The 72,089-nt window shown below is 33.9% G+C and overlaps 1 protein-coding gene across 5 annotated transcripts; it reads right to left on the bottom strand.

Moving 5' to 3' along the window:
* Window positions 1-32,149: 32,149 nt before the first annotated feature.
* gol (ring finger protein goliath) lies at window positions 32,150-69,927 on the bottom strand. Of its 5 annotated transcripts, none has more exons than XM_073955047.1 (9): window positions 69,890-69,927; window positions 69,091-69,376; window positions 42,129-43,019; window positions 41,915-42,047; window positions 38,321-38,438; window positions 38,107-38,258; window positions 37,939-38,035; window positions 34,781-35,137; window positions 32,150-34,717 (listed from the first exon to the last, which is right to left on the bottom strand). In XM_073955047.1, exons 3-9 carry the CDS (start codon window positions 42,679-42,681, stop codon window positions 34,331-34,333), a joined length of 1,797 nt encoding a protein of 598 aa, XP_073811148.1. In that variant the 5' UTR covers window positions 42,682-43,019; window positions 69,091-69,376; window positions 69,890-69,927; the 3' UTR covers window positions 32,150-34,330. The 5 variants fall into 5 exon arrangements, with proteins under 5 accessions (XP_073811148.1, XP_073811146.1, XP_073811147.1 ...); XM_073955045.1 differs by lacking the exon at window positions 69,890-69,927 and adding an exon at window positions 69,543-69,882; XM_073955046.1 differs by lacking the exon at window positions 69,890-69,927 and adding an exon at window positions 69,551-69,882.
* Between the last annotated feature and the right edge of the window lie 2,162 nt (window positions 69,928-72,089).

The following is a 72,089-nucleotide window of genomic DNA, read 5'->3' as shown; positions in this document are numbered from 1 at the left end:
GTAATTTTTATAAATTATTCTATTCCGTTTTTGATTCATTGAAGTCTGTTATGTATTTCTTGTGCAATGTGCGTCTGTTGTTGCTTTTGTGTTTTGTATTTCTATGCCATTCAATAAAGGAAAAAACACCACCATTTATAAATGTGTACGTATGTGTCTCTTTTGCACCCAAACAAATATATGGTTGCACCCAAACATATATTTGTGTGCAGGACCAAAACATATGTTATGTTTTGGGAGTGGTTGGTAACAAATATATGTTTGAGACATATGTTAGAGAGGGCTGTTTTTTCCTCCGTGTACAAATAATGTACAAAGAAATAATATCCTTTAATACCCTTTAGAGTAGGCTCTAAAAAGCACATGGAAAAAAGCTCTAGTACCATGGTAGAACAAACCAAGTAAAGTAAATACTACAACAAATACAACTCAACAACAACCACATAGAAATTTGTAATATAATAATGTTTCCATATCATTCCACTAAATGCATAATTTCTTGCAGAAAGTAGCATTCTTGCAAAAATGTTTGGGGTCGCTGGTAATTCATTGAAAAAAGAGAAGCTGTTTCAATCGTTTGCTTTGGAAAACAAAAAGCACATGTTTATTAGGGCTTTATACTTTTCAAGTTTAACAAAATACCACATATATTAACAAATATAGTACCGCCTCTATTAGCGGTGTTTTAGTGTGCGGCATGTCGTTCGGACCTGGAGGGGGTTACATATCAATGATATGAAGGAGTCTTTATGGGAAATAGTTTTTTTCTGATGAATAAATTTGTTCTTCAAAAAATATATATCCCTAATATACATCGAACATAGAAATTAATATATAAAATGTCGTATGAAATTTGACACTAACATTACAGCCCAGTTCAGTCAGCTGGGTATTGCTGCTACCTTTTCTTGTTCTACCATGCTCTAGTACCTAGTTATTTGGTTGGTAAAAAATGTCATTGTGCACTATGGCCCCAATCAAATTTCATTGTTATCCCCAATATTAGATTCTAAATTCAATTCAAAATTCAAATGCGCAAATGTGTCGGCAAATATCGATAAATGACACTGTGCTACAAAAGTTGACCAGAAAAATATTCAAGCGATCTGTTAAAAAATTCGATCGTGTTGGGGTCCATGGAAAATACCTTTAGTTCGTTTGGATCTCTTCGTTTTATTGTTTTAAAACGGTAAAAGTAGTGAAAATCTGGGTTTCTTACATTTTCAAATTTAAACGGGCCTATCTCCTTTTTTCACAATGGATTTCTTTCTATCTTTCGAATAAGCTATTATTTTTTATAAATCGAATAACAAATGACTAAGTTATAGTGGTTGAAGTGTAAAAAACTGGACCAAGCAAAAACGGGAAAATTATTTTCCTCGTGCGCTAGGCTGCTTAGAAGAATCACACAGTATAATTATTTATTTTCACGAAAAAGGAAACTAAATTAGCTTCCGAAAACGGGAAAAAGTAATGAAATCGGTTGAAAAATAGATGAGCTATTGTATTGTAGTAACTCAGATAACTTGTTTATCATTGGACTACGCTCTAGCGAACCAATGTTATTAAAACCATTGATAAATAGCATTGACCGCAAATATGAAGCTTTTATGCTTGAAGTCAGAGTTTTGGTAGAAAGGTAAACATTGTTACCTTGACATCTTCATTAAACTGTAAAATGGCATAGTTAGATTCGCAATGACTTCAAAAAAAAAACATGAAACAAAGATTCATATCTGAAAAATAAGTCCCACACCCTCACTGATATGCTGATGCGTTGTGTTTTATTATTAGTGTATTAGACAAGAAACGATAAGTGGAGCTCTTTCGCTATATGAGGCCTGGATCCGCACAGAACTTGTTGCATCTATAAAATTACACTCTTCCAATAAAATGTATGCCTTCGTTGGTATAGTTTTGATATTCTAAACATTGCTCTTGGATAACATTTATGTATAGATTTTCTAAACATGTTTTATCGCAAATTGACAATTTATTTAGGGGGGATAAATTTGACTGTATATTGGAAAAATAAGCTTCCAAATATTTTTCTCAATCGAGTAGAGAGTCGGGACCATTGCGCTGTGGGCCCAAGAGGCACACCAAACAGCTATACCTAAGAAAGATCACAACCAAATGAATATATTTTGGTTAAAGCTAATTTGACAATGTATAAAAGAAATCCGGTGCAAAAACCTTAATCTACAGTCTCAATTGGGTTCGGTGAACCAGTTAGTTTTTAAATCGGCTGTTTCTGGTTTCAGTTCAGTTGAGCTAACAAAAACGTAGCAAAAACATACAGTTCTATCGAACTTAATGTAAGATGGTAATACTTTCCTTTTACTTCCAAATTACATCCACCAGACCTTATACTGCACCCTATCTATAAGAAGTTTAGGTGTAGATTCGCAGATCAGTGAAACAGTTTCTTTCGTTTTTTTAAGACGTGTGTATTTTCTTAGAGTTCTTCTCACATGTGGATATTGTCGCCAAAGACTCACTCCGTCGATACAAGGATGATCATATGCTCTCTCAAAGATACGCTTATTTATTCGCAGCCATCCAATACATCTACTGGGCATTCATATAAAAAAAAAAACACAAAAAAACATTGTTCCACAACATCCCATACGGGACAAGGGAGACTTCTCTCATATCAATGAGTGCACCCCGATTCATATTTAGCTCAATGATATGGGACCTACTGTTTATCGCCGAGTCCGAACGGCGTGTCTTAAGACACCACTTATGGAGAAGTTTTTCAAAGCTGAAATACTCAGGAAATGTCGCCAACATTACTGAGGGGTATTTTGCCACCGTTGAAAAATGTTTGATGTTGCTTGGCCGGGGAATCGAACCCCCGACCTTCAGCGTGCAAGGCGGGCGTGCGTACCATTGCACCACGGTGGCACCCATATATTCATATATTCATATTAAAATTGTACTTTATTTACAGCCATATCATTGAATTCTTGAGGTTATTTTGCCTCTTACACACCTAATATCGGGATTTCCGATGAAGAGATCCAACCGGCAATCTGTTCGATTCACAGTATAATTAAATCTTCTAGGATTTTATTTTATATGGCTTTCTCTTAGCTACCCTTGTTGAACTTGAGTGCAAATACCTCATTATAACAAAAACATTCTGCATGAAATCGAACTCTGACACACCAACCGTTCCTAAAACGCACTAAAACAAACATCCACCGAGCAAAACTAAATAACCGTCTAATGCAAGTTAAAAACTGAACCGCCATTAAATCTCAAATCGAGAAAAAAAACAGCCATCCATCTTCCTGTTAAGGAAGAGCATAGTCACACACATACATATACGTACGTGTGTAGAGCTATATACATATGTATGTACGTAGTTCAAAACAGGCCGCAGCATTGAATCAAAGCTTGTGACAACAGACTTATGCAGCTGCCAAATGAAAACCATTTTCAAAAAAGTGTCTAAAAATATCATTTCAATTTCAGAATATAACAATAGAAATCGACACAGAGTCATGTACGAATAATGTATGGGGAAGACATTTTACTAGAACTGCCGCACATAGCAGGCTACCACGCATAAGGGTTGTGAGAATGTTAGGCTAGGACGACGTTATGCCTCAGTGATGGCGACATAAACTGCATTAAACGTGTGTCTTTTCTGCGTGCATACAATGTGAGAGCGAGAGTGAAATACCCTTTTTGTCAGCAGCGATTTTTGCACGCTTCACGCTAATTTATTCGCTTATCAAGCGACTGAAAGACCAAAATGTATCACACACAACCTAACGGACTGGCTGAGTTTTTTTTTTTTTTTTTGTAGCGATTTATTTCATTGTGATATATTTATGTATGTATGAATGAACAATTGCAAGTCAAAAACAAATAAAAATCTGTTACAGGCACCCATGTTATAAGGGAGCAAAAATGTAGCTGTGATTATATAGAAAGCGTCAATAAGAAGTACAAAGCATACATTGTATTTTATTTTTACGTCAAGCTATCTGAAACTTTAAACGACAAATGAGATTAAGACTGCCCAAAAAGCGACAAAATTTTTTTAAGGGTACCCCCTACATTATTTCCATTTGATCCAAAAACATTATATATGAAATGGCGATCGGTTAACGATCATTGTTTCCATAGTAATTTGTATGGGACCAAAAGTGAATTTTCAGGAAAATCGATCGAGGAAAAACTTTACCAGTTCATTGTTGTGGTTAAAAAATTATTTCTACAACCCGTTTGAAAGGTAATTCTCAATCCATTCAATCCGAATTTTTCATTTTTTATACCCACTGTATATAGATATATATGTAGGTATGTAATAAGCATTTTACTTTATACAGTGTTTCCTTGTAATGACGAAGAAGTACGTATTGTGATAGTTGTTAGAGTTTTGTGTTATCATGGAAATGTTTGAATTTTTCAATTCACAGAACTTATGTAAACTATGGTGGGTTTGGGAAAAGTGGGATTGTGAATATTATTACACTATGTATGCATTTTCTGAGACGAGGTTATGGTGGTGAGATGTGAAAATTAATGACGATGTCGGTGATAGTGATTGACGGTGGTAGTTGGTGGGAACGCCATTTCTACTGTCAATGCAAAAAATGATAAGCATTTCAAATTGCTTATTGATGGCTTATTGGAGGTGACAATTAGGTTTGTTTCGAATATATTCCTTCAGCAATGTTTTTCAACATTTTTGCACCGGAAGTTGTCAAATCTATGGTCATTGGAGTAATCAGTAACTTCTTTGTGGAGATTTTACTCTCTAAATTGAAAAAATGCAAAAAGAAAACGAATGACATCGTTTGTATGCACATATAGTAAGCCAAAGTGCATTCTGTTCTTTTCTATTACAATATATAGCAAAGATATGTATGTGAGTTTAAAATATCCCAATAAGGAGTATGGACGCAAACGATTTGTCATCATGAGAATTCTTATTCTATTCAACTTCTTTTGATTGATCCAAAAACTTCTTAAAATAATATTGAAATAAAATCAAAATCGGAATCCATCGCATCTCAGATATTTTACTATGAATATCATCGTTATATAAGACATGATATGATATGTATAACCTTATACAGTAGAATCTCGATAATTTGAAATCCAAGGGACACGTCATTTTTTTCTGAATTATCGAGGTTTTCGATTTAGCGATGTTAACATGCGAAGGGAATGGCTGCAAGGGACCGACAGCTTATACGAATTATCGAGAATTTTGATTTATCGTGGTGTGAATTATTGCGATTCTACTGTATAAGGTCCTATATCCTAATATACATAAAACACGTATTCATATTTGCAGATGTAACTGAAGGGAAAATCCATCCAAATCCATTTCAAAGATACCTTTGCGTTCATATTTGCTCGTCATATTCGAAGGGAATTCAGAACCCAAAATGAACAATTGCAAAAATATTTAATCTATCTTTAATAGGGTATTCGGTTATATAATGATTTCTTAGCATCATAGTCTGCTTTAAATTCTAATCTAAAATTCTGTCGAAAATCTTGAAGAAAATCTGGACACCATATACACTCCGGTTCATCTCAATAGAACCAACCAATATTTGCCTACAAATGCCGTTATATCTGACGATAGGAGAGGAATTGTAAATTATAAATTTTGTGGACATGTAGGGTATATAATATCCGATATTTTCAATTCATAACATGTTTCACATATGCGTTATAACGGTACATAGAGCTCCAAAAAATATTCATATGAAGAAATCGGTAGAAACAATTTACAAAGTCAAAATTTTATACTCAATTATGTTCAAAATTTTCAAGACTACAAAAAATTACTAAAAAGTCACATTTGATAGGTTTGTGAGTCCGAAACGGAGGAAATATGGTAAAGATAACTCAAATTTCTACCTTTCCAACCCAAAAATTTATATTTTACCTCAGGAAAGTGAATGCAAATCGATGGGATCCACCCAGTTTCGTTGGCTGTGGACATCTATAAGTCCAAAAAATAAAGAAAACCCTTTCGCCTAACGTTCAATGACTCGTCTTAATCCAAACGACCGATCATTTTATACGAATTATCGAGGTTTTCGATCTAGCGAGGTTAAAATCCGAAGATTATGGTTTAAATGACCGACAGATAACATGAATTATCTAAAAATTTGATTTATCGAGGTACGAATTATCGCGATTCTACTGTAATTGCTATTGCTAAAACCGAACACGTAAATAAAATATAGAAATAAAAAATGTTGTAAGTTTAAAAAATGGCCAAAATATACTGTATATATAACCTTAAGAAAAAAATCAGATCGAGCGCTTGAATAGAAATATTTTTTTTCGCACCTCAATGTTAAATTAATAATACGATATTCGGATGAACTTTTGTAAGGGAGTTATTGAAAGTTATTTTTGTTCGCTTATTTGAAAAAATAACACCGATATCGTGCTTGCTTTTTTATGTACATACATACATATATGTATATGTGTATGTTTTGAAACTAGAATTAATCATTCATGATTATTATTCGAACGCATTGTTAACTTGGACCTATTGCCCAGAAGTTAGTAAATTATCAATATCTCCAATGAATGAATTTCAGCAACCATTCAGAAAATGTCACCATTGTTTCTAGAGGTGGTCATTCATTACAGCTAGACATAAGCGTATCATAATGTCACTCGGCAAGTGTGACAAAGAAATTGTCCCAAAAGCAAATCCATCAAAATATTTTTTTTAGAACCGCATAAGTCTTGGAAAAGTCACCAAACAATGTATATGAAAGCGATGTGAACAATGCGATACAAGTCAGAAATAAAGCAGTTCTGTTGAAATCAAAAATCGGCTTACACACACCTCGAACAAAACGCAATGACACGGTGTTGGCAAACTGTGACTGAAAAAGTTAGAACAAATCCAAATCTTAACTAATCTCCACTGTCCACAGCGTAGGAGAAAAGAAACGAAGCATCAAGCAAAAGATTGATCCGATAAAAACGCCTCTAGCTCAAGATTGAGATCTTTGAGATTAATAAAGTCATACACAACAATGCAGATCAAGGATTTTCCAAGGGTTGCATACCCCGCAAGAAGGAGGCGTTAAAGAATTACGAATTTACAATATATTTGCTCAAGGATCTTTTGCTCTAGAATTGATCCATCTCCAGCCAATGCAGTGACTAGAGAGTTAGATTGCCATGAGAAACGAACACGCTTAAGATCGGCACACGTACGGCTTACATCCGATCCACTTGTTGCAAGTGGATTAAATATTTGATACAAGATGCAGCATTTGAACACAAGCACGGCAAGTAGACAGGAAACACTTGCTACACATTTGGCCTAAGGTTACAACGTTTAAACTCCTCATACAGGTCACTCTTTCTTCACTTTGTTGTGTGCGTCTTTTGTTTTGAGTAGAGGAAGGCGACAAAAGTAACAACATTTAAAGGCGATCATGAGTGCACTGACATACCCAACTAGTGCTACAAGGATTGCGGGCTGACAAGTATTTTGCAAAATATTGTTGTTGTTTGGCCAACTTTTCATTCCTCTGCACTCTGGCCTTCGCAGTTTGCCATAACCACCATCCATTGTGCTATGTTTCGGAGTGAAATGAATGACGTCAACGACGAAATAAACTCATCAACTATCATGCAACTTGACACTGATCTCCTTTGGGCTGATCTTTAAGGCATTCTTCCCTCCTGTTGTCGGCAGTGTGCTGCTGTCATGCGACGTTTTTGATTTTGATCCGATTTAATTTGGATTACAAGTAAAATCCGTTGGTAAGACCAGTAAACGCCTACAATGTTATAGCAGGCGAGGGAAGCATCGCCGCAGTGACAATGTCAAAAAAATGGAAGAAGCAAATATTGCCAAAAGTCATGTTGTGCCATGGATTAAAAAACTGAAACAAATCCCCTTTTTGCAGTTGTGATTATCACTGGCACAATTTTTAGTTTTCGCACACATACAAATGCCATTGCAGGCACACAAGTGTGTGTGTGTGTGTTGTTATCGGCTTTCGTAGTTGAGATCTTAACAAGCTTAACCGTGCCTTAGTTTACTAACATTTATCAGAGTTATTGGATTATCGGCTTAACATAGCTCAAAGAATGATCAACCATTCTAAGCAAATTTCACGTAACTTGTTGCCAAATTCTAGTCAACTATTTTGTATTTTTTCAGTACCTTTTTATTTTATCTGTCATTTGTGGCAGTAACGCTATTCATGTGTGTCCTGCTGACGTAAGCCACTGTATAAAATTGGCCTAGTTATGACGTAGTAGGCAAATATTAATTACACACGCACTAAAATTCATCTACTTCCTCTAAACTCATTGACGATCACAATATCTTCACAACACAGCTCAATGATTTTTTAGGCCACCAAAGATGTACAAGATTGGATTTTATTCAAATAGTTGTGTAAAAGAAACATTTATGTACGCATGTGTGTATGCGCACTCATCCGACGAAGGGACCCACTCACACTGCGCAGATAAGTAATCAATTTGCTTTACACCAGACATGATGGATTTTATTCAATTGGCTCGCGCAGCCAACTTCTGTAGTGAAGACGGTAATTTGTTCGTACAAAATCATATTTATACGCCTTAATAGACATCAACACGTTTCCAAAATGCGATGCGTCGTAGTCTTGGTATTGAATGACTGCTTGACTGTGCACAATTCAACATCGTATTTTGCCAAATGAGTGGAATTGCATCTGATCCCCTCACAAATAAAGCATTAAACAAAGATCAACACCGGCCAATTTCGGCGGCACACAATCCTTACAATCGTTGCCAGTGCGGCAGAAGAAATAAAGATGCCGAATGTTGCAGTACGTGCTTCCTTGATCGTGGGATACTTTAGTAGTTTAGTCTTATACCATTTGGCTACCATATAACACTACCAACGAACGAACTCCATCTGGATGCATATCGTTGAAGTTGTAGGTAGACATTTTGTAGCTGAACTGCTGTTTGACTGGTCAGAATTCGGTATTGGTCATATTTCAGACCCCTACATACAGAATAAATGTAGTATTATTTATAACATACATATTTTTATAGAATCGTCATTTAATTATGTAATCCTGCGTTAAGAAAACCAATCGTGGACACTTATCTATTGCCACAAACTGACAAATTGTTCATATGAAGAAGGCGTCCGGACAAAGGCATTTATCCGGCCTTATCATGATTCATGAATAAATAAACTGAAATAATGTTTTTATACCCTTAGCCTTTAGGTTAAAGAGGATATATACATACATTTTAATACGAATCAATCAGCCCTGTTCGTGCGTGCTGGAGCGCACGATAACTCTCAAACGGAACAACCGATTTGGACCAAAATTAGAGAAAGTTTGAATTTGAACTTGATCGGTGAACTCCTTCCGGTCGTGTTCATGTATCATGTTTTCAGAAAGCTCTAAACAATCCTACCGTAATCAACTTAAATGGTTGGTGGTCACGATAATACAAAGGATTGGCATGGGTCTAACCTTTGCAATCATGATATTTCTTTCAAACTTACATCAAGTTCAAAGAAGGTCTATATTGGACAACACGGATACGGATACCTGATTCACCTAACCGTATAACTTCACTTTGACGAGCTAATGAAGCAAAACGAAACATCGTAAGTGGATTTATGTAAAAATATGTAGTTCAGGGGCACTTGCACTGGGGATAAGCCGCAAATTTACAGTGATTTAAAGTCTATGATGCTCGGTATCAAACTTTTCGCCAAATGATTTTATCGGTTAAAAATATGCTCCATATGTAGAGGGAGATATTCTGATATGAAAACCATCGTTTTTTTAATACACTGCGAAAAATATTATTTGTTGACATATCGCTCATTTACTCAAAGAGTGCCACATCTCAACAAATTCAGCTTCGAGAAAAAAAGCTACCGATTAAAGTTCGGCTTCTCAACTTACAAAGATTAGACTGTGCTACACGAAAAAGTTGCAGGGGTTCTGTATAAATTAAGTTTTGTTGGAGTCCATGCTTTCTTTCGGTCACATCGTTTTTTTGATTTTAAAACGGATTCTCTTGGATTTTAACTTTAAACGGGAATAACTTATTTTTTACACAACGGATTTATACAGCTTATTTTTTAAGCTGTAGAAATGCGTTGTGTGAAAAATAAGTTATGCCCGTTTAAAGTTGAAAATCTAAGAAAACCCGTTTTTCACTACATTCTACGTTATAAAATCATATAGCGAAGTGACCCAAAGAAACCAAAGGTAGTTTCGTTTTTCATGGACTCCCACAAAACCGAAATTTTTTTCAACTTTTGTATCACAGTGTTATTACACAAAAAAATAAAATAACTACTTGGACCACCTTTTGCGAAGAGCTAGCCAGATATCAGTGCTAAGTTTCTATGGTTGATCAAGCTTGATTTGAAGCTGTTTAGTGCTTTATAAACTCAAACAACTTTTTTGTTGATTTATGTCATACTCCTAGTAAATAAGTTTTAACTCATTGAGTTTTAGAGATATCAACATGAAAATTTCACACAAGATAGCGTATAGAAGAATAGAAATTTCTAACTCAGAAAACGTATATTTTGAGTTTTTCAACTCTTCGAGTAAATGAGCGATATGTACACATTTTGTTGTGTATATAAACAAAATGTACATTACTGAAATCGGGAAGTACCCTTACAAAGGGGCTATGCCTAAACGTGGATCTACGTTGATCAATGTGGGTAAGGAGTTTATATATTTACTAAAAACCCTAAATTAAAAATAATGTCTACATATCTTCCTATTTAAAGGCATGGACTTGGATGGACCAATTTGACCCCCTGATACAATTAGTTTGAATATTTGTTGATTGTAAACTACTTACTATATATTATTTAAGAAAATACGCCGCCCATCATCAAATGAATGAAAATTCGGAAATGACAATTTTGATGTGTAGGGTGTATGCTTATATTTATATCAACCATGAGATGATTTGTGGAATATTTCATAGGTCGGCATCGCAGGTGATAACTAAAGGATCTGATACTAATGTGATTACAGCCTTTAAGTTTATAAACATCACTGCAGTCAATAAGTTGTGGTCGTCGTCCGTCGAGCATGCGTACGAAAGAGCGAAATATGTATGTGTGTCAGAGCCATAAGGAATGTTACACATACAGCAACACTGATATCAATAAGGAGGTTGGAGTGTGCTCAAAGTTCTTAAATTTTATCTTGTTCTGTTAGCATCGATCGTGTCCGATGGTTACCTCTCCCGTGGTGCCTACAATTACTTTGCCACCATCGGTTGTAGCAACACTTCCAACATTTGTTGCTGTCATCGTTTTATTTTTTGCATTTGGTGAATGTTATCATCTGACCTGAAGCTAATCTTGTTGTTGTTCTTGTAATCGTTTCTTGGCTTAAAGTTTATAAAAATCAAAGCGGCAAACATCAACCGACCGCCGCCGTCTATTACTCTATTTAGGTGTTGTATATGTTATTGGGGAATGACTGGTGTTGTTTTTGTTGTGTTGTTATTTTTTCGAGAAACTGGTGATGTCTGATGGTCTTGTAAACTGATTATTTGCAATCGTTAAATAAGACCAAAATGAATGTGTCCAGAAACCGTAAAAACATGAAAAAATGTTATTGACATCTGCAGATCCGAACGCAATAAGTTTTAACCATGGCGCAATTACCAAAGTAGATGGCCTAGCTGGTAAAACTTAGACTGTCAAAAAAAAACTTGTTGTAAATTGAATACTTATACAAAAGAATAACAAATTAAGTCATTTTCAGTGTACAACAAGAGTTTTTTGTTGTTTTTGTTTCGGGATGCATCTACTTTGGTATTTGTGCCAATTACTTTTATATCTTACCTGTTTTTTATAACATGCGTCATTTAAGTTGTCAATTCCATAGAATATCTGTCAATTAAATTACGTAAATTCCCAAAAACATTTATTTTAAATGCATGTGTAATATGCTTTTAGAGAAAGTTTACAAAATGTATGTAAACAACTGTCAAATAAATCAACCATCAATCAGCCATTACTATGGTGTAACGAACTCTTAGAAATATATTGAATTGCATATTCGAATACCAGACCAGGCATGATCTTATTTTAAGCGCAAACACACCGAAAAACTGATTTGGCTATTTAATCCGTTGAGGAATTTTGTTTAAAATCTTATATTTTGGAGTTTTTATTTCTCTTACGAATGATGCCTCCTGTGAAACTCATTTTCATACTACAACAAACAGCAGATCGTTTTAGGCTTTTGACAATTGTATGCCCAAAGCATTGGACATTCAGTGAGCTGACTACATATTGTTTCTCTTACTGTCGTTATTGGCTTAGCTGAAAATCTGAACTGATGCTAAATCCGACGCTGTCTTTGAAGTAACTTCATAACGTAAAAGGGACGAACATCGCTACCACTTGATACTCTTATTCCGAACGATGACTTTGATCACCATCCTGATATTGATGTTGACGATGACGATGAAAAAGCGTATAGGATGAACTTTTGTGTATCGTTCTTTCACCAAATAGGTTGACTTTTCTTTATGGTCTCCTCTGGGTTTTTGTGTGTGTTTTTTGCGAATTTATTGGTGTTCTTGTGGAATTGAAGGCGGTTCCAGTTGAAATCGAATTTAGTTACGGGCGTTAATCTTTGCTGTTGTTTGAGGCATATTAATCTTAATAAAAGAAAGAAGTTCTGTTGATATTCAACTTATTGCATCTCTTTAGTGCAATGCTTTGCTTTGTGTACGGCGGAATTCCAACATAAACAGGAAGGGCTTTCTCTATATGTATATGCTTACTACATATACTAGGACATCCATTTATGGACAACATTATCAACAGGATTATTGTCACAAAAAGACAAATCTCTTTAAAACAATGAAATATTTTCTATTTCACTTTCTTATCCGAATGTAACGCAGAACGTGTATTTGAATTCTGTAACTCAGTTGTTGGTTGGTGATGTTAGTTACTACGCTTATAACTCAAGAACGGCTGAACTGATTTTAATAATTCGCACCAATTCGGAATGGTCTCACGGCAGAAAATGATAAAACCTGAAAAAACCGCGAAAAATCTGCGAAAATTTGCCAAATAATTTTTGAAGAAAATTAATTGTTTCCACACATTTCTTTAGATCTTTTTCCGTTATTTAACTTTTAGCGAAAATTTTGCATATATGCACACAAATATTTTATGCCTCAGTTTTGTCAATATTTGAAAATTAAAAAATTTTTTATTTACAACAATCAATTTATTTTGCATTGAAATAATTTAAAAGAAATTAAAAATATACAATTTGCGAAAGAATATTAGTTGTTTAGGCTGATGCAACTATTTTTAGTGGTTTATTGAGAAACTAAAATGATTTTGGTGTTAATTTCATATGTTGTAACCGTAAGTAATGACAAAATTGTTGTTTCACATTCCAGCCCTGCGATTCATAAAATATCACTAGTTTTAAAAATAAATAATATTCTAGTAGGTAACAAAACCGTGCGGAGTTTTTTTTCACTTTTTTTCTCCCATCGGACGCCCCCAACCTTAGGTGGTGGATAGAGGAAAGCTCATCAGTATGGTGGGTACCGCAATATGCGGGACGAACCAAAACAAAGTGAAATGGCAGTGTCTGTTCCCATATTGGGCGATTGCAAACAGCATCTGTACTCCAGTGGAGCGGCTGAAATCTAGAAGAAAAACTACATACCCATCAGAAGGCAACGGGAAACCACTGAAAATTTTACAACATGAACAACGAACAAAATATACGGCCCTCAGTCTCCGACCAAACGAGGGTGCTAAGAATCCCCGGAGATAAAAACAAGAAAACTGTAAACATCGGAACATGGAATGTCCGAAGCTTGTATGAGTCTGGAAAATTAAACAATACTATCAATCAAATTAATAGATTTAACATTGATCTATTAGGCGTTGTGAAACATGGTGGACTGAATTCCCAACTTAAACTTATATATCTAAAAAATGGTACAAACTAGGATAAGTTACTTAAGCCAGTCTTGTACAGAATTTTCACAGCTTTATGATTTTCTCAGGTCCCATATCGATAAGACTTGCCGTATTCAAGCAAAATCGCGAAACCCTAACAAAAAAACCTAAAAATGTAAACTGAGATTCTTTATCTCAAAAATGGTACAGCCTGGGAACAAATCATAAACGTCAACCCTCTAGAGAATTTTCTCAGCTACAACATTTTCTTTAGCTCCATTTTGATTGGACTTGCGGTTTCTAAGCAAAATCGTGAAAACCTAAAAAACACCTAAACATGTGAATTTTGACCGCGATTTATTTAAAAATCCCTACAACGATGTTTTCTTGTTTTTGGATTTTTCTCATCTATGAACATTGCTGTTTCAGAATTCACAAAAACTTCCCCTGTGGGGAAGGCACACCCTCTGTCAACTTGAATCGCGATTTATTTAAAAAGCGCTCCGCCGATTTTTTTTTTTTTTTTTTTTTTTTTTTGATTTCTCTCATCTATGAACATTGTAGTTTCAGAATCCGCACAAACTTACCAGGTGTTAGCACCTTCCATTTAAATTTGATTCAAGAGCACCGTGGGAGTGGACCGATATTGCTTGTCTTCGAAATTAAACTATGTTTGGACAAAATATTACGAAGGCCAAATTTTGGACCCAATCGGCAGATCCGTGGGGTCTAAAACCATTATTTCGATGAGGCACATTTTGCCCGTATGAAAGTGTATATACCCTCGTTAGCATGAATGCTGAGGGTATAAAAACGAAGTGAAGGATAACATATGTATATAAGGAACTTGAGAGGATCGACTTGAACGATGTGAAAAATCTTTGGCATAATGTGAAGGGCACAATATGCAAAATAACAGAAAAATTCGCTTGGAAACTGTATACGAAAAAATAATGAAGAATAGATGACGGATTTAAAATTGAATTTAAAAATGTGGATTACGATTAATACTGGGAAATCAACAACGAAATTCTGCTGTTGATTCTGCAGCCAAAAATACACTTTTAACTAGAAAATTGAAATTGAGCATTTACAAAGTATGCATGATAATTTTAATCTTCATAAAAAATTGAAAGAGCCGGCCGGAATTTATAGAAAATCCACCCTAACAACGCTTATAGATAATAACAACCACACAATTTTTGAGATGGAACAAATAACAAACCATTGGAAAAATACATTGAAGAATTATTTACTGATGAAAGCAAATCGTGCAACGAAAACGTTAATGTAGATGTTGCTGGAAATCCAATAACGGAGTATGAAGTGGAACAAGCAATTATAACACTAAAGGACAAGAAATCGACAGGACCTGATCAAATACCGTCCGAAATGCTGAAACTAGTAGATGGACGCAATATACCAATAATAATACAACTTTTTAATCATGTATATTATACTGTTCAATACCCACATGACTGGTTCCTATCGACCTTTGTAGCAATACCGAAGAAGACTAATGCAAGGAAATGCAGTGAGTACAGACCTCATTAGCCTTATGTGCCACATTCTAAAAATATTTCTTGGAATAATACACATAAGAATGTACCCTATATGTGAAAAGTGAACCAACAGACGAAATTGCAATATCAAGAGGGGTGAGACAGGGATGCATATTGTCCCTTTACTGTTCAAAATTTATTCCCAGAAAATATTTAAGGAAGCCTTTGAAAATGAAGGAATAGGTATTAAAATACCACACCACACTAACAATTGATAATAACAATATTGAACGAGACACAAATTGTACATACCTTGGAGTATTGTTAAAGACGTGCCGATAAGAAAAAGCTTGAATCCTTCGAAATATGGGTCTACCGAAGCTCGAAAAATTGCATACTTGAGACACCTCATGAGAAATGACAAATATAAACAAACCATTAAAAAATGTAAAATTGAAGGATAAAGAGGATGAGGCAGAAGAGAACGGAACTGGCTGAAAAATATCCAAGGCTGGACAGGCTGCCAGGATGAAAGAAGTGTGCTTTCGCTGTTTATGCCTGTATAATTCTTATAATATAAATTTGAAATATATTAACACATTTATAATTCTATTGTATTATCACCTATATCCGGAAAACGGATTTGCAAATAAAGAAGAAGAAGGTAACAAAATAAGTTCTCAGTATAAAATTACCTACCTTCGAAGAAAAATTTCAAAACAATCCTCGAACAGTCCTTAAAAAAAACAATTTTGAATTTTTGTGAGGGAGATACCCGAAGGTGTTGTCCGATATAGACCTTCTTGGAAGAAATTCTACTCTGTGCAAAGGTTCAGCCATATCGGATATTCAATTCGTAAGTAATCGTGCTTCTCAGTCATTTTATTTGGTGCCGGAAAGGTTTTTTAAAGCTTTTAGGCCATTATCTTAGGAAGTATGGACTTGCTACCGAAAAAAATACCGTTGCAAAATGGACCATTATAGTCCATATTCGAAACTAATCAATATCTAGAAGAAAGATTACCAGAAACAAATTTTGGAAAAATAATCGGTGGGTCCGTTCACGAGTTTCGTGTGTACCGGTTTTTGTGGTCCATATTTGATTAAGTTCAACAAAAAATTTGAACAAAATTTTTAAACAAATCGGTTGATTCGTTCAAGAGTCATCGTGCTCTCGAGACAGACACACGGGCGAACAGTGCTAAATTGATTCCAAAAACCATTTCGATGACGCACAAAATTCTTCGTATCAAAGTGTATATTAGGATTATGCGTTTTTTACAACCTCGTATTATATAAAATCTTAATTATAAAGTAATTCGACAAGAAATCTCCCGCGCCAACTGATTTTAATATTTATACCCTCAGCCTTTAGGCTAGAAAGGGTATATACATATACACGTTGATACGACCAAAATTGTGCCTCAACGAAATAACGGATTTAGACCACAAGTATGTTTGGACGATATTCGTTTCAGACAATTTGGAGTCGATTTAGCCATGTCCGTCTGTCTGTCTGGCTGGTGCGCACGATAACTCTCGAACGGATCAACCCATTCAAACCAAATATTTTGTCCAAACTACGTTTGAGTTCGAAGATGGGCGATATCGGTCCACTCCTTCGGGTACCTCCTCCACAAAAGTTCTAAATTTTTCTGTAAAATGGTGTGAATGATAACTCTCGAAGGGAACAACCGATTTGGTCCAAACATTGCACATCGTATTATTCTTTCCAGACATAGATCGGGTTCGAATATGGACTATATCGGTCCACTCCTTCGGGTACCTCCCACAAAAAAATTCGGATAAAGTGAAGTATAAGAGCACCTCGCGGATAGTTTTAAAATTTTTTTCAGCAGGTCGTCCTTGCAGCTCCCATTACGACCGTGCAATTTTTTCGGGTACAAGTCCATACTTCGTGAGATAATGGCCTAAAAGCTCCAAGAAACCCTGACGGCACCGACCAAAATAGCTAATCCGCAAGATAATTCTCGCAGGGAGTTTCTGATTGATCCAAACTTTCCACATCGTATTATTTCATCCAGTCATGTATCAGGTTGGAATATGGACTATATGGGTAGGGTAGAGAGACGTTTAAGAGCTCTTTTCGGATCGTTTTGATTTTTTTTCAGCAGGTTGTCCTTGCGGCTCCCTTTACGACGGTACAATTTTTTCTTGCGCAAGTCCATACTTCCTGAGATATTGGCCTAAAAGCTCCAAGAAACCCTTACGGCACGAACCGTGATGGCAAATCCGCAAGATAATTCTCGCAGGGAGTTTTTGATTGGTGCAGACTTTATTTCATCCAATCATGTATCAGGATATCGACTATATCGGTCCACTCCTTTGGGTACCTTCCGCACAAAATTCGGGAAAAGCGAAGTTAAAGCTCCTCTTGGATCGAAGCTAAAAGAACATCAAACACACAAGGAAGGTAAATATTCATGCTGTCATTGGAGAGGATACAGCATTCAGAGCTACAGATAGCTTATTAAAATCTTCAGCGCCGAACAATTGTCTACTGAACCAATGATCAGCACATGTGTACGAAATTAATGAACAGATTTTACGCAACCTGTTCCGGGGTTATGACATAAGAAGAACGTGTATTGCAAATTTTTGGGATTAGCTATAACTTTATAAAAGGGACCTCACTCCTCTCAGTGCAATGGCGGAAGACACGAGTGAGGTGGGAGAAAAACTTCATGGCGCCTGCTTCCTTAATAATAGTTTTAACATTTCTTAAGGCTGCCTTCAATTGATCATAAATGCGTATCATCCGAGCAGCATCCTTGAAGATATTACTGTTGATTTCTTACTAACATGGGGTTGGGATTTCAACGCCTTAAGCGGAAAGCTGCTTTGAGCTTGTAACAAGGCATCTGGCATACTTGTGGGGTTATGTTTACTTTTGTTTGTTGGTGCTGCATTGTCATCCTCCCAAACACTATCTGCACTGATGTCGGAAAAGTCCGAGTTACTTTTGGAACACAGTCGCTTCTGTTGCCCTCCTTCTCTTGGATGGTTGGATGGTATTATTTAGCATCAGCAGGTTTGCCGCTGAAATAACGAACGCTGTCCTTGCTCTCAATTTGGAGCTTGTGTAGAGGTCCTCTTTGCACATCAATTCGCATTTTACTTTGGTCATATCAAACAGTTCCATAATTGAATCAAAGTTTCGTTTTTTCATCAACGCTCGTTGTTTTCTTGAATGACTTGGTCCGGTATATGCAAAATGTTCAATATTTTACTCCACAAGGCTTTGAGCTCTACCCAGCAAAAATTTGGTAGGTATATGTCTTTACTTCATGCATTACCGAGTAATGAGAGCTCATTACTATCCTCATTATCAGACAGTACATATATAATGGCTTACATGTAACTACTTATATTACTCATTACTAAGTAGTTACCAAGTAATGAGTACGGTAGCACAGATCTTGTGTCTTCAAAACCAGCAGAGAGCAAAATAAAAAAGAAAAACAAGAAAAAAAGTGGAGTGTTGGTTTTGCAGATAAATTCGCCACAATTGTTCTAAAAATAAAAAGCGTGTTTTTAGCCTTTTTCGACTGTCTGTATGTGGTTAAATATGTATTTAAAAATATATTTAAGGAAGTACTTCCTTCTTATGACATTTCCATGTAAAAATAATGAATTTTACGGTCAATTTGTAAGCAGTTACTACTGCCAAAATTTACTGAATAAAGTCATCAATTGGTAATGACTTTTCGACAGTCTGCCCATTTGCAAATTTTACCATTAAAAAAGTACGGGCATGGAACGATACAGATGTGACAACTTACATACATTCTTAGTTGACCCTCGATTATAATTTTTTATTTCGACTTCTGCACCTTTTTAGTGGGTTCATGATAGCTATTTTCATGCTTTTTCAATGTAATCGTTTTAGTTCGAAGTCTTAAAATCCTTAACGACCTCAATATCGTAAATACCAACTTCTGTATGTGGACTGCAAATTGCTATGGAGTTATGGAGTGTATGTGAAATCAAGACTCCATATTAGCCGACTTACATTTTTGCTGGGATATTTTCCAACCGATATGTTGTGTACATTAGGCCTATTACTGTTTTGATTTTTTGTTGGTACATATGTATCAAAAATGCAAACGTAGCCGTGTAGAGCATGGAAAAATACATACATATTAAGAAATGCGGTAACATATTTCCCCTGCCGTTAACGAAAAAAATATCGAAGGCCTTAGGAAACTTTTTTTCATCGAATCGACATAAAAACCCCGTTTTCGCTATCAGAACAATATTACGCACTTATAGAGAAATGTTACATGACTAAAGTACTCAGGGTTGGTGAGATTCCCTGAGTACTTTAGTCATGTAACATTTCTCTATAAGTGCGTAATATTGTTCTTACCCTAAGAGGTATTTTTACCAACGTTGAAAATGTGATGGTTGTTGTCTGACTTGGGAATGGAACCGGTCATTCAGTGTCCTTACTGTAAAACCACAGTGGCAACGATCAGGCCATTTAAGTAAAAATCTGCCTAAAGCAGTTCATAATTTTGTCTGGATGTTAAATTCATAACTAATACAAATATGTACACAACTCGACAATTCGGGTACCACCACTGATTTCCACAGACCAAAACGATCGAACTTGTAACATATGACTTATTAAAGTTGACAATCCAAATCTAAAAGTGGTTTCGGAAGAGGTGACTTAAAGAAGTCAATAATATATGTACATATGTAAGTATGTAGGCAAACATGTACATACGAGTATTACATGTATTTATGTTGTGGAACTAAATCCGAAAATAATTTACATTATACATGGCTATCCACATATATGCACACATTTTGTGGCGTGTGGGTTCTTTATAGTTTTTGAGAGAAGGTATAGGGAGACTGTGAGGCAACATTAGCGTCAGAGGATCGGGTTTCCTACGATTGAAACAATCTCCGGTAAATCGCCATCTTGTTATTGCAGTCAGATTAATGTCGAACATTTTGATTTCGTGTCACATTTCTGCAGACCGAAAGACAATTTCTTTATGTGTAGGGTGGAAGAGATTCTCTGTATGTGTCATTGTCTTTGGAAATAATAAAAGTAAATTTTTTAGTTTTCTTGTAACAATTATTTTATTAAGGACATTTCATGGATTCACCCACATTTGACACCACACTTTGCAATCCAAAATGCCACATACTTATCGACTATGCTTCGTGCAATCCATACATATGTATGTATGTATGCATGTATATGGATTCAGAAATTAACGCTTACATTTATACCATATGCGGAGGAGAGTATTGGTGTTGCGCCTAGTCCTTTTTGGTTTGGATAGATTTAAACTTCACACTTTTATTTTTGTTAATGAGATGAGAGTTCTTTTTATTGTTTCTGCAATTAGTTACGTTCGTATGAGGCAGCCGAGATCATAAGACAACGCTCAGTAGTTTTGTAATAAAAACGATCATGACGATCGTCGGTAGTTGGTCTCTTCAGTTGTGGCACATGATCTATCGATTGTTGTTGTGTGGCGATCATTCAGTCATTGTGTAACCATTTACAAGAGATTAGCATCGGTGTGTCCAGCTGTTGGTTGCTGCCGTTTGGTTGCAACATTAGCGTCAGCATTTACTGTTGGAAAACAAAGCTTGGTCTCTGTTTTGCTCCTTATTCTACTCTCTGTTTCCGAATTTGTTGCGGTGTTAGGCGGCACGACACGTTTCTTTCTTTTTTTTGGTTGTTGCTCTTCCCAATTTTATTTCGTTACGGAGTTTAAGCATTATCAGTGTCATTTTCAAATTTTGACATATTCTACACAAGCACATTCGCACATGGTATTATGTAGTTGTTCGGGAATCCGTTTGTGTGATCCATGTCTTGTCTAAAACGGAAGGTAAATACAGAATTTATACATTGCCTTGTTGAATAACATTGTCATGGATCAATCCCACTAAGAAATGTGTCAATGAAATGTCACGCTCATATTTGTTTGTTTGTCCATCGATTTTGAAATTTAAGAATGAAAGAGAATACTATTCGGACATGACATGTGCCTCAATGAACATGAATCCGGATTCGAAAAAGATCAGTGGTATAAATTGTCATTCATCCTTGAATTTAAATTGTGTTTGCTATTTGTTAATAACTATTCATGTGTAATCATGCAGTGTAGTAATGTGTAATCAGCAATCACAATCATTGGGAAAATATAACACGGGTAGACCTTTGCTTCCAAAATGTCGCGTAACCTGAAAACATAACCTATATTTTTCATATCTAAATCATTATTGGAGTAAAAATAACACTATGCTACCCACTATTGTTTCTCATGCATCAATTCGGTTTTGTTAAAGTCCATGGAAGACAAAATACCTATGGTTTTCCAGGTCAATTCGTAGTTCTATATGTCACAACGGATTTCTATTATTTTTCTCTCGATGAAAGGGTCGAGTGTTAACTTTGAAAAAAGCCATATATTTAAAAAATCGGTTATGAAATGACAAAGAACCCCAAATGCCAAATTATATCCAATTCCGTCTGGAAATGTAGCTAAAAGCGTCAAACAAAATACGCATCATTCCAAAACTTCAGCGTCCTATCTAAATATTTGTGGACGGTGCACAAATCAAAAAGTTAAAACACAAAAAAATGCGCCACTCATTTATTTTTCAAGCGATTTCATTAGTTTTTTTCACATTTTCCAGAACTGCAATATGCCACAAATTTTACTATCTCTTGTGCCAGACTATGAAAATTTTCATGAAAATGGTTTGAGGGAGAAAGGGGCTCCTTCACCTCCTCTCTCTCTCCTAAAAGCTTAAAAATTTGCATTTCTTATTTTCAGTGTCTGACACAAGAGTATTTTTCGATATCACGAAGGAAAAATTGTTGTCGTAGTAAAAATTTGTAGATTTTTGCAGATTCTGGAACAGACCAATAATTTCCTTTTTCAAAAAAAAAAAAATAAATAAATAAATACTTACATTGTTTGGTATATTCTACGCAGCGTAAAGACCGAAGAAAAATTTTTCTGTGTTTTTCTACATTTAAACCATTGTAACATAGTCATTTCTTGTTTGAAAGGTAACATTCAACCCTTTCATCGAAAGAAAGAAAAATAGAAATCAGTGGTAAGTAGTATAGAAGTTATGCCCATTTAAAGTTGAAAATCCAACGTCAACCATCTAGAATGATATTGCTCTGGACTTGTTCATGTGATGGACTCCGGGTAAGATTGAGGAAATAGTGGATTTCATAAGTCGGAAGAATATCATCAACAATAACTGCAGCTTACAGGGTTGTGATGGTTAAAACATACTGAGGGAGGATCGCACCAGAAATGGAGGTGGGGGATTAGCTTCCCTATTGCACCAATCTGTTCAATACAGACCTGAGCCTGGCTCTAATGATGTCTGTGGGGTACTTTAATTGTCATCATGAGTTGTAGCACAGTCAATGATTACATTGTGCACAGTCAATGATTACTCTCCTACCAGAATTAACGGAGAGTGTCAAAATTCGCCAGACATCACCATCGTGTCACCTGGTCTGACAAATGACGTCAGCAGAGAGTTCTCTAATTACCGTTTCAGAGATCTGTCCAACCATTATGATGTTCGGGTAGCAGAAAGGACGTTCCGCGACATCATCACTGCTGCAGCTGCTCGCCAGCGACAGGATTAGCAAATGAGCGCGATGGGATTCGTCGTACCAACCTCAGTGACCCAAGAGTCAGGAAGCTCACACCGGAGGTTAACAGGTTGGTCAGTGAGCATACATATGTAGAATAAGTGGACAAATCAGCTGAAGAAAGATTGGACATCAGTCACGTTTTGCGACGTTACGCTGTCTGATCCGAAGAAGTTTGTTTTTTTAATCGACAGTTTGTCGAGCAGCGCGGGGAGCGACAGGGCAGAGTACTACGTCGCATTAGATCTCTTTCTGCAGAGGAGCACAACCACAATTTATGGTTGATGTTGCAAATGTTATCAGGAACACTAAATCATTCAAAGCGTTGGGCCCTGATGAAATGTCTATGGTAATGCTAAAACATTTGGATGAGCCAGGTTTCGAATATCTCACCAAAGTTCTCAATCTGTCGCTAGCCATCCACATCGTACCCGAAGTCTGCAAAATGGGTAGGGTGGTGTCGTTTTGAAGCCAGACAGGCCGATTTCTCTTTTGTACGACGACAAAAGAGAAATCGGAGAAATAAAGACTTTACTCCTCCCCAGCGCACAGTGGTCGAATTCACTTATCTAACTTGGAAACGAATGTAGATATCTTTCTGAAATTTTGCACAAACTCAGTCTGTGTCCGTGGGTAATAATGTGCTAAATATGAACAACATCGGTACCTCCCGATTTTCAGTATTTTGGGGGTTTAAAGCTACATTTTCCGGCCATATTAGGTGTAATTTGGTATTTGAGTTCCAAGTGGACACCAACATTCTCCACCAAAAATTGTGGACATAGGTCTACGTTTTGATATTGTCCCCATATAACGGTACCTCCCAATATTCGGTATTGTTAGGATTTTGTCTACATTTTCAGACCAAATAAGCTGAATTTTGGCATAGGAGGTTCTCGTTGGTTATACATCTTCTCCACCAAAAATTGTGAACATAGGTCTACATTTTGATGTAGCCCCCATATAACTGTACCGACAGATTTTGGGTATTTTGAGGATTTAAGCTATTTTTCAAGACCACTTATCAGCTAGATTTGAAGCTATTTGCAGCTAAATTGTGGTTATTCAGAATCTAGGAAGTCCAAATTAATTAGTAAAACAAAAATTGGACTGGACCTTAGAGAACTTTTGTAGTTACGCCCCATTCATCAACATTATATTGCACTAAAAACATAAAAAAGATAATAATTTTTGAAAATTTAAATTTAACTTACACCCTCCCCTATCAATAAGAAATAAACTTTGTTAAGTCCATATTTACATTAGGCAATTTTCCTTGCGGCTATTGTCAGTTAGAAAGGGCGTTGAGAGGCAAAGGGTTATCATATGGCTCACCTCTCTCCCCATCAAACTGACAATTGCCGCAAGGAAAATTGCCTAATGTAAATATGGACTTAGTTTTATTACGAATTTATATATAACCGGATTTAACAAACCCACTGGGTTTCAAATGTCAATTCCATTGCTTATATTTCAAATAAATCCTCATAAAGAAGGTTAACCCTGCAAAAGGCTATACTCGTAATATAAACATGGCCTTATTTAACAATTTAACAAATATGAAATCTTATCCATCAAAATTTCTTGCACTTGACAATGAATAACTGAGTGAATGTTTACAACAACAACAAAAAAGTAAAAACAAAATTTTAGTCAGCAGAGTGTCTGTAATCGCTACAATGGAAAACATTTCGCAATTTTATAGTTTGATTTTTTTTACTTTCGCGCCGCTAGATTAATGGTTTCGACCAGTGTGCAGCGTCGGAAATAGCTATAAAAATGCTTATAAGTTGATCATAAGCATGGGTTCTGTAAGCAGCGCGGCACGCCATCTCCACACATATTAGTCGAGACTCAACCAGAGCAAGCTGAGTGATAGAATAGGGATGATGTCGCTCGACGTATCGCAAGCCTTTCATATTGTAAAGGTCCAACACCACAAGAGATAACCCCTAGATCAAGAAGCCTATCAAGCAAGTTTAAATAGCATTCGCACAAATACAGTCGCATATGCCATATAGAACTATCGTGGGCATGTGGTATTCGCAGAACATCCCCCCAGGGATCGATGACACCGTACAAAAGATCTGGCAGGTCCGCACCACACCTGCACCTTTTCAACTGCCCTGTCAAATATAGTCAACTAACTCCAGTAGCCTTGTGGTTACAACCAGAGATGGACTGTATGATGATTTTATATGTTTTCGGCGGTCAGAAAGTTGTAAACGTCGAAAACGTCATATACCCGTAGAACACGTATAAAAAGTAGTAAACCCGGAAGGACAGTTATGCCATAGGTCAAACTTCTGAGTATTAGCGAAATGGAATTTATGTTACGGGTTTATTGTCGTGCTCTTAAAGTTCATCAAGAATGTATGCATAACGCCATAACTCAGAAGTTTGACCTATGGCATAACTGTCCTTCCGGGTTCATAATATTAACTCCATCGGCTTTCATCGACAAAAAGAATATTTCACCACCAAGGTTTTATCTTCATATTTACGCGCTGTAATATTTTTCCTTAAAAACGGTTCAAGAATACGGGTTTTTTGTTTTAGCACCGAACTCAGGTAAGATGCTGTCAAAAAATTTATTTTCCCCGATTGGCAATTTTATTAGCTTTCTAATGGTATATATAAAAGCTTAATCGGTTACTTAAAATCGGTACAAAATCCGGGTTTTATATCGCTATATCCGGTTCAAAATAGTAGATAACCGTATCTATTCTCCAAGAAAATTTGTCATTAACGTGTTCAGCATATCGGGAGCTATATATGGTAAATATTTCAGATACATCCCAGATGTCAATATAAGCGATAACCAATAGGTATGTTTACCTACCAATACATAACAAATAACGAATATACAGAAAAACAAAACATAGTTTTTTCTGAACAAAAACCGGGTAAATGTCGAAAAGGACAATCAAAACGTGACAATATCGATTAGTTGTCAATGAGAACCTTACCTAAAATTCTCTGAGCAATATTTTTGTGGAATATTTGGATGCTGTAAAATCTCATCTTGTGGTACTTTTACTACTGTTCAAGAAAGAAAGGACGAAAAGGACATGAAAGGAATTGAGTTAGAAGAATGAAATGTTCTACAAAAAGATTCGCCATTCGATTTGACTGAAGACTGTAATCTCAAAACGATGCTACAATAATGCAAACAGAGATATAAAACTATGTTCTCAAGCATAATAGGCGAAAATTCAAAAAATTCATCGCGCGATATATCAGAGACTTGACCTATGGGGAAAATTTCCTTTTGGGTTCTTAATATACTCACTAAGGGCTTTCATCTCCAAAAAGAATTTTCCACCGCACAGAAACCTTGTTGCACAGTGTTATTGGAATTTAAAAAACTAATATTTTTTCACATTTGATTGAATATTTTGAAAAACATGAATGACAAGAATTCTTGCAAAAATATTAGGGGTCGCTGTTAATTCATCGAAAAAGGAGAAGGTGCTTCAATCTTTTGTTTTTAAAATCAAAATAGCACACGCTTATTAGGGTTTTATTTTTTAAGTTTAACAAAATACCACACATATTAACAAACATTGTACCGCCTCTATAAGCGGTGTTTTAGTGTGCGGCACGTCGTTCGGACTTGATATACAGTGAGCGTCAAAATACCGACATATACATAAATATTATGCGTATAACATATACATGTAACTTTTTTAAGCATTTAGTGATGAATTAAAATCCAGAAAATATTAGGTCATTCATAAATGTCATAAATGAAGATTACCAAAATAACCCAAAATTTGACGCGTCAAAATAAAGTTTACACTTTTGCCAAATGCAAGAATTTTTGTATTTCTTTAACAAAATGAAGGGATTTTTTGGCTTTTGAACTTATTTCCCTAATATTGGAACCCACAAACATTAAATCATCCAGTGAAATCCGGTGATAGTTCCCGCATTCCGCCCGTGGAACCGCTTTCGTGTAATTTTGGCATAAAATGAGCCTCTATATAACTTTCTGTTCATTTTTTTCTGTAAGTACTCAATAGATTTGAAGTCTAGAGACTATACTGATTGATCCTGGATACATAGGAGTCAAATATAACAACATATTATTCATAAATATGGTCGAACGCTTCAGATCCCTGCCCATATGTTACGTAAATCTTTGGCATTAGCCCAATTCCTCTACACTAGGGTCTATAATATCGTGTCAATATTAGAGAAGGAAAATATTCTTATCATATCCCTGAACCCACAAAAACCATTTATCCGAACTCCGTTACTGCCATGCACCCCCGGAATATGTAAGAAACTTCATAATAGTTGTGTCTTTTTACTTTTTCAGTAATAATTATTCAGTAACTTCTTTTCAGAGAGTACAGGAGATTTTACTCTTTGGTACGAAAATAGAGAAAAAGGTAAAAAGACAGCATTTAGTAAACTTTAGCAAGATAACAGTTGATAACCAAAACAAAAACATTGGCGCCAATGCATGAAAGAAAAACTAAATCCAAAGCAATGAAAAAGTTCTTCAATTTTAAGCAAAATAAATAAAAAATAATTAATTTATTAATAAAACAATCAATAAATATAGCTGAATCGTAATATTTATAGTATTTTTCCACAAAAATAAGATAAACATTGAGCACCTGACCATTAGCAGATGATTAAAAACAGCTGATCGAACTTGCTAAAGGTTGCTGGGAAAAATTCTTTCAGCAACTTTTAGCAATTTCTCAGCAAACAACTGTCAAACTTGTTCTCTCACTTCGCTCTCTTTTACTGAACTTTTGTGTAAAAAGACAGCATTTAGTAACATTTCGTAATAATTATTACAAATTATCACGTAAAAAGACACACCTAATATTTGATTATGTATAGGTCATTCCCACTGTCAAAATCATCGTTTATATTTTTTGACAGTTTTGGAATTTTTTAACGACGCAATGTATGAAAATGTTCGGAATTATTGAAAAACATCTTTTCCCACACAATATTTGCCAAAAAAATACAAAAAATTCCGAGAAATGGCTACGAAGCTTTCCATGATGGGAATGTGGAGTTCGGATAAATGGTTTTTATGGGTTCAGGGATATGAGAACAATATCTTTCTTTCATATTGACAACGATATTGTAGACTCTAGTGTAGAGGAATTGGCTAATTTCAAAGGTTTACGTAACATATGGGCAGGGATCTGAAGCGTTCGACCATATTTATGAACAATATGTTATTATATTTGACTCCTAAGTATCCAGGATCAATCACTATAGTCTAGACTACAAATCTGTTGAGTACTTACAGAAAAAATGAACAGAAATTTAAATAGAGGCTCATTTTATGGCAAAAGTGATAACTTTATTTTGACGCGTCAAAGTTTGGGTTATTTTGGAAATTTTCATTTATTCCCTAATGAAACGTTGGAATGACCTAATATTTTCTGGATTTTAATTAACCACTAAATGCTTAAAAAAGTTACATTTATATGTTATACGTATAATATCTCTAGGTCGGTGTAATAATGGTATCAAAACATGTTGGGAGGTGTAAACTTTATTTTGACGCTCACTGTAAATAAGTCTTTTGTTCCTAACGTGGTGGAATAAGAAGGTGTTACATCAATAACAATAATTGTGCCATTTACCATACCAAACGTCAAATTTGATCACAATAATGCATTACTGTGAATTGCTTGTTTACATTTTGTATGAGATTTTATTCACAATAATACATTTTGACAACTAGTCTGAAAAAGTTCGATGTATATTAGGGGATCATGGCACAATAATAAGGTACAGCGCCAAAACAGCTGATTTTCAGATTAGTTGTCAAAATGTATTATTGTGAATAAAATCACATACAAAATGTAAACAAACAAGTCATAAGAAGGTGTTACATCAATAACAATAATTCTGTCATTTATCACACCAAACGTCAAATTTGATCACAATAATACATTACTGTGAATTGCTTGTTTACATTTTGTATGTGATTTCATTCACAATAATACATTTACAATTTCATCATGTATTAGACATTAAGCATTTTGCTATTTATCAGCAACGACACAAACCTATGACAATTGTGAATAAGTAATGATAATTGTTTAATAATGCCACATTCCATAGCATAAATTCAGGCACCAGTACAAGAACTATTCCCAATCGGTCTTTTTGTTTTGATTTTGTATCTTTATCATTCGTTTTCTTTCTTGTTCTTCTTGTTTCAGAGATGCAATATCGCGTGGGAAGAGAAACGGTTCATTTTGTTTTGTGTTAGTTCGATTGTTTCGGTTGTTAATTTGTTTTTAGTTTACTAATTATACATATTATTTATTTAATATTAATTGCATATACATTTTGTATGGGAAAAGTGACAACTCATATCTAAAAAACATATCGTGTAAAGTACCCATTATGTGATTTATGTGATGTGTAACGAAACCTAATTTAGCCAAGTCAGTTTACGACATAAAAAACAAAGTCAGGGGCCTAATTATGTGAGTCGATTCGATCGTGAATTTACTCGTGAATAAGTTTTCGACACGAGAAAAAAACGGCATGATAAGACTCGATCGAAATCGTTGATCGAATGTTTCGAGAGTAACCGGTAATCGAACTATGTGTTCTTCAGGGAATGTTATGAAGGTAGATGTCAAAAAAATGTGTTTATTTCAAAGCAAAAACTAAAAAACAAAATTATGGATGAAAAATGTAAATATTTGTGGAATTTTTTGAACAATACATTGAATAATAATTTCGGAATGAAGTTGTGCTAAGAAAATATGAAAATTAGTAATGTTTGCAAAATTGTTTTGACATTCTTGTTACAGTTTGCTAATACATCTACCTTAATAATTCTCTCTCAAAATAAATGAGAGAATTTGGTGGGTGTTTTGACTTAGCCTCTCTGAGAGAGTATTTCCTTTGGTAAACAACGGGGGATGAACTGTTTAAAATGCACTTTATAAAAAGTTGTTCACTTATAAAGTGAAGGCTATTAATATTAAATAATTTTTTGTTTTGCAGAAATCATATTTTTTCAACTTGTATTTTAACGACTGCAAACACTAATTTTTGTTTAATGATAGCATGCATATGTATTTATTTTAATTCTAATTTTATCACAATTTCTCAAAACGACTGAAAAGGACTTTTCCCAATTTCTCTTGTTATTTTGTGTAAAGAATGCTCACAATTATTTACTAATATCATTTTTCCTCTATAAACCGCCAATAAACAAAATTTTTTTACATTTTAAACAAAAATACAATAAGAAATCTTTCATTTCGTTTGTTTACGATAGGCCATTTGGCTACGAGAAATTACTCGCAAATTTATGCTCAATTTCTCGATAATTTTACTCGATAACGAATGTTGTCATCCCAACTTTGAGTACTCGGGTCGAAACAACTCGATATCGAATCACGTAATTAGGCCCCAGATGCTGATGTTTCATTGGAAATGAAGATGTCGATAGGTGAAGTTGAATGGAACCCAAAACAGCCAATTATACAAGATTTAATTTTTTTCCAACACGTCGTTTTGAGATTTTGGATCAAGAAAAGTATATATGTACATATGTATATGTATACGTCGTCGGAAAATTATCCTCAGCTGACCTTTTGGAACTTCTACAATATGTTAAGGTAAATATTGTATTCTACATCATTTCTCGATTGTATTCTTAGGTATAACATTCACTAAAATGTCATTTTTATATCAGATGAGTCTACTATACCACTCCCAAAAATATCCCCCAATCATCAAATTTTAAAAACGTGTTTGAGTTTGGAGGTTTTAGAGAAAATTGAATACGTAAAAAAAAAACAAAAATATTACCGTTCCTTATCTGGGAGATACTGTATATGGTTAATACCCCCTTTCTTTATCTAATAATCCACGAAAACTATTTCCAGCTTTGAATATCTTCCAAAAACAAAATGGAACTTGTCCACTGAAATCACAATTACGCTCATCATACAACAACAAGATCTAATATGCCTGAGGATGTTAGCCTAACCAGCTAACGAAACGATCGTCGCATAGCGGTTGATGTGTGTGTAGGACTTCGCTAGATATCAATTTTTCAATGTAATCTCCTTAGGTCATGGAGCTCGATTAATTAAAATAATTAAAAGCATTTTAATTTGCCCTTTTCTTCCAAACTCGAGTTTGGTTAAATAACCTTTGTGAAACGATTTATCAAGTCGATGAAAACAGTAGATAATTTAAACAAATTTTAACATTTTTGTTAATCAATTTACAGCTGTGATTATCACAAATTCAAAATGTGTAGAAACCATGTTTATTTCACCATTTTTATAGTTGATATAGACACTCCTATTGTTTTGAACGCAAGTGATACCTACACATCGTCACAAGTATTAAAATTAAAATTTCTAGAACGGCAACTATTAAAAATACATATATCCATATTTGGTTTTAACATACAACATTCAGTAATGTTTAGTACCTAAATATCTAATAACCAGACCGAGCTATAATATTACTTTAGATATTTATTGATTATTTATTTCATAATATTGTACTGTTTAAATAAGCTCCGTATATTCGTACACTACGTTGTATATACATATGCAAAAATAAGCAACTGTAATTGGAACCAGAGTGAAAAGCTCATTAACGCCAATGTCATTTATCATTGTACATAAAGGTTATAATAAGTTTTACGAATTTAGAAAATGCCACCGCACAGCCATGTGGAAACAATTCAACTTTATCCTTCCCGCAGCGAATGCATTCAAGTTTTGTTGCATATCTTTCTCTTATTATTGTATAAAGACATATTCCTTTATAATAATTTGTTTTTAGTTTAATCTTGAGTGCCAAATATTTAAATTTTGTAAGAAGAAAAAATATCAAAAAGCCTTTATTAATCGTTTTTGGCGCGCGAGCTTTTTCAGCAAAATGATAAAAGAAACTGGGTTTTAGTTTCAGGACAACGTTCTCCACATGGTGCTGGCCTGGTATTTTTTCCGTATTAACCCCAGTTTAAAGTACATATTTATATTTTTTTTTTTTTTTGGTTTTGTTTTATTTTTGCCCTGCATTTGCACATGCAAGTGTCAGACCGGGAACCTCAACGCGCACCGTTTTACTACAACCATTCAATTGTTCGTAAAAGAAACAAGTTAGAAAGAACTGCGTTAAGTTCAGCCGGGCCGAAGTTTTTATATCCTCCACATTGAAGTAAAATGGAACAATTAGTTTCCTTTCGTTTAAGAAAGTACTAAGCTCTTCCGAAACGTCAAGGAATATGCTAACTGAAGAATATCACTTTATTCTAAACGTTGTTTACTACCAAAAAGTCATCAATGTTTTCTACCTATTCAAAATCCGACATACCGTGTTACCTTCAAAATACGTAAAGTCTGGAGGTACCTTCATATTCGGTTTATAGGAAGCTATATTGATTATTTTCTACGTGAAGGTCGTCTATCCATTATTTATTTATTTTATTTAACAATAATGCCCAGTCTTACGACATAAGGGCTCTAAACTACAATTCGATTAATACAACATGATTTATATAAAATATAAATAAAAGGGATCGCTTACTACTTAAACAAAATCACATAGTTATAATAATACTAGCGGACCCGGCGAACTTCGTCTCGCTATTAAGGAATGAAATTTCATACAAAAACTCAATTTTCGATTTTTCCAATTTTCCGACTTTTCCAGAGAGATTTTCCAAAATTTTCTTCCGTAAAGACCTTCTCCTTGAAAATACGAATAACTGACAAAAAATTTTACAGAAATCGGCCTAGCCGTTCTCATTTTATGAATTACTATACATTTTTTACACCATTTTTTAATATATACATATATATTATTGTTAAAAATTTATCTTTTAAAATATTAAAGGTTTGAAACTACCCATAAAAAGCATTTGATAACTGTATAAAACGTATTCTAAGAATCGGAACTACTCATTAGGTATCAGAAATACCATGTTACAGTCACTACAGAAGGCAAATCCTTGAGAAGACTTCATATAAAGCGGTATCGTTGTACCTTCCAATGCCAAGTTACAGCAATTTCATTCGGGAGAACCGGTATATGGGAGTTATATAAAATGTTGACATATGTACAATATTCGTGGATAAGTTTTTTTTTTTTGAAATTAGAGGGTATTTTGGTCGAAAAGTTTAGTTATCGTCGAAAATATAGTTATCGTGGCTAAAATCGTGGGTAGCCGAGATAAATTTGGACCTATGTCAGCAATTTTTCATGGAGATTTATGGTTTTCCACTTGGAATATTATATGTGAAATTACAGCTAATTCAATTAATATATGTGGTTAGAACTTTAAAAAATACAAATACCACCCGATGGTACTGTTATATTTGGGGGACAGTAGCAAAATTTGGACCCAATTATCAATACCAAACATCTTAGGACTACTACAAAATGACTGCATAAAACTGCATTCAATTCTCTTAGATATTTTGAATTCTATCAAGATTTCAAAACAGACAGACGGACATAATTTAGCCGACTTAGAATTGCATGCTGGTCAAGAATACATGTATATACCACCCCCTCTTCTATGGGGGCTATATTAAAATGTGCAACGTGCAACAATTCTCTGTAGGCATATTTTATACCCATGTCGAATACAAAATAGCAAATTGATGTGCATTCTATGGGGGGCTACATCAAAACCTTGACGGACAAATCCCTGCAAGAATTTTGTATATCCCCAATAAAAGCTATTACCGAATTTTACCCAATTGTGGTGGATACTATTCTATGGGGGGCTATATCAAAACGTGGACGGACCTATTGTGAAATTTCTGGCTGTAAAGTTTTGTAACCACAAAGAAGGCTAAATATCAAATTTCAGTCATTTCGGTAGAATAATGTACAATCGGAATGACAAACTCAATATATAAAAATACATATCGTCACCTGAAATGCCCAAAGACGCAACCCTAAAAGGGCTACGTTGAGGGTTACGTCTTTGGGCATTTCAAGTGACGATATGTATGTATGTAAATAAAAAAACAAACGACCTCTTGCAATGTCATTATAAAAATTCTGATACAAATCTGGCATTGATTTATGATTGTATTTAAAACCATGGCAAAAGTTCGAACAATTGAATGGTTGTAGTAAAAAGGATGTGTGTTGAGTTTTTCGGACTAGCACTTGTATGTGCAGTGATGCAAATCGCCAATTTTTTATTCACTGTATTTCAGTTTTGCTAATTTCGTCATCATTTAATTGTATTCTAATATTAACGATGGGCGTAGTTTCCGGTTCAACTCCTGTAAGTGTGAAAGATGGACCAGACTCGTCGTTGATTGCAGTGTTGATGTTTTCTCGTCGAGACACTCTCGACTTGATACGACTGTTTAGTAGATCAGATTTCAATGTTGGCGTAGGCTGGGCTATGATAGTTGAATTAATGCTGTTGCGTCGACTTATATTCTGGGAGGGTATATCGCAGCCGCCAAAGGCACCTTCAGTATCCGTAACTTTATCGTTATCATGTGGTTGCAAGAAATAACGTCCTTCGGCAGAGCGAGAACGTCGAGTTCTCACAGAGTCGCAGCGCACCATCAGTAAATTCTACAATGATATGAAGGACATTTATATTAAAACACCTTTTTCACTATACATCAAATTATTTACCTCTTGCATTTCTGTTCGATGGCTAGATTTTCGTGCCCTTCTTATACCTATACCGTGTTGCTCTTCCAACTTATTGGCCATGGAATACATCCAATCTTTGGCTTGAGGGAATCCAATAGAGGACTGTGATCTTTCAGGAAGATCTTGGTTTAGCAACGAATCTCTGCGCCCTGTGCTACTGCCACCTTCCAAAACAAATATTCTGGGAAAATCTATAACAAAGTCACGACTTCTTATTAAATCTGCCAGTGCTCCAGTCTGTCTTTGATTAGTGCTGTTGGGACCACTAAGGCTTGTGTTGTTATTCACTACTGCATCCGGTTCGTATTCCAAAATGCTCTCTTCACTCCCCAAAAACTAAAGAAATGTGCAAATGATATGGTTTTTGTTAATTCATAACAAAAAATTCAACAAATGTTATCCATATTGTTTCAACTAATAGAAGCAAGGATCAGAAAAGCATTCTAAAAAATAATTCGAAAAATTCGTCGGAAATACTTATTGGCTGACTTCCAAAACGTAAATTGCATTTGTGTAAGAACAAATTGTCGACTTCCACCACTGTAACCACTGTAAAATGTATGAATAACATTCAGTCACAAAATGCCGTCTTTGATATTTTTATAGGATACTAGTTCTTCCAGTGACTGCCGGAAACTATAATTCGGAATTAACGGCATACAAATATTTTATTCAAATAATAATGATTTTCTGACAAACTCGAACAATTTAATTAATAGAGAATGTACTAAGTATAATTTTCGAGGAAATAAATAAAACGTTTAAAAATGGTTAGATTTTGGCGGAAACTACATACTTAGATAAAAAATATGGAAAGAAATCCTGTCGTTCCGATTTGAGATACTTGACCGTGTAAACATTGAACATTCCTTCGTCTATATCTTCTTATCATATGGTCTGTTCCAGAACTGCAAGAATCTACTAATAATAAAGGAAGAAATGTTATCGTAGTAAAAAAAATTTAGATTCTTGAATGTTCTGGAACAGGCATATAAACTATGGAATAAAAGATTTATTACGAAAAAAAAAAAACAAATTAAATTAATTTGTAGATGTTGAGAGAGGTATTAGGTTTGTCGTTGTAATTTTCCAGTAACATTTACTCAGTTATCTCAAGTAAACAAACAATAAAAAGTACGTTTAATAAGAAATTTCAAAATCACTTACAATTAAGAACTGTCGTTTAAATCATTAAATAATTATTTCTTCCAGAACCTGCAAGAGTATTTTTACAATTGTTTCCTTTATAAATGAATTAAAATAATAGTCGAAAATGGGAAATAAATAAATTATTCAAATTCCTAGCCAATCCAAAAAAATTAATCCAACCGATCAACCACTTCTGTGTGTTCTTAATATGTGTTTAACGAACCAATGTTGTTACAAAATATATGTATATAGGCAAATATTTCATTCAGTAATGCGAGAAGATGTAATACGTTTGTGATCAAATTGTGCTTTAAATAAAAACACAGACAGATATTAGATTAGCTTTTTAAATGAGGTATTCATTCATAAGGTAGTCAAAGTTGACATTAATAAAAGGGTGACCGACCAAGACTATCAATTTTGTTCAATTATGTTGAATTATGTTCTACTAGATTCAAATTTGGCACTGAGTAATTTTTACACAGACATTAATTGAATCAATTCAATCAAAACGAATTCTAATTATCAGCTGGGCGGATGCATGGTCCTATCAGATTCTACCAGAAGTGGGGTATTAACATGTCATAGGACTTTTGATTGTTTTGATGCAGAGCGTACTGCTGTAAATGTTGCTATTTCCATGAGTGCGAAGCAATTTGAGGCTACGAAGCATCCGAATTATTAGGGAAACAGTCAGTGAAGATTTCACAGCCTCGTTTCATATAAATTTAGGTGGTGACTATCTCTACAGGCGGGAAAACAACTAGCGACCTAATAATGGTTTGCTGGTTTTGTATATTTCCAGTTACTTCTTTGTAATAATTTCAATTACATGTAAAAAATAAAACCAAGTCTTTTTAATTTCGTTTTTTAAACATTTAATATCGACATTTAATTTAGGGGGTTTCATTTAGTTTTGACTTTGTTTTTTTTTCGTTATAATTTCTTGCCTGTGTATAATACTATGCGTTATAGAAAAATTGTTAACCAATGTTTAAATTTATACTAATATTGTGTTTAAGTTTAGACTTTATATACAAAGGGTAGGTTGTTTTTGTTTTTCTGTTCAGAAAAGGCGTTTCTTTCTCCCAAAATTAGAGGTCGGGTCCGCTTTGTTGTTATTTGACTAGCTTTTAGTCATTCTAAGATTACAAATTGTCATTATCGTCACATTTTTAAACAAATAATATCGTCTTAGCACTACAAAAGGGACTTCGTTGGATGGCGGTAGGGGAGGTGTGTAAAAAATGTGTTTTTTTTCAATAAGGTTAGCTAAAAATACGTAAAACTAAAAACTTATGAGTAACGTTTCATGTCAAGTCTTAGAACTCTTAAGTATTCATTTTTGGGATCAGTTTAAGCGTTTAGACTACAAAAATAAAAAGTCATTTAAATTAAGAACAATTATTTACAATAAGTTGTTGTAATGAATTGTGACTACTACAATTCATGAACAAAACACATATGGTGTGCTCCGACACTGCCATGGACCCAGAGAACATAAGTGCCAACGTTCCTGCGGAGGCCGTTCAGACATCGGTCACTTGGCGACTAGCTGTGCTCACTTGATAGTTTGCTCTATGGTCGATTTCATCGACTTCTGATATTGTCGCATTTGTATCTTGGTGATGATAATAGGATGGGTCGTACTCATGACTACTGTGGGGTTCTAACGATTCTGTGGTCTGGGTCTCAACACTCGCTTGAGTGGCACTAAATCTACTAGGCAAACATGATGATGATGTCGTTGATAACGGAGGTGGAGGGGCTGTTGATGACGGCAATGCAAGCGATGTTGATGCCGATGAATGTGAAGCGTGATGTTGGTGCGTTGAATGTAGCTGTGATGATGACTGCGATAGGCTGCTGCTGGATTGGCGGGGTACTACTCCTACAACTACAACCGGCACTTCGGCGTCATCTAATTGACCGGCATTATTAGCTGGTATATGTTGTGGCGAGGGATTTGTATGGATTTCATCACCCACCACATAACCGTAGAATTTTAGTACGTCCAGTTTGCACATTGGACATGTACGATGTTCAATTAGCCATGGATCAATGCAGTTTTTATGGAATTCATGCCTAAAAAAACAAAGGAATAATAAGACACTTGTGTACGGTTTTGAAAAACAGAACAACATCTCGCAACATACTTGCATGGCAGCACACGTATAAGATCCGAGGCCTTATAGGCCTCTATGCATATGGCACAGCAGTCTGATTCGGCATCTTTTTCGTCAGTACTTTTGCCAGTCTTTGTGGGAATTTTCATAATGGCTTTTTTCGTAACTGAGCAAAGGTGGCGCTAAGGATAGAGAGAACGGGGTCAAAATTTTAATCCCGAGATACTAATATCTAAATACTTACGGACTGTTGGTCTTTGGACTGCATGTATCGGAATTTCTGAATATAATAAAATATCAGCCAGACCAATGATATGACCATCAAAATAATGAAGGATATGGCCACAAATAGGACAGACGTTCTGCAAAGTATAACAATAAGAGATTAATAACCAAATTTGGTTCTGATGGCGAATCCAATAGTATTGATTGTATTGTGATATTTTTTCCGGTTTCTCAAAGACAATTTGAATTTATATTCGTTCGAATTACAAAGTGACTACAGCATGAATCTAATAAAAAATAATAACTTATTAAAACTGCCTAGAAAACTGATAAAATTGGCTTTTAACATTGATTATGAGAACTTCTAATGTTGATTCAATGGCATATTTGAGGTGCTCAGCGCCAAAACGGCCTAACACACATGTTCAAACAAATCTAACTGACTATAAATATTTAGCGCGAACCTTTTAAAATAAATACTAAAAAACTCCATATTGCATTGTTTTAGCAGGTATTATAGCTTGTGTTATACAATGCAATAGGGAGTTTTTAGTGTTTAGTTTTTTTAGGTTTAGGATAGATCTTTATAGCCTGTTTTTTGCAAATATTTTTGTTCTGATGTTTTTTGGAAAAGCCGAAAAGTAAGTGTGATTCTCATTTATTTGAGAATACTAGACACTTAAAGAGTTCGGTTTTTCGCTAAAAAAGGCATCATTTCAAAAAGCTGAAAAGCCAATTGATAATTCCCTTCGCCGGGATGAAATCATGATATTGGTAGCGATCAGTAAAATTTTGCAACACTGTCAGTTCGCTTTGAAAAACATTACTCTCTGTAATAGAGGGTAGTAAATGAAGTTAAGCCATTGGGGGAATACTCCAGCTAAACAATCAAATGAGATTGAATCTTCAACAATAAACAAAACAAACATATAATAATGTTGGACAAACATACCAGGCGGGACAAGGGAGACTTCTCTCATATCAATGAGTACACCCCGATACATATTAGCTCAATGATATGGGACCTACTGTTTATCCCCGATAATTCGCGGTCAAAGTTCACATTTTTAGGTTTTCACTATTTTACTTGGGAACGACAAGTCCTACCGAAAAGGGAGTATAGAAAACGTTGTAGGGGATTTTCACTGCTACAATATTTTCTTTAGCATCGACGGTGTAACAAACCTGCCGCTTTTCTCAACAATGTAAAAATTTGTGTTATTATTACGTTATTTCCATTTGTTAATTTTTGTCATCTGCAGTATTTCCCTGAAGATGACTGAAGAATACAGTCGAAATATTGGAATAATAAAAAGAAAATAAAAATTAAAACCCCAATTCTTTTAATTTTGACTTTAAGCCAAAAGAACCAAAACGAATAAAAACCCGCGAATACCTAAAATAGCCCTAAAATGTGAAGGTTGACCGCGATTTATTTGAAAATCCCTCCGGCGATTTTTTTGTTTTTTGATTTTTCTCATCTATGAACATTGTAGTTTCAGAATCCTCAAAAAAATTCCGAGGTGTAAGCACCTGTCATCTAAAGTTGGTTATGGCGCACCGTGTAGATGCATGAACTCACAAATGTATAAAAACAACATTGTTATTAAAACGCCTGTTCCAGAACCTGCAAGAAGCTACTATGTTTTACTACGACATTTTTTTCCTTTAATGATATCAAAAAAATGGTAAAAATTAGTAGATTCTTGCAGTACTGGAACAGACCAAAAATGTCGAAAAAAATGGATAATAGGATCGTTCTTAAAATTTTATCAGAAAAAAATAAATAAATATATTTGAAAATCCTCTAAAATATGACAAATTTGAATCAAAATGTAAATATAAAATATACAGAACTTTAGTAGGTCCTTTTTATTCCACGTTTATTTATTTTTTTATTCAGTCTATGGAAATTACAATCCTTACAGACTAGCTTATATTTGCTCTGTTCCGGAACCTGCAAGTAGCTACTATTTCTTACTACGATAACATTTTTTCCTTTATGTTATCGGAAAAAATAGTAAAAATTAGTAGATTCTTGCAGTACTGGAACAGACCAATTATTAGTAAAATATTGGTCTGTTCCAGAACTGCAAGAATCTACAATTTTTTACTATTTTTTCCGATAACATAAAGGAAAAAATGTTATCGTAGTAAAAATAGTAGCTTCTTGCAGGTTCTGGAACAGACCATATAAATCTTAAATTTCTTTGAATTTTTAATAGAGTATGTAAAATCTAAGTTAAGTCGCATGTTTATTCTGTTAAATTCTCTTAATTCTCTAATATTTGGTTCATTAATTGCATGATTGGTTTAAATCTCTATTAGTCGAAATGTTATAAGTTTATATCGTTTTTTTATAATTACTACCCCTACTTTTACAGATAGTAATTATTTTTGTTTGAGTAGTTTAAATATTCCTTACTTATTACTTTATTTTATATTAATTTTGTTATATAAACATTATAATGTAGTATACAGCTTAAGGTCGAAAGACTAGGCAAATATGAATTGAAATAAATAAAAATAAAATAAATAAATATTTGGTTAATTAATTGCATGATTGGTTCTTTGACTTGAAACATTAAAATACTCAATAAATCTCAAAGAACTTGTCGGTGCTTTGAATACAATTAACCTTAGTAATTCAGGGCAATCAATAATTCCAGAAACTAATTTATAGAGAAAAATAATAGACGTTTTGGATCTCCGATTACTTAATAAATCCAAATGAATTAAATTACACCTTGGGTTTCATGGGAGCACATTTAAAAGTTTCATGAGTAGACCCCATTACATTTTGAAAACCCAATTTACAAAAAAATAAAAATACGACTAATTGTCATTTCTACCTTTTATAAATACATATGCCTTGATTCCATTATTAAATTGTTGTGGTGTTTTAACCTTAGTTTCTTGTGTTACGTAGACTTTAGCCATTACTGTTCCAGAACTGCAAGAATCGCTAATTTTTACTAATTTTCGATAACATAAAGGAAAAAATGTCATCGTAGTAAAAATTAGTAGCTTCTTGCAAGTTCTGGAACAGAGCAATGTTCTACAAAAACTAGAGTTAGGTTTATTCTAGAAAGGTTTTTTTACCAACCAAGTTCTTTTTAACTTTTTGTGCTTCTATCGTCTGATATGATAGATGATGTCCGAAATTCACTTATCGGCTACTTTTTTGTTTGTAAACAACATTTGTTCTTCGGCCATATCAGCAATATGGAAAATGTATTCACATGCATATACATATATATGTACATACATATACGTTCATATGTATGTGACCATAACCCCGGCACAGAACTGCAACATCTGTCTGTCAGGTTTGTTGCTGATGATCGTCGTATTCAATATTCTTAGCAGGTTCAATGATCTGTGACGTAAAGCATTGTATTTTTAATTGCAATTATCCCCAATAGTACATTCAACCAATATGAATTGGTGGTGAACATGCAGTTTCATCTGATCTGCTGTACTGCATGCGGACTTTACATTGGCATTTCTACCCAGTCTAAATCAGCCTATCACAGACCAATTGGTGTTTTGAGGAGTGTCCAGAATATTGAAACGGAGATCTAGAAACTTGTTGACGGATTATACTACTCACCTGTTAAGACTGTTTATGGGTCTCATTCCACTTCTGCCCTCAATTATGTGAGCTGTCACATCAAGTCCCTGATCCAGTCTCATGGCCATATCTTGGCCAATGTCTTGATAAGTTATCACAGCCGTTATATTACCTAAAAATGTGACGATCCAGATACAGTTGACATTTAAAATGCGCAATTAGAAATTCAGAGAAACCATATATTGTTACTCACGTGATTTATCCTTGATTTGCATTTTCTCCAAGTTCATTACAGGCTTGTCATTGTAAATGATGATCCCTGACGCTTTTTTGTTGTAAACATTTTTCACTTTCTCCTCGAATGTGCAACGGCCACGACGTACTAAAGCTATCCACGAAATACCTTCGGCCGGTGTCGGCTGCCCATTGGTACCCAGTATATTGCTGGAACATGCAGTATCATCTCGAATGTCTTCAGCATCGCTAATATGCACCAACTTGCCGTGTACATTGAAGATCTTTCCTTCGCCGTAGCGGGCTTTCTCCTCACTGAAATATATGAAGCGCGTCTGCTGATTTTCTACGTAGCTATAGTTAAGGAAAGCATATGTGTATATGTCAACGGCAATGCGTTCCTCAGCAGCCATTGTTTGTGTGCTATTTACTGAGCGAAAATACCGTTCCAAATCCTGGTTAGCTATGGACATGGCAGAAACCACTTGGCGACTTGTTGATGTATATGATGAGCGTATATCGCCCTGTAAGGATAAACACGCCATCAAAAGCAGAAACTCTCGCGAATCCATCGTTAGCAATAGCAGTATTATTTTGTTAACGATTTTTCTAGACTGATTTCAGTCTCTTTACGCTCGTGTATTGGGTTTTATCTCACAATTATTGCAATTTCAATGTGATATCTATGTAACAGTTGTTGTTTCCTATACAATGATAAGCGTTGGAATTGTGTTTTGCCTTCTTATGATTCTGCAGGAGATCATTGGTCTTTTCATGGGATCTTATTCCTTTGCGGCTTTTTAATTCATGTTGTCACTGTCCGGCAAGATTTTCAAAACTTGGGTTAAATGAGGTTGATGGCTTTTTTCAACTTTCCACTTCCAGTGTCGGCAGTATTTAAAAAAAAAAACTGAAAATAGAAAAAGTATTTTAATTCATTGCGATTCAATTTTGCTTCGACTTCTTATCAAAACGCTATTCATTTCGTCAATAGTATTAGTGGTAGGTAAGAAGTGTGGTACTCGGTATATATATTTATATGCCAATTGCCTAATCTTTTCAATTAATATTTTGTTTTGGTAAAGTGTCTACCCATTCTTCCATCACTTTCGATATCATTTTCTATTGATAAGCATTTGTTTATAACTTTATTATTGTGTTTTTCTGTTTTTGCAAGCTAGTAATAAAATTCCATTGTTGAGTGTCCACAAGCGAAGTCGAACGACTTACAGACAGAACCACTTAATTGTCCTGTCTGACGAAAAAGAAAACACACCTGAATCGAAATAGCACCACAAGTGATAAACGGTCTCACGAAAAATGTCGCTTCTTTTGTTTGAAAATATTTCTGGCAAAACAAAGTCAACTCCTCTTGGCAAACTGAAAGAAACGACTGCATAGAACACAATGTGCCGCACCACACCACCCACATTCATCGGACTTTCTGCTCAGTTTATCGCTCTTCGACAAGGTGTGCATTGCTATTTGAATAGCGATCGAATCGAAAGCCAAAAATGTCCCACAACATATGGGCATTGTGCTTAAAAAAGTCACGGATCCAAATGAAGAAGTGGGGTGTAGATGTTGCATGTATGTGTTTATTTGCAATCGTAATGTTTTGCTTTTGCCAAGAATATGCGTCTTTGTTTTGGTTTGTGGTTCATTCATTCAATATGACGTTTTGTTTATCATTTCTTTATCATCTAAGTAAAGCAAGCGAACAAGGCCATAGTGACCACCGGTCAAACGCATATCATATTGTATATTGTGAAGAATGCTTCGCATCTTAGAGAAAGGGGAACGACAAGCGTTTGTGTCAAATAAATCTGTGGTTTCAGAGGAAGTAGCAAAAGTAGACTTCTGTCAAAAATTGTAGCAATTATTACAAAATATTGCTGTAAATGTCTGTCTAACCCACAAAAATATTTAATTAGGAATATAACACTCCCGTTTGAAAACTTCCGCTTTCTAAATGCGCATGATTACACTAGACTTGGTGAATGCCGAATGGTGGTGGTGGCAAGGGTACGAAAAGGGATGAATAAAAAATAATGTTCAAGATGATGTTATTATAGGGAGAGGTTTTTTTGGAACCAGACTTGTTTAGATTTTGGAAAGCAGTTCAAAATGCTAGGATTCAAAAGTTCTGTGCAATTGTATGCGTGTGCATATGTTTATTATTGTGAAATAAACAAAAATGAAAAAAAACGGCTTGTTTAAAAAACGACTTAATTAAAATTTTAAACATGCTTCCATACTAGAATAAATAAGAAGACTCCTTTTAGGAAATTATTCAACAAATACAAATGCTATCAAGAAAAATACGCGGGACTATGAAATCAAACACGCTTAACAGCTCGTATACAAACTATTTTAAATATGGTTATTAGCGTGGGCCATTGTGTGTTTTTTTATCATTATCCACGTTCTTTTGCCGCTTGCGTAATTATTTTGCTTTCTGTTCGCATGATGTCCAAAACGAAATAAAGAAAAAAAACTTCTCATAAATTTAAGCACAAATATCAAATGTTGAAAAACGTGATTATCAAAAACGTGCTCAACATTTTAAAATTGATGAAATTTTGAAGCTAATTCTTTGTTTTTGGTGCTTTTGTTGATGTCAATCTGTCGTACAAAACTAACGATATGAAATAAAGTAGTGAAATGGGGACCCAATATGTATTCTGCTTAATACCGTAAACACCTACTACATGTTTATCATCCATCCATGTAAATGTTTATAGAAATCGTTGTGGAGTATCGCTAATAATAATCTAATGCAATTGTGGTGCATTCAAGTTTAAATGTTAAAGATATTTTATGGTGACTTGATGGGAAACAACGGAAAATATTAGATATTTATGTATTTTTTCAAGTAATCCTGAATGATAATAACACTGTGATACAAAAGTTGACAATTTTTTTTTTTTTGGAGTGGTTCTGATGATTATATTCAGTTTTGTGAGAGTCCATGGAAGACGAAAATACCTTTGGTTTCTTGGGGTCACTTGGTTTTTTGATCTTATAACGGTAAATGTAGTGAAAAACTGGGTTTCTTGGATTTTCAAATTAAACGGGTTATAACTTCCTTTTTCCACAAAAGACTTTTACATAATTTTTAAAAATCGGCTAAAAATGGTTTTGTTATAGTGATTTAAGTGTAACAAAAACGCATTAAAAACAGGAAAATGCTTTTCCTCGTGCTCCCTGTTTTTCACTACATTTAACGTTATAAAATGCATCAGAACCCCTGCAAATTTTCACTGTAGCACAGTGTAATTGGTTAATAATAGACGTTTATAGAACGTCATGCAAAAATGTCGCCAGAATAGTTAATTTGACTTCTAATGGCTTCAATAGATTATGTGCTTATCTGTTGAAACCACAAAGAAAACAAATAGTAAACTACGTATTCTGAAAAGTAAATCGATTGAAAAAAATATAACGAACGGAAAACACCCAAACTGCAGTTTTCGAAACATAATTTGATTCGTTTATGTTTTCAACAGAAATAACAAATCTTAAACAATGTGTTCATTCAGTTTTGAAGGACACCTGATGCTTAATTCTGTTTCTGTGAACATGTGAAATGAAAAATGCCATAAAGGAAATAAATATTAAATGACAAATATTATAAAGGAAATATTTTTCATTTCAAATTTTCATAGAACTAGAATCAAGCCCCTGTATTGCCTATTGTAAGTAAAAGTTCTGTACAATGTTTAGCGTATTACAATAAAGCCAACTTTTTACATTGAAATGCATACATACCCTAAAAATTGAGTATGGTAAAACGGTAACGTATCTAATTTTTACTCCGACTTGTGTTACTTTGAATGGTATCAACTTTATGTGTCAATTCGGGATATTTTTTCGCAGTTTTTGTGATTTAAGGCTCTCTGTGAAAATCTGACGCGTTGCAAATGTGAAGCATAAAATACTTGAAAATTGATTCGATTATTCATTCAGCCAACAACAAACCCGGATTTTGAGTACATTTCCGTAAATATTTTATTAAGTAATAATAAATTGAGGTAGGTTTGTTCAAATTCTTTTTTCGTGTAAAAAAAAATACTGCACCTGTTCTCCCTTTTTTCGGTGAATGTGTAATAAATGCATTTGCGTTTTTTCTTATTAAATAAAACTCCTACCATGTGATATTTGTGGATAATAATGTTCTAACTGTATTGAATGTGATAAAGTTCAGTAAAAAAACTTCAAGTGAAGACCGATAAAATGCATGAGGCCATGTTAAGAATAAACAATGACGAATCGGTCACAACAATATAACCAATGTAAAAAAGTCTGATTTTCGCTTTAAAAGCCTCATGAAAGTATAGGGCAAAAATAGTCCATCAGTGCTCTACTTCCTCTTTCAATAGTATTGGATTGGCTTAATTTTTAGTAATTGGATAGATATGATCATCTGCTATCATAATAAATCCCAAAAGGTGCGCCAAATCCAAATGACCTATCAAGTATGGAAATTAAATCACTAAATATAAATATATTTGGAAACATATAAATATAAATATATTTGGAAACATTAACTACCAAATTATTGGTTTGCAACCAACGCGAAACAGCATGTAAGGTAATATTTACATTTAACTCTAATTGAGAAACACTCTTACCATTGAAAAATAAATGAATATCATCCGCATATAAAAAAGGACGACATTCATTGCTAACAATGCAGCCATCAATATCATTCTTATAGGGAATAAAAAGAAGTGGGACCAAAATGGATCCTTGGGGTACACCACTATATATATATATATATATATATATATATATATATATATATATATATTACGCCTTCTGCAATTATTATCGTTAAATGACACATACTGGGAACGTCCTGTTAAACATATATTTAGATCGTAGTTTTTCAATCAGCATTGAGTTTAATATAATTATGTGATATAATCAGGGTTATCATGAATAAAAATTCCGTGCGGGATTTTTACCTTTCCCCAATTTTATAATTTTTTATTTTTATATTTATGTCCATAAAGGGAATATTTTTGTCGATTCGGCAAGAATATTCCATAATTAAGTGATTCTAGTAGTTTTCAACTTTTTAAAGTATTAATTTTAAAATAATTTCACTTTTTAAAATTATTTTCCGTGCGGAAAATTCCGAGGGAAATATTCATGATAACCCTGAATATAATTATGTGAGACCCACAATTTATTTTCTATTGTATGGAGTCCTTTAAATTTAGGTATAGGAACAACACTTGCTACGGAAAACGGAAGTATTAAATATTACATTAAAGAATCTTGGTATATATGGGAAAATGGGCTTTAGAAATTTTACAGGTATGCCATCCACACCCACTTATAGAGATTTAACACGCTGAAAAGCATCAAAACATCAAATTCGAAAAAATGAGAAAGAATGTACTTGCCCATCAAGGTCATGAAAGTCTAAACTACCTTTGTATATAGATATTGTTGACCTTTGATAAGTAATTTTTGTTTCCATTTGTTCGGCGTAAGGTCAGAAAATTGAAAACAGAAAATTTTCCGGTTTTTAGTTTATGTTTTATTTCCGATATTTCCAACAAAAATATTGTTTTGAGGACCAATAACATGAGATTTGCACAACCGTATAGTTTTTACATAATTTGTTGCCATAAATGAACAATTAATATGACATTTTTTACAATTTTGGTCTTTGCAATACATTTGCTGTCTAACTGTATGTAATATTTAAATTTCGTCTCTCACCCCCACACTTTTTCACAACTAAAATAGAATTTAGGACCAGATGTTTCAACATTTGTAACCGACCACTATGAATTTTTACAGATGTTCACGATTGGGCGAACGTGTGTGTTTGAATATTTATTTTGGTCTGAAAAAGTCTTTTTGAGATCAAGTAAAAGAATGCACATCTGACTGAAATTTTGCTGAAAACTTTTGTACCCCCATCAGTTGAATGATTGCTTCATCGCTTTCTTTGCTTTCGATTTCAATTACATAAACATATATTCTGATGTCAACACTTTTATACGGAAAATGAAATCTAAATGATCGAACATCCGAATAAAAGAGAAAAAAAACAACATTTTGGAGTTAAGATACGAGACTTGTTTATCCATGTATGTATTTCATAAAAATGAATCTAAATGATCGAACATCCGAATAAAAGAGAAAAAAAAACAACATTTTGGAGTTAAGATACGAGACTTGTTTATCCAACACTAAATCGGTGTCCCTTAAAATGTTGAAACCTGCTCTGAGTTACACGATATTGTTTGTGCCCGTGTTAATAAACTCCGATGGTCTTAAGAAATAACAACTCTTCATTAATTCTCTGAGATCACTGAACATATCTATCTATGTATGGTTTTGTGTGTCTCAAAAGTTGTCTGCGGATATCACGTATTGCCAGCCTTTCTTTATTTTGTCGGGAAATGTAAATATTTGGGTGGTTTTTCGCCGCGTTTAAATTTTATTCTGCGGCAAACAATGCAGATTTTTGTTTTTTCCTGTCGTGAGTGAAGAAAGTAACAAAGGCAAAGGCGTCACACAGTGTTGTCGCTTCAATACAAAAGTGGACAAAAATAGAAGGCGTCAGGAGGACCCTGTTCAGTTTTACCGATTTGGATTTGATTTCGCAACAATCGGTACAGATTATAGCAAAATCGAAAAAGGAAAAATATGGGGACTATATCCAAATCTCAACAGATTTTTTGCAAAATTCTGTGAAACTACTCAGGGGCCTAAGAAAATATAATGTATTAAATTTGAAGGCTATTCGATTAACATTGACCGAGTTATAGCAAAATCGGGGAAAGACATATATGGGGCCTTTATCCAAATCTGAACAGATTTTTGTAAAAATCGGTGTAGCTACACAGAGGCCTATGAAAATAACAAGTATTAAATTTGAAGGCTATTCGATCAAAACAAAACGAGTTGTAGCAAAATCGGAAAAAATATATATATGGGGTCTATATCCAAATCTGAACCGATTTATCTCAGAAGGTTGCAGGGATGGACAGAATGTTTTTACACATTTTGCTTCGGAAGACATGCCCAATTAACGGAAATCAGGAGCCAAGGGTGCAATAGGTGGCAATCGAAAGATATACTTTACGAAATATTAAGAATTTATATTTTTTTATCAAATTCAAATTTTTAATTCTTGATAACGGTACTATGCCCATGTCCAGTTGATGTCAACTTATTGTACTAAAATTTTATATTTATAGCCCACCCATCAAATCCCCATCCAAAACTTTTAATATTATCAACAAAATTTTTAGAAATAATTATTTTATTAGTGGTCGTCTAATTTTCGTATGATTATCGCTTTAGATTACCTGAGAAATATTTTTCATAATTAAAAAGCTATAACTTCGTTCTGGATGTACATATCGACAAAATTCTTTCAGATTCGTCGTATCAGTAGGCCTATTCTGTAAGTTTTAACAACTTTCGATATTGTTTAAATTTCCTTTGTTATTGTAACAAAAACAAAACAAACAAATGATTGTTGTAAAATAAACAATGAGTAAAGTTGTTAAAAAGTTACAGAATAGGTCCCCAGCCCCCCTATTCAGTAACTTTTTAACAACTTTACTCATTGCTTATTTTACAACAATTTCATTTGTTTGTTTTGTAGTTGTTACAAAAACAAAAGAAATTTTAAAAATTTTTTAATCGATAAAAATTACAGAATAGGCCTACAGTAGGCCTATTCTATAACTTTTATCGATTGAGAATAGGCCTACTGAATGTGTTTACTGTAAGAAAGAAATTTAAACATATATAAAAGTTAAACTCACGATTTTTGTCCACTGCAGCAACACTGTGCGTCACTTTTACAATGTCCAATTAATCTAATTTGTAATTGTGTAATTTAATTATGATTTAAAGGCGGTATTATTTCAAAAACACCCCCGCTCGGCTGTTTTGTCGGGCGGAGTGCCTGAATGCCTAGGTGTCTTGTGCAGTAGAATTAGTGTTTTTGTTCTTATTGTTCTTTCCCTCTATGCCGCATTGTCCTTTATCATGGTTGTGAAACAACCATTAACGTAGAGTAGATGGTGATGTGACGCTTCAACCATTATTCGACGTCCGACGTCTATACATACACCAAATACAGCAAATACTAATTTTTACAACAAATATAAAGAAAACCTATTTGGCCAAAAGCCAAAATTGGTGGGATACCCATACAAAACATTGTGTTCAAATGTACACATTTGTATCTATATTTACATATGTACCTACCTGTGTACAAATATACATGTACATTAGGGTTATAACTTTTTTACAACCTCATATCCCTGTATCATAGCGTGATGAATTTCCACATAAGATTACATAAAATCTTAATTAAAAGGTGATTCTGTAAAAAATCCTCACGCACAAAGTGATTTTAAAATTTGAATTTATCAGAAATATGGATTTTTTTTTAAATCACTGCAAGCAGATATAACATATGCAACACTGAAAATACAAACAACTTCTAATGGGCATTTTCTGAAAGTACATACTGAGGCTACATAAATCCTAATTGGGTTTCGGGTTGTTAGATCGGGTTTGGATTTTATAGCCTCATCTAAACCTGGCTAAAACGACACTTTTTTCCATTTATCGGGGCTTTATCTTAGAAACTAAACTAAATTGGAAGAACTTACACGTCAAACGGAAGAACTAGGAAAAACTAGCGCATCAAAATCGATAAAATAAGTACAGTTCTGTGCATATCAAAAGCAACAAATCAAGGATTGATTATGCATTAATTCAATTTTTGGATCCGTTAAAATTTTTTTAAAATGTAATATTTTGTGTCCATTTGTTTATTCTTATGTACAGAGAGCTTTCAACAAGTTGTTTCTATACTTTTCAGTTGAATGGGGTAACAACAACAATATTGGCTGATCCTTGAGAATGGGGAATGCAAAACAAAAGCAACGACTGAATATTATTAAAAATTAAGTGTTATCGGTTTTAATTAGCTGTACTTATGACTTAAATTTGTTTTTTGGGGCATGGTAGTGTCATTTTAGAAGGAATTTGCATTTGTTATCCTAACAGGATTGCCATCTCCTACCACTTTAATGCGTAATCCTTGATTTGTTGCTTTTGATATGCACAACACTGTATATCGAAGTTTATATAATTTCTGGAATTATGGTCGGTGGCGGCTAAACTATTGGGAGTTGCACCAAGTAACCCTTCGCAAAAAATTTCCAAAAAAATGTGCTCAGGAATTCTTCAGAACATTTTGAAACTCTAAAATACTTATTTCAAGTTGTTTTGGATGTATTTCATGTCATACCTTCTACAAGACACATTTCAAACAATGTCCACACAGTCTGTTTATTTACATATTTGAAGTTTCAATGCATTGCTCATATATTTACCAAATTTCCCCTAAAAATGTGCTAGAGGCATTTAACAAAAGTGGAAGGTTCTGAAGAGTTGTGAACAATATTCTATCAGATATTTCTTTCAAAGAAAAATTAGCGAAACAATTTAACAGTTTTGGAGAAATGGTGCGAAATATACGATATACAACTTTTTTAGATATATTATCCATTTTGTGCAACAAATGCAGTTTTTCGAGGTGAATTTTTCTCCAAATATTTTCTTCATGCTCTTATCTACATGTTTGCTTCAGAGGTTTAAACATGTTTCGAATCAGAGATATTGTCTCGATTTGCTCTAAAAAGTCAATATTTAGCCATGTTTAGATGAGGCCACAAAATCTAAACCCTTGTTAGATCGGATATATATAATTTTAGATATATTTTTTTAATACAAACAACAAAATCAAAATTTTTCAAACAAAAACAAAAAATCTACATTTTTTAATATTTGAATGGAATAAACGGTATTTTAGTTACTAGTAGACTTACAGCCTGTTTCACTATGTCGAACGAAAATGGAAACGAAAGAAAAACCACTTAATTCGTGTATGATTTTCAAATTTTGTAGTTGTTTCGAAGCAAAAACAAAGTCAATATTACTGTGAAAAGCAAAGTTTAGGTGTTTTTCGTTCGCATTAATTTTCTTTCGACATAGTGAAACAGGCCCTTATGCCGGGCATACACTATGGGCATGCACGACAGCATTTGTAATAGTATTAGTAAATTTTGAAGTTTTTGTCAATGTATTTGGGAGTAGTTTTGGCAGGATTGAAATCAAAATAATTTTGATTTTGTAAATGAACCCCTTTCAATCCGATGAATTTTGTTTATTTTCCAAGTAACCAACAAATAATTTTTGAAAACAACAAATATTATTTGCGAGGAAATTAAAAATTTGGAAAACTTCAACACAAAATCGAGTTCTGGAGGAAAATTCATCATTTTTTGCAATATGGATTGAAGGAATGCCACACACTATTCAATCACACACGTACACAAGGGTTCATTTGGCAGTGCAGTTTGGCAGTATAGTGTATGCCCCGCATTAAGTTTATTCATTCGGGCAACAGGAAATAAATTTTTATTTTCTTATTTTTTTTATTTCATAAATTTTTCAAAACAATTTTTTTTAAGTCAATTTGTGCGTGAACTTTTTTTTACATTTCAATCATGGCACAGAATACCACACCAGCTGTTCGAATATGAAGTGTCAAAGCCCATTATAAAAAAATGTTTTGGTTGTAATTTCCCCAACAACATAAACAAAATTTGCTTTCCTGCTTCATTTCAGACATAACAAAAATAAAAGAATAAAGAAGAATAGGGCAACCTAGTTCGAAATTGGCTCGGCCTTCTTTATTCTTTTATTTTATGTTATGTCAGAAACGAAGCAGGAAATCAAGGCAACCAGGCGAGGCCATGGTTTAATAAGAAAGGTTAGCCAAAGCTTTATGTCAATTTAAATTTTTTCATTCGAGTATGCCTAAAACTTCAAAACAATATAAACAAACTGTGTATGTGTGTGTGGTGTTTGAATAATATGCCAAACAATTTTAAAAACAATCGAATTCAATGATTTTTTTAAACTGTTTTTAGACCATTTGTATGGAAGAAATTGGTGAGATTTGCATTGAAACAATCAGTTTATCATATTCACAACACGATTATGTGGAGAAAACTTAACTCTTCATTCATTTTTCGCGTTTTTTATAAAATGCTCAAAAAATGCATTGTAAACAAACCCACTTGTTGCTTTCATTTTGAAGTTTTAGGAATTCAAGAAAAACAAGGGTTCTATAGATTTTTTTCATTTAAATCTACCTCTTTACTTATACCATGGGCGAGGCAGCTTATATACCAAGGCCTTTAAGCTGAAAACACATACAACGTTTGAGTATAGTTTTGTGTCGTTTTGGCCGCTTTTACACTATTGGGCATGATGCCGAAAAATTCATTTGCCGAAAAAAATAATTTGTTTTTTTGTCAACGCCCAACGCAAAACTTTACTCAAACGTTGTATGTGCTTTCAGCTTTAGTCTCGATTTACATTGGGCGAGTTTCCTTGCGATTGTCTTTTATCAGAAGCAAGCGAGGCAGCTTATGTACCCAGGCCTTAAATCAAAACTTAGATTTTACAAAATACCAAAGCATACATTTTATTAGTACCAATTTTCGCCAATTTTTCTCGTTCCCTTTTAAAATTGTCTGTTCCGACAAGTCTTGTTTTCAAAACAATGAAAATAATGTCAAATACGAAAAATACCTATAAATGGAATTGCCAGTACGAGCAATTTTTTTCGACTTCCTTTCGCCTTACGTGTCTCTCTTACAAATAGAGACTTGCCGCATGTTAACTTGCCTAATGTAGATTGGGACGTATTTTAGTGATTAATAGGCAAAAGTTCTTTCATCCGTGCTACAGGAAATCATTTTTGAGAAAAAATGTCGAAAAGTCATAACCCTAATGTACATACCTATATCAACTTGTGTCTACCTACTATTGTGCGCAATTGTTATTGTTTTGACACTGCACAGACAAACTTGTGCGCCATTAACAACGTAATAATCATTGATTTTTCCGATTCGATATTTTGTTGAACTTTCGTATTGTACCTTGGTTTACAATGAGAAACGAGGTAGATGCCGCATTGTTGGACATATGGATCGAATCATTTCAGTTTCAGATAGTCGAGACCATCTTATATTCTAACAGGGAGTAAGTACTCATATCTCGCCAGAACAGTACCTTCAGTACATCCAATGCACCGCATTAATGTACATTATTTAAATTTCAAAAATACATTCATATGTGTATATGAAAATATGTTATCTGCCAAAAATATTGCATTCCCCAACAGTACACCACGGATATTTAACCAATGTATACTTAATTTTATATTAGGCCACAATTGTTGAAGCAGGTTAATATGTTTCTTTTTCGTCAACCAACTAATTGTCTCTTCTCTTTTGTGTTTTTTATTTAGTCGTAAGTACTTCGACAACAGCGTATATGTCTTGCTTCTTGTCCTCCAAAGCCACTTAATTATTATGTATTGTCAACAGAATCTAAATGACTTTTGTTCTTGGCTTTGTTGTCATAATATTTACCTCGAAGTAGTCTCTCGATGTCGAAATCATAAGTCTATGGCAGTCGATTTGGACGCTGGCCAAGTGACGTGTGAATGTTGCACGATTTTAAAGCGAGAGAGTAAAATCTGTACTACACCCACTAACTACATATTACCAAAAATAACAACTTGCAAATTTACATGCCTACCTTAACCTTTTTCAGATGTAATTCGAAACATTTTATTTGTAATTCGTAACATTTCATTTCGAATTATTCCATTTGTTATTCGAATTATTCAATTTGTAATCCGAATTATTCCATTTGTAATTCGAATTATTCTATTTGTAATTCGAATTATGTAGTATTTTTTTAATATACATTTTCCTGTGGACCTACGACCTTTTCGTATTCAAATTTGTACGTTGTGTGGACTTACGACCTTTTCCGACAATTGCAAAACCTATAGAAACAAGCGACATTATAGAATTTTCTTTGTATCATACGACGTGTTTTGACTTGTACTATCATTCTGTAACAAAAACGCGATTTCTCAAAAAAGTGGACTTACGACCTTTTCGTGGGTAGCAGACGATATAGTTTTTGCATCCAAGCTTGAAAGTTTTTAATAAAAGATTTCGTATGAACTCTCGCAAAATATTTTTCTCATATGCAGATAAGAACATATATTCTGTTTTGTTAACTAGAGGCATTTGTACATTGTTCCTGTTATTGAGAAGCCTCTTTGCGGTTTCAAGCAACAATCCATTACAGTATATTCTCATGCTTGCTGCGACTTTATTTATTATTCATTACAATCACACAATTTAAATTGTGTCATATCCGTTGGTACGACGTAACTATCCTCAATGACGATAAATAAATTCAAAGCAACTGTCGATGGTCTGCTTAGCAGAAAGTCTAAAGAAAAACTTCATAAGTTTCATAAGAACTCTGTTAAGTATAGGAGAAGCTGAATGGAAATTGTGACAGCCATAGCCGATAAAGCTTGCAACACATACATTTGTATAACTTTTCCAAGAAAGCTTAAACTTGACTTATCAGACAGAGCTACATGAAGCAGCAATCGTCATTTGGCAGAAGCAACTACATAAGTTACATAAGTAACATTCATGCATGTATTGTGATGTGATGGTCATCTTAATATACATACATATACACATATTCCCTTCTATATACATAATTTAATTCACATTTGTATTGTATTTAAATAGATGTTCCGTCCTATTACTCGTAGCTATATAACACAGAACCGTTACTATTCTATCCGATAACTGGGGCTTTCTTCGTAACCTTTTTTCGAATAAATATAACGCAATTGATTCAGTTTATTAAAATTAGTGGCGTACTAACAACTTGGGACAGTTAAAAGTTTGATTTGTACACATTTGTATTTCGAGCTTTTTTCTCATTTCATTGTGTCGCAAACGTGTTTCGGTTAAAAATAAACACCCCTAAAACATTTGCATCTAATATATTGAACAGAAGCGTTGGGAAAACGTGGAAATGTCGACATAAAGAAAAGAGGTAAACAAAAGAATTACAAGAGCTTTTAATGATGCCATTTCACAAACAACCCATAACCGAAAATTCACATCCGCTTTTGTGACCTGCATCACTATGTTGAGAGGATATTATATGTTTATTTGTTGGTGTCTTGGAAGGAATAACCAGCAATTGATTTGTCCTACAGATCATACATACCCTTCATTAAATAATTTTAATTATTCCTAATTAAATATGTGATAATAGTCTGAGGTTACATTCTGGTGTTGTGGTGCTGCACAGAAAAAACAAAGGTATGAATTTTTTGCTAATTCCGTTCATAATTTTTTTTTGTCCATAATTTGAACGCACCTCTTTTAAAGTGAATGGACACATTTTTGTATTCATGTAAACAATACTATTTTTGCAAAAGTATGAATACTTTTCTTAAATACAAAAAAAAAACAATTTTTGAACACTATTCATAAATTGAATGAATTTGTTTTTTCTGTGTATGATTTACAGAGGTATTTCTATGCAGCGGTATTTAGACTGAAATTGGATATACGCAATTGGCTGTGTTTCCCTTGATATTTTTTTTTGCGCTTTAAAAAACATTATACACAGCAATAATGAGATCGCCGTGATTAAATCAGTGGTATTTAAAAATGACTTCTTAAGTTATAGTTTTACCACAGTTAAAAAAAATCATATTAACTTTTATAATTGAATCAATGCTACGTTATTGTTCAAAACATTTTGTCTTCAAGAAAAACAGTAAACTTCCGCATATCCGATTTTCTTCATGGCAATTTCGAATTATCGCATTGTTTATGTATTCCGATTGTTCATATATTTTTCTTGAGTCATTCCCGTAAATTGCCGTTTAGAGCAGCTACTTACATTTGTCCATTCAAATGTATATCTAGTTAAACCATGTACGTAATACACATATGTATGTATGTAGTTGATTGAGACGTCAGAGTGTACAATAAAAATCAGATAATATATGAATTTATTTTCTGCTGAACAACACTTATTAATTGTTATTGCAACAATGAAGATCTTATTGGTTCCTGCCTTAAGTGGTCTATTGGTAGGATTTCGTCAGAGATACCTTGATGTTAATATCAGACGACTCAGTAGGCTGTATAAATTTTTTTCAGCTCGCCTATACAGTTGGAAAATCAAGTTTTGAGGGCTATAGGTACTAGGTAAAAATTCAGGACAATAAGTTTAATTGGTTTGAGAGCCAACCCCTATTTTGTCGCATTATTTTCAGAAATACCAAAAACGCATAAATCTGACAAATAATTGAACGAATGAACGATTTTCCTCAATTGATATTCCACCCCAATGGGAAGTTTCGCCAAACTACTGATCATCTAAAAATAATTATTTATAACAAAAAAAAAACGTGGTTGAGTTAAAGTTTTGCTGTTAAGCGGTTCGGTTGCATGAAACCTACACCCATCAGTCAGTCAGTCCTCTCATACATTTCAATAATTGAATGATTTTCAATTTCGTGTTGTTTATCGTTACTCATTCTCAAGTCTATTTTCAGTTCATTTGATACGAGTATTAGAGGGCATATTGTTGTTTCGTTTGTTTTAATTTGCTGACAAATATTGTTTAATAAACGACTTAGTCTAACGCTCGGCCTGTGCTTTTTTATTACTCAGTGCGTGTCTAGAAACGTGATTAAGCGGCTAAATTTGCATATTCAAATTTGATTTGTATACTGTCGGCAGCCTGTTCTGGGCATTGTTTCATGCGATAATGCGGAAAAGATTTGCAGTATTTAATGTGTCTGTGTTTATGGAGGCATTGGCTTTGTGATTAAAAAATGGACCGGGCCATGATGCCGGCATAAACGACCACCTTAGGACGATTTGAAATGTAATAGGAAAAAAAGCCGGGACACAATGCCTATTTAAATTAGGAGAAACCTTAATGGTACTGTGGCAATCTTCGATCGCTTAAACGAACTCAACATCCGCTTTCAGTTATCCGCTAATCGATAATTTTATTTGACATAGATAATTTATCTACTCTGTGTTTACCCCGACTACGATTATAAATTTCCTGATTACACCTAATAATTATTCGTTTGTATTTCGTTGTTTCTTACGATTTTTAATTTGTTGTACGTCACAAAAACATACATACATATGTATGTGGGTATGTATTAGCAACCCATTTTGAAATAACTGGATGTCTGAATGCAAATACATATTTTTGAATTATTGACGTTGTTTTCATTCTACTGTCAACTCAACTTGCGTTATGACAGAGCAAACCGACACATATGGTCAAAAGGTAAATTAAGTTTTGTTTTAGAACTTCCGCTACCGGAAAACGGTTTATATCATAAACTATGTATCTACATACATGTTTCAAAATTTATTATTGTTGGCGATGGTGGAGTTGTTTCCATCACATCACACTTCGTTCACATTTACCCCAACGAAAACATTGCATTTTATTCATGTGGCTGTTGCTTTGATTTACATGAAGTATTTCATTCCCACTCTTATGGAGTCAGATATTTTGGGCGCATTACGAATGTCACTATCTTCACACATTCATACATCCCATACTGAGAATTTGGGTCATCACCATTTAACTGAAAATGTTGATGTACATTACACTTTTTCGTTGTATTTTCAACAAGCGTTTGGTAATGTGTATCAACAACAATTTGCTTAAGTGAGTGAGTGGGCGGCATCCCCTTTAAACCGGATGATAATAACAAAGAAAACATACATATCGCTCATTTACTCAAAGAGTGGCATAACTCAAAAAATGCGTTTTCTGAGTTAGCAATTTCTATTTTTTCTATGACTCCACTTCATCTTGTGTGAAATTTTCACGCCGATATCTCTAAAACTCAACAAGTTACAGCTGATTTACTACAAGTATGGCATAATTCAACAAAAAAGTGTTTTGAGTTTATGAAGCACTAAAATACTTCCAATCATGATTGATCTTGCACAGAAATTTGGCACTGATATCTGGCTAGCTTTTTTCAAAATATGGTCTAAGTGTTTATATTACTTTTTGTGTTATAATCTTTATAAGTTGGGAAGTAAAATTTCAATCGCCAACTTAAAACGCGTTTTTCTCGAAACTTGATTTTTTGAGATGTGTCACTCTTTTAATAAATGAGCGATATGTACATATGTATATGAAGTGAAGACAATTTTGTGGTGTTTGAGGCAAAAAACTCAATGACAAATGGATCATGTAAGTGTAAAGCTCTGTAGAAATTACAAACGTTTTATTTTATGAAAAAATATTTATTCTTTTATATAAGGGAAATATGCACATATTTAGGTGAAACGGTTAAACAAACCGGAGTAACCGGGTCTGCCACCTCCTCCAATAAGTTAAAATCGCAATAAAGAAGGAAGATTTCAAGTTATTTTATAAGAAGCGAAATGTATGAATTTAAGCATCTATTCAAGAAGAATTCCATGTCAACTGGATAATTAAATTCGGATAAACACGTACAAATCGTATAGAAGAACAAAATGTTATTTTACCATGTCGTAAAATTACATTAGGGGTCATAATTATATGTTTTCTTGTACAATTGGAGGGATTTGAAAACGCAAAATAAAGCAATTTGGGGACATTTAAAATATAAGTTTTACATTAAAAGTTTATCACAATAATGATCACTTTTAACATTAAGTTAATCGGAATGCTATACATCTGTCGTTAAAACCCAAACTTTAACAAAAGAAGACTTATAATAATGGGAATAATGGGGTAGGTGTGACTTTTTACTTACTAAATGTTGCTGAAACATTTTTTCAGCCACTTTTCCTTTATACAACTGTCAAAATCTGCAACATTAGTAATAATCATTACTAATTATCACGTAAAAAGACATAGCTATTATTCGAAATTTCGGCACAACTTTCGAAAACGACTATCACTGTCGAATGTTTGGCAAATGTTTTTCGTGTGTTCACAACCACGTTGTTCTTTTGTCCGTCAAAAGTTCGAAAAGTTCGAAAACGATATCATTTTCGAACATTTGGTGAATGTTTCTTCTTCATAAGAAAAATTGTTTCGAGAAACATTTTTTAATCTGAAAATTTTTTTTTTTTTTAAATAATTTTTTTTTACGTGATAATTAGTAATAATTATTACTAATGTTGCAGATTTTGACAGTTGTATAAAGGAAAAGTTGCTGAAAAAAATGTTTCAGCAACATTTAGTAAGTAAACAGACACACCTATAAACAATAAGTGTTGATAAAGACAACACATGGGTAGTTTGCCAAACACAAGACAACAATAGCTGTGTCTTTTTACGTGATAATTTGTAATATTTATTACTAATGTTGCAGATTTTGACAGTTGTATAAAGGAAAAGTTGCTGAAAAAATGTTTCAGCAACATTTAGTAAGTAAAAAAGACACACCAAATGTTTGCTTAGACGGGAGGGGGCCAAGAACTTAAAGATGAAAAAAAGACAACAATGTTTATCAACAGTTACATATCGAGTCGCAAACATAACAAAGAAATAAAAACGGAAAAGGTACATAACAGAAACATCAACAAACTCCACAAATATGTTTTCGCCACTATCGTAGAAACTATCGTTATTCATTCGCTAATAATATTATTGCCGATATTCGAAATCGAAGGTTTTCCTGCCACAAACTGAGCGACGAATGAATCGTTTTCAATTCATCTCGTGTGTCGTTCTCGAACAAAATATCCGCAAAACTATCGAGAAACATTCAAAAATGATATCGTTTTCGATAGCAATGGTACGTATGGTGGGTACGAGGACAAACCTAATTTGTAATAATTATTACAAATGTTTCTAAAACTGACAGTTGTATAAAGAAAAAGTTCTTGAAAATTTGTTTCAGCAACATTTGGTAAGTACGAAGACAAACCTATTAAGTGTGTCATTTTACTTACTAAATGTTGCTGAAATATTTTTTTCAGCAACTTTTCCTTTATACAACTGTCAAAATCTGCAACATTAGTAATAATTATTACTACCCAGCAAACCAAATGTCTGATGTCCGACATGTCTGAATAATTTCGGAAACAACGTCGTTCAGATTTCGTTCCGAATTCTAAACCATTTTTCGCAGCGGAAATAGTTCAGATTTTGTACCGATTTCGCTCCGATTTCGGAACGAATGTCGGAAAGATATTTCCTTTCCGAATTTCGCAAGGATTTTCTTCAGATTTCGTTACGAAATCGGACCGAAATCGATCCGATGTCGCTCCGACATTTCGTTCCGAAATTATGTCAACCACTTCATACAACTTTCGTTAAGATATCGTTACAATTTCGGATCAGATATCGGACGTATCGTCCGAATTTTGTTCCGATTTCGTTACGATGTCGGTACGATTGGTTTGCTGGGTAATTATCACGTAAAAAGACACAGCTATTATTACAAATTATCGAGTACACGGACAGGCACATTATCACGTAAAAAGACACAGCTAATATGTTAAATTCAAAAGCCATTCACTGATGAATGATAGCATTAAAATATCGTATCTTGTTATATGTTTGTTTTGTTTTTTTGTTGAAGTTCAATCTCATTTTCGATTGTTAGTCAGTTCGTTTTGAAAAACATTACTCTCAGTTCGATTTGAAAAACATTACCCTCTGTAATAGAGGGTAATAAATGAAGTTGAGCCAATGGGGGAATACTCCACTCAAACAATCGAAAATGAGATTGAACTTCAACAAAAAAACAAAACAAACAAAAAACAGCCGAGGCACGGGCGAATTGGAGCTTTGTTAAAAACAAAATTCCAATAAACAACCTCACAGGCAACTGTGTTGGTGTTCTTTTCAACTCACAGAATTCGAAGAATTCTTAGTTGATACGTGCTGACATGTTGCAAAATATTTTGATTTTGGTGTTTCTTTGGAAAAGCCGAAAAGTGAGTGTGATTCTCATTCATATGGGAATACTAGACACTTAAAGAGTTCGGTTTTTCGCTAAAAAAGGCATCATTTCAAAAACTGAGAAGCCAATTGATAATTCCCTTCGCCGGGATGAAATCATGATATTGGTAGCGATCAGTAAAATTTTGCAACACTGTCAGTTCGTTTTGAAAAACATTACTCTCTGTAATAGAGGGTAATAAATGAAGTTGAGCCAATGGGGGAATACTCCACTCAAACAATCGAAAATGAGATTGAACTTCAACAAAAAAACAAAACAAACAAAAAACAGCCGAGGCACGGGCGAATTGGAGCTTTGTTAAAAACAAAATTCCAATAAACAACCTCACAGGCAACTGTGTTGGTGTTCTTTTCAACTCACAGAATTCGAAGAATTCTTAGTTGATACGTGCTGACATGTTGCAAAATATTTTGATTTTGGTGTTTCTTTGGAAAAGCCGAAAAGTGAGTGTGATTCTCATTCATATGGGAATACTAGACACTTAAAGAGTTCGGTTTTTCGCTAAAAAAGGCATCATTTCAAAAACTGAGAAGCCAATTGATAATTCCCTTCGCCGGGATGAAATCATGATATTGGTAGCGATCAGTAAAATTTTGCAACACTGTCAGTTCGTTTTGAAAAACATTACTCTCTGTAATAGAGGGTAATAAATGAAGTTGAGCCAATGGGGGAATACTCCACTCAAACAATCGAAAAAAAGTATCTTGTTATATTTACATATATCTTTGATATATACATACAGTATCGGCCAAAACTAAAGCACCCCCTCAGTACATTTTTTTGAAATGATAATTTTTTTATGAAAACTAAATTATAAATTTATTTTTTATTTTTCTTTTTATTTATTTATATCTTTATAATTGAAAAATACAAAAATAAGGAGATCAGAATTTAATAAACAAAAGTTAATATTCAAAATACATTTTAGGTCGCAAATATAAGCGGACAAAACTAAAGCACCCCCCATTTGACGTACAGCAAAAACTATTGAAATCAATATTTCGTTGCTTATCCTCTATTCTGGATGACACAATCACATCTTTTAGGCATAAAGGATACTAAATTATTAATTATTGCAGGCGAAATAATTGGTTTTCGGAAATTTTAGCTTAAATCCTCAAAATACTGAAAATCGGAAGTTACCGTTATATGGGGGCTACACCCAAACGTGGACCCAGGTCCACGATTTTTGGTGGATATGTTTTGTGACCACTAAGAACCCTAAGTACCAAATTACAGCTAATTTAGTAGGAAAATGTGACTTAAATATCCGAAATACCGAAGATCGGAAGGTACCGCTTTAAGGGGGCTATACCAAAACATTAGCCGATATTGTTCATATTCATCCAAAAATGATGCTACAGCATCCACTAGTCAAATACAATACGCTAACGTTTAAAAATTATCAAAAGAACGAATTGCAGAAGAACGAAAGACGCCGGCTTATTCAGTCGACGACCATCAAAAACCCTCCCGCCTCCATGTTTTACAGCGTCTTTGCAATATTTAGGATTTAACGGTTGCCCATTTGGTCCAAGCCTTTTACCACCTGAATACTTTAAATTAAGCATAGATTCATCGGAAAACAGTTCAAATGGGTCTTGGCGAATGCCAATCTGGCTCCTTAATTTTTAGTCGATATGAAAGGTTTTTTTTGCTGGTCGTCGACTGAATAACCCGGCGTATATCGTTCTTCTACAATGCGTTCTTTTGCTAATTTTTAAACGTTAGCGTATTGTATTTGACTAGTGGATGCTGTATCATCATTTTTGGATGAATATGAACAATATCGGCTAATGTTTTGGTATAGCCCCCTTAAAGCGGTACCTTCCGATCTTCGGTATTTCGGATATTTAAGTCACATTTTCCTACTAAATTAGCTGTAATTAGGGTTCTTAGTGGTACTTAGGGTTCTTAGTGGTCACAAAACATATCCACCAAAAATCGTGGACCTGGGTCCACGTTTGGGTGTAGCCCCCATATAACGGTAACTTCCGATTTTCAGTATTTTGAGGATTTAAGCTAAATTTTCCGAAAACCGATTATTTCGCCTGCAATAATTAATAATTTAGTATCTTCTATACCAAAAAGATGTGATTGTGTCATTCAGAATAGAGGACACGCAACGAAATATTGATTTCAATAGTTTTTGTTGTACCTCAAATTGGGGGGTGCTTTAGTTTTGTCCGCTTATATTTGCGACCTAAAATATTTTTTGAATTTTAACTTTTGTTTATTAAATTCTGAATCCCTTATTTTTTTATTTTCCAATTATAAAGATATAAATAAATAAAAAGAAAAATAAAATATAAATTTATAATTTAGTTTTCATAAAAAAATTATCATTTCAAAAAAATTTACTGAGGGGGTGCTTTAGTTTTGGCCGATACTGTATATCAATGTGTGTGTGTGTTTTTTTGGCATAAGACGAGCTGGCCAACTATGCTCAGATCGAAATGAAATTTTTATCACAGGTAGATCTCGTCACCCTGATCACAAATATATATATATGACATTTGTTGCGGAAGTCCATACTTCCCGAGATATGGGCCTTTGAAGTTCCAAAAATTCCTTTGTTAAAGGCCAGCTGATAAGAGAAACATTTTAAATTAATTTGTTCCCGTGCCCTAGATTTGCACCTGTCCATAGAAGAAAGTCTTAAATCCCCTTAAATAATTACAAAAGTTTACGAATGAAAGCAATCCGATTGGTTGAACGCTGTCTACTTCACGTAACACCTAACTTACACTTAGCAACAAATAATAGTTTACTAAGTATCTAATGAAGTGCTAATCAACCGTCGCTGAATTATAATTGTAAATTTGTCTTTTAATCGAATTACATATTAAATGAATGTATAATACGAATACGTTCAGTTGTGTTGGACTAATTGAGGTAGAGTTGCCAAGTAAGATTTGTTTGACAAAGTATGACAATGTTACGTTTATTAGATTAAACAGTACAAATAGGTATTGATTGGCCTTTAATAGTACGGTTACATTAAGAGTTTTTTGCCGGGTTAACCCACTTCATAAGGATTTATTTGACGTTTGCTCTATGGAATTGGCATTTGAAACCCAAACTCACTGGGTTAATCCGGTTAAGTGTAACCGGGGTATTAGAGTATAAAATACACTTTCCTCTGTAGAAAATTTTGTAAAACTAGAGGGCTGTAAATTTTTTGAATGAAAACATATTTCTGTGTATATTCCTTTGTACTTTAATTAAAGTGTAAAGATATTTTTAATGTCCCCCCCAAACATTGCATCCGATGATATTTTTTGTGACATGGTGTTTTGTACTTTAAATAGAGCGGCTCTTCACGCAATGTGTTGTGTCGTACATAGGCGACAACATATTTACGCCACCATATTTACAACTTCTTAGGGAACGAATGCTCCTCACTCCCAAACTAAAATAAACAACAACGACGACAAAGTATTGAATTTTACCCATGCCGAGAATTACATCAATGTCAAATAAGAAATTATTGACACCATGCCAAGATATTATGTGAGATTAAAACCCTGCATGATTTGAATTAGCTCAACTCGCTCTCTCTGCATGTGTGTTTTTTATTCTTACACATGCCGTCTATGTGCGGGGCACCCTTAACTTCAGAGGGTTGACTCACTGTCGGTTTGTGGTGTAGGTTCTGCCCTCTGCAATTTGATTTCGATTTTTATTGAAACGCAACAATGCAAATGGATTTAAATATAAATGTTCTTATGTACATAAATAAATATGTATATTGAGTAGGCCATATGGCGTAAGAGGCCAGCCATCGTTGTTTTGCCCTAGTTCTATAAACATTTGAAGCGATTTATTGAACTGATTTAGTTTGTTGTCTGTCTGCATATTAAGCCACACATAGTCCATAACCATACAATCAGATATACATATTTTTAAAACAAAATTGTTCTATTTAAAAAAAAAAAAAAACATGTAAAAATTAGCCGTTCTCTCAACCCTATTCATAGCTGCTATGCTGTTACTCAGTCATACGAACGAAACTGAATGTGATTCGATTAGAACAAAAATTTCTTTATGACAGTTAATTGATTCATGTCAACACTAGAAATATTTATTGCCGCCTTGGTAGACATGCCGTCGTTTTTACTGTTCTGCGTTCAACAGATTACAAATAAAAAACTTAATCAATTGCAATTAATTGAATTGTTGACCAGAGGTTAAATATAACATTTGAAACTAGTACTAACCGGAGTCCATTATTGGATTTCGCCGTATTTAAACTATGCGACATTGAAAATGCTAACAACTTCTAGATTGCATTTTTTGAAAGTACATATTGAGACTACAAAAACCCTTGTTCGATTTTATCCTGTCATATCCAGTTCGGATATTATTGACGCATCTAGCTAAAATTACACTTTTTTGCATTCATCGGGCCTTTATCTCAGAAAGGAATAAGAATTTGGCCTTGCTATCTTTAGGAGTACTGTAGCCCTAAACTAGTAGAACTTGTCTGTTGAACAGGCCATATAACAAAAATTCTATCTAGGGCATCAAAATCTATGAAATATAGCAAATTGTACATAATTTCTAAAATTCTGGTCGGTATCAGCTAAACTATTGGGAGTTGAACCAAGTAACCTTTTGCAAAAATCTTCGAAATAATATTCTCATCAATTGTTCAGAGCATTCTGAAGCTTTAAAATGCATATTTCATGTTGTTTCAGCGGTATTTTGTATCATGTTTTTTACAACACGTATTTTAAACACTGTTCACACGGGCAGTTTATTTTCGCATTGGTGATTTTTCAGCACATTAATTACATATTTATTAAACTACCGTTAAAAATATACTAAAAACAACGTGATAGAGGCATTTTACAACAACGGCATGTTCTGAAGAGCTGTGTATTACATTCCAGCAAATATTTTTCCAAAAGAAAACATCGAAAGAAAAATCGAACAGTTTCAGAGATATGATGCGAAATGTATACAAATTATGGAATTTTTAGATATATTTTCAAATTTGAATCAATAATTGTAGTTTTTCGAGTTCAATATTTCTCCAAATATTTTATTCTTGTCTTTATCTACAAATTTGCTTCAGAGTCCAGAAGAAGATTCGCTTTGATTTCAGAGATATAGCCCCGAATTGCTTTAAAAAAATCAATATTTAACCATGTTTAGATGGGGCCATAAAATCAAAACTGGATCTGACACAACAAAACTCAACTAGGGTTTTTGTCGTATTGGTCTGTACTTTCAAAAAATCCTCAGTTCAAATTGTTTGCACAAAATTACCTTAAAAATGTTGCACAGTGTTATTATTTTTTCTTAATCTATACAAAATTAATGCTTTATATAAAGAATAATTTATAATATAAATTCGTCGCTATTTGCTAAATTTGTTTGTCGAGCTAAGTTTTACTCCGCAAAGTAAATAGGAGATTCCATGCCCAATGGTTCGATATTCAAGGCTCGGGAACGGCAAGAAGTTTGTTGTATGGTTCTCCATGGTAAACCAATATGGAGTTCTATGTGAATTTGATGATTTAGTAGTGTGGTGAATTTGTTAATGTGTTTATATTCAAAACTAATGCTTCGTTTCAAATCTTTACTACGATAATTTTTTTCCAGACAATAAATTTTCTGTGTTTAAAATACTACCAAGACAACCATTTTCTTAAATACGGAAAATATAATAACAATAAAAGTAATAAACAAATTTACATCTCTTTACTTTAAAGCGCTTTCACATAATGGTAGCGTGTCTAATCGGGACATTTTTTATATTTCCACCAGGGAATTCAGTGTGAAAACTATTTTCTTTAAGCACCTCATCCGGTTTGGCTGCAATATTTCAATGCACATGTGTGCATTATTAATGAATTGAAGATGTTTTATGTTTACCATGTGGCTGTGAGCCACAATCCAGATAATGTCCAAACCGAATCCTTAATAAATCTGCTTGGCATATAGGGAAATCATCCCAGATGAGCTATTTGGCAAATATGCAATTTAATGTTCACTACAGTTATTTTTAGTACAGTTAGTTGGATACTGATTCATATGACCGACACCATTTCGGTGCCAATGAAAACGAATATTTTATGATCAAACAATCTCAAAACAACAATGTACTTATTTACAAATATAAGCAAGTGGCAGATTTTTGGGGTCAAAATAGCACATTTGTTGTAATAGCTATGCTCTCGCTGATTCTCCACGCGTATCTCCTCGTCATAGCAAACGCCTGCGTGCTGAGAAATTAGTTGTCAGGAGTGGAGGTATTCCATTAGTATAGGAATGTAATTTTTTAGGTACATGCATTACTTTACAATATAGGTATTCAAATAAACGAAACGGAATAACCCAATAAGAAACTGAAGGCAGTGGGATGTTTTGTATGCTTAAGACGAACCATGTCAGCCCAAAAATATTTAAAAACAACAACCACAATGTTCGGACAACGTTGTTCAGTTGTTTATTGAAGTTATTTTCATGTTTTCCTACTTTGAAATTTCGCCAAATTTGTTTTCCTACGCAATGCGACACAAATTCAAAGTTACATATTGTTGTTGAGCTGGTTACATTCACGTTCCTTCCTTCGATTTTGCTTTGTTGGAAAAGGGGAAAATCAACGAACCTCTAGGAATTGGATTTTTTCAATAAACCAGAGTTCGGAAAATTGTAGCAAACATTATAGCTCCGATCTATTTATTTTTATTAAAATAAAGTATTTCAAGTGGGCCAAATTCTAAACCAGCTGGTTTTGGTTCTGTATTAGTTCTGGTATTGTCGCTCTCTCTCGTACTAATTTTATAAAACTGTAGGGGGTTGGTAAGGACATTTGGGAGATGACAAACACATTGGACTCTCTAAACTGGGTTTTTGGTTTTGTTAACTTTTGAGAGAATATTGATTTTCTGAAACTCCTTTTTTTAATATAACCCCCATAGCAAACACAGTCAATTGTATTTGTTGATACATTTCTCAGAGGAGACTTTGGGATACATCAAATAATGATCATTAAATGCTTATAACAGAAATAATATTTTCATAAAAACAAACCGGTCCGCACCTTTTAGCGTACAAAAGTGTCCAAAGTGTCGCTAATTTATGATTAACTCTCGCTGCTGCTGTCGTCGTTGCTTTTTTATGCTAAATTAAGTTGTCGTATATGGACTGGTCTGGAAAAGATGTTCTTTGTTGTTGTTCGATGTGTTGTTATTTTTATCTTTATTTATATTTTGTATATTTTTTATAGTATACTTTGTAATAATTATTCTGCTTTCTTTACGTTCGATTCCGATTTGCATTAATATTATCACAATGGTCGGTCGTATCTTGACTCTCAAGATATCGTGCTATGAAAAAATACACATTAATTTTGGCAAATGAAAATAAAATATACACTCGCTTATTTTGAGAACTTTCGACCGAAATTTCTTTGACAATGTTGGTCTGTTTGGTTGGTTATTGCACAATTTATTTGGATATTATGATTGCAGTAATGGTAAATACAACACTCACACACGCACTAGACTTGTTATACGCCCTATTCGCGAATCTCTGGTTTTCATTCACTTCTTGTTTATATCATTTTATTTTTGTTTTTTTCTTTCTTTTGTTTGTTTTTTATTACGTTTTCATAGCAAGAACACTACCGAGTGGAACGAAAAAATGTATGTTTGACTTTGGATTTGTATCACAGAAAATTGGAGTTGTATTTCGATTCTCTTGTTTACTGTGAAAAGCAATCCGGAACAACAACCATCCAACCTCTATGTTTGACTTTGTATTTCGAAATGTGAAATGGCAAAAACAAGCAAAATAAGAATCCAAACATCAATATTGTTTTGAGTTTTTTCTTCTCCCACCATTCCTGTGTTTTACTCTCTGATTTCGTGTCAACACTGTCGATTGTTGTTTTTTGTATTTGTACGCAAGTCGACTTTCGATTAATCGATGTTTAGGTTGGAAAAGTCTAAAAATCGAAGTCGACTTTAGGTTGGAGAGAAAATCGAAAATACGACTTTTCATGGTCGATTTTCGATTTTCCTACACATGATTTTTAAGGGGCTTTTCTAGATAATTGCGTTTGCCTGTATTTTTATTTAAAACAAAAGTTAAATACGTGCATGTATGTATTTCAATGAATGTTTCCCAATAATAATAAAAAATAATTAAAAAAAAATTTAAGTTACAGTGTTTTATTTATAAATGCACTTACCCCCTGTTTTTGTAAGGAAATTTTTTTCGTTCGTTTATTTTCGTAATAATTTGGGCATCGATTGCTAAAGGGCTGTTTACACCATCTATCAATGTCATATGAGCTGTCATTTCTTTCACCCATTCGACATTCTCTATGTTAGTCAAAATTGACGTCATCCATACAACTTTCAATTTGTGCGTTCATACCTACAAGTGTTATTTTCGTATGACATAACCTATAAATATAAAAACAGCTGTTTTTGTCATTGTTTACATTTATTGTTGAGTTACAAATTTGCCCAAATTTTTAATTTTGGTTGAAGGAAAATGAATATCTAGCATGTTTGTTGTGGTAGAATAGGTTTTTGGGGTTATAGAGGCATTCATGTTTTGCCAAAAAGCAATAATTTCCAACACTGCTCCTTACGACCAATCGATCTAAAAATAACATTATAAACACCCTTTATTTACTTTTCTAAATACTTAAATATACATAACTTTCCATTTTCTTTTTTAAAAGATATTGTTTTTCATTTTTTTTTTTTTTTTTTGAGAATGCCAGAAAACTGCTGAGAAGTTTACATATGAGAATGCCGTATCAAATAGAGCGCTCCCTAAATGAAAAATTTACATATGAGTTGCCAAATCATTTTGATAGATGAAAATTTTCATAGTGGTCACACTATGTGTACAACATTCGCAAGTAGAAAATTTGACATCTCATACGACATTGATAGATGGTGTAAACAACCCTTAAGCCTATAGATGACGTAGAGACCTCATCCTTCCTAGACATGTTCCATACATAGCTAGCAATACATCGTTTAAAAATCAACGCTCTATATTTTCTCAGAAGCGAATAAATTGAGATACAAAATTTGACAATTCGTTTAAAACGAATAAAATTAATTATCCTTTTATTTGCAACTTTTTAGTAAATAATTTTTTCTCACTGAGAATCCCATAATCAAGTTACAGCCAGTTCAGTAGTGGGATTCTGTAATGGGTACTTTACACGATATGTTTTTTACATATGAGTTGTCACTTTTCATATACATTTTATATGGGAGAAGTGACAACTCATATGTAAAAAACATATCGTGTAAAGTACCCATAACTCATTTTTGCTGTTACCGACAAAAATCGGTAAAATTAAATCGCAAAATTATGACTAAAAACATAAAGAAAAGTTGGCATCACTGTTTGTGTCGGTAGAGGCTAGCGACTACTTCCCAGCACAAATTTTTGGAAGTTGTGCAATTGGAGTTATGATTTCACAACATCTTTCGAGTAGTCTGTAGTCCAACAGAGTTATGAAAAATGCACTCCGTAACATACATTTTATAATCAGTTGCTGTAGAGATCCCTACAGAAAAAATCCAGTTGGCTGATCCCTACACATTTCTTCAACAAAGACGTATAAGCCCTGTTCCTTTACGTTCAAGAATCTTCAAGTTTTACAACTTTTTACTCGAAAAGCGTTCCTTTACTTCAGACACAATACAATTCATATGGGAGCAGTTTTCAACTTTTACCACTATTGCCGGTTTTACCATTTTCAGAAGTAAAGGAACAGACCAAAAGATGTCAATATTATAAGATAAGAGCAAATAACGAATTATTTTATCGCAGTTTGCCCATCTAAAATAAATAAACGAATTATTTTATCGTTTATACCCCGTTTATACATAACCGGATTTAACAAACCGACTGGGTTTTAAATGTCAACTCCATTGCTTATATTTCAAACAAATCCTCTCAAAGAAGGTTAACCCTGCAAAAAGCTCTAATATAAACAGCATATTAGACATCATAAATATTAGTCTTAGTTGATTAAAATCAACTTTGTACATCAAAACAAATTTA

Source organism: Musca autumnalis, unplaced genomic scaffold (genome assembly GCF_047663935.1).
Source record: "Musca autumnalis isolate F117 unplaced genomic scaffold, ASM4766393v1 scaffold_5, whole genome shotgun sequence".
NCBI lineage: Eukaryota > Metazoa > Arthropoda > Insecta > Diptera > Muscidae > Musca > Musca autumnalis.
This window is presented reverse-complemented; position numbering and strand designations above follow the sequence as displayed.

Bases quoted from the DNA above. Each gene is read 5' to 3' on its own strand.
- gol (XM_073955047.1), bottom strand. From the start codon at position 42,681: ATGGATTCGCGAGAGTTTCTGCTTTTGATGGCGTGTTTATCCTTACAG. The intron at 42,048-42,128 runs GTGAGTAACAAT...TCACATTTTTAG, and splicing joins GCAAATCAAGGATAAATCAC to GTAATATAACGGCTGTGATA. The intron at 38,259-38,320 runs GTAAGTATTTAG...CTCTATCCTTAG, and splicing joins AGTCCAAAGACCAACAGTCC to CGCCACCTTTGCTCAGTTAC.